Source organism: Cheilinus undulatus, linkage group 22 (genome assembly GCF_018320785.1).
Source record: "Cheilinus undulatus linkage group 22, ASM1832078v1, whole genome shotgun sequence".
In the NCBI taxonomy this organism is placed as follows: Eukaryota; Metazoa; Chordata; class Actinopteri; order Labriformes; family Labridae; genus Cheilinus; species Cheilinus undulatus.
Window position 1 is genome coordinate 23,433,106 of NC_054886.1, and position 72,089 is coordinate 23,505,194.

The 72,089-nt window shown below is 39.7% G+C and overlaps 1 protein-coding gene across 2 annotated transcripts; it reads right to left on the minus strand.

Moving 5' to 3' along the window:
- Window positions 1-1,338: 1,338 nt before the first annotated feature.
- On the minus strand, window positions 1,339-55,979 carry ndrg2 (NDRG family member 2). Of its 2 annotated transcripts, none has more exons than XM_041778982.1 (16): window positions 55,606-55,979; window positions 18,277-18,359; window positions 15,472-15,513; window positions 14,852-14,957; window positions 14,648-14,768; window positions 13,440-13,502; window positions 12,948-13,008; window positions 12,315-12,401; window positions 12,025-12,081; window positions 11,844-11,947; window positions 11,709-11,747; window positions 11,570-11,621; window positions 10,102-10,149; window positions 8,464-8,499; window positions 6,507-6,558; window positions 1,339-6,269 (listed from the first exon to the last, which is right to left on the minus strand). In XM_041778982.1, exons 2-16 carry the CDS (start codon window positions 18,346-18,348, stop codon window positions 6,106-6,108), a joined length of 1,104 nt encoding a protein of 367 aa, XP_041634916.1. In that variant the 5' UTR covers window positions 18,349-18,359; window positions 55,606-55,979; the 3' UTR covers window positions 1,339-6,105. The 2 variants fall into 2 exon arrangements, with proteins under 2 accessions (XP_041634916.1, XP_041634917.1); XM_041778983.1 differs by lacking the exon at window positions 55,606-55,979 and adding an exon at window positions 18,456-18,738.
- Window positions 55,980-72,089: the final 16,110 nt, after the last annotated feature.

Genomic DNA, 72,089 nt, shown 5'->3' on the forward strand with positions numbered 1-72,089 from the left:
TGCAGACCTCTACAATGGGGTGACCTTGACCATGGGGCAGGAAGTGACTTACTATCCCTTGTTGGGTTTTTCCTTAGTTTGTAGAACCCTAACCCTAACCATCTTTGGTGTTGTCCTTGATTTATGGTGTGTTTTTTTTATTTTTTTAAAGATTTATTTTTGGCCTTTTTTGGATAGGAAACAGGGAGAGACATGCAGGAAATAGTGCCACGGGCCGGAATTGAACCCTAGTCGCCTGCGTATATGGCACACACCTTAACCACTCGTCTACCAGTGGCACGCCAAGTTATTTTTAATTTTATCTCACTAACACAAACCTTTAGGTTTCCAGGTGCCTAAACCTAACCACCTTTGAGGTTTTCCTAAATTTGTTTTTTTAATTTTATCATCCTCCTCATAATCCTAACCTTTGGGGTTTTCCTAAGTTTGTGGTGTGTTAGTTTTTTCATGTATCCCCCTAACTCTAACCTATTTGGTGTGGGTGCCTAAACCTAGGCATCTTTGGTGTTTTCCCAAGTTTGTGGTGTGTTAGTATTTTTATTTATCCCCCTAACACTAGCCTTTAGGGTTCAGGGTCCTAAACCTAATCATTTTTGGGTTTTTCCTTGGTTTGTGGGTAAAAACCCAACCCTAACCCTTATGGTTCAGGTACCTTAACCTAACCATCTTTGGGGTTACCCTTAGTTTATGCTGTGTTATCTTTTATATTCTGTCCCCCTGACCCTAATCTTTAGGGTTCAGGTGCCTAAAAATAACCCTCTTTGGATTTTTCTTTAGTTTGTGTTGTGTTATTTTTAGTTTCATCATCCTCCCTCTTACCCTAAATCTATTCCCACGGAAACACTTCCAAGTAAATTCACTTATTTTTCTTTGCATATTTTTGTTTAGTTTACATTAATTTGTAGAAATCTGTTTTCACTTTGACATTAAAGATTTTTATATTATTCTTTTTTGTCAAAAAAGCCAAATTATTTTGACAATGACTGAATAATAAAATCAATAAAAGGGTAACACTTCTAGAAGGCTTAATACTTGTTAAAAGCACTGTATCTGATGCCTGGAGACCCTTTGTAGTTCACCTGGAGGCTCGTTACTAAACTTACAAAAAGTCATATGGAGAGCATTTTCAATATGGCGTTCACAATCGTTCAGCTTTATATGCCACTTCAGAAACAAAAAGGTGACATCACTGAGACAACAACCATGATTAATAAACTTGAAAAGATGCTAGGAGATGAAAATCCAGCAGGATATGGATGGAAATTTCCCCAATCATTACAGATGAAATGACTTTAGCTTCACATTAAATCTCTTAAAGTCACAAGACAGGAGACAGGCTATTCTTCATAAGCTTTTATTAATATTTAAGGTTGCTTTTTTTAGGATTTCCATTGTATTACACAGAGAAATTAGCCACACAAGTAAATTTGATTGTATTCTCTTTACCTTTTATCTTTTTTTATTGTTAATTATATTATTCTCCCTTATCAGCTCTAATGCTAGAAAAGTTACACAAGAACTATCACACGGTTAACTAACTTTGTGAGCACATTTGGACGGTAAAACTAACACTTCACAGAGGTAAAAACAAACCCAAAAAATAAAATCAAATTCCCAAAAACAAAGAGGGGAAAGAAAAAAGTATGATGGAAGTAAAAATAAAGAGACAAACAAAAGACGAGCATTTACAATCAAACAGCCTTGCTCAACTCTCCTCGAAGAAGTACCGCTCTTTTTCCATATTTGGCTATTTTATTTCCTAGGCTCTGCCTGCTATCCTGATTTGGTAGATGTTCCCACACCCTGTTATTTGTGTCTAACTTAACATTCTACTCTCCAGCTCAGTAGAAAATGACCACAGATCCTTGAATATGGCAGCGTCTTCATTTGACACATTAAAGCACAAATCACTGAAGATTTAAGATTTGCCTTATTGAACACAAAAGCTGTTCGCTGTTTAAAGGCGGGTCCTGAACTGCACTCCGAGGCTCTCCACTCGACTTTGCTGTCAATGTGGATGAAATTATCCTTCCTAATCTGTTAACAGGAGAGGAGCACTAGAAAGCAAACAATACAGGCAACCCTCAGACTAAAAATGATACTGCTTAAATGAGAAGAAGAAAATCAAACGTGACACGCTTACAAACACAAGCACTCCAGGTAAATCAGTTCAGGTCCAAATAATAAAGAGTCCTTTTTTAAACTTCAGATAGCTACATGATGTAGGGCAGTGGTAAGCTTTGTGTTTATCTGCGTTTAAATGTATGAAATAAAGGAAATCAGATTCAGTGAGACGCATTAAAAAGATGCTAGAAGGCGCATATTTAGCTTGTTTCACTGCTAATGGCAGGATTTAGATGGAAAATACCCCCCAGTTTGTAAGCTCTTTTTTTATGGCAGTAAGAAAACCGGATTGGCTGTGATTCCAAATTGGTTGTTTTCATTCTCACAACAACTGACTTTGAGGTTGTTTCAGAGCAGCAGTCCTACATTTACTGTCTTTTATCCTCTTTTTTTTTGAGAGTTTTGGCAGTGAAGGGGCTGGTACATTGTCATCAACAAGTCACAAGGGGCTTCATTGGTCTCAAAACTAAACTTTTCATCGGACCCTGGCCCTGTTTTGCTGCATTAATTGTGCTTACAGGATACAAGCGCTTTCATTCAGCTCATAAATCCTCCCTCAGACACACACAAACATCATCACATTCAAACACAATTCTCTCAACCCTGTTGCGTGAAATAAAGCCGCTTGTTGCTAGAGAGGAGCGTGCGTCCATTCGACCTCACATCGCACTGGAACTCAAGTATGCTAGCTGGGTTTGTTAGGAGGTATAAGAGCGTACAACCCAGATGATACACAGTGATCCCTTCAGGCCACGCCCAACACTGAAATGTAATATCCATGCTAGCATGCTACTTTAGTGATGTAATGCTCCCTGTTGAGTAGTACGTGTACGTGGATATTCGGTCACACAGTGCCAGACTGCCAGCAATATTGGAAGCACTATTTTTAGAGTGTGACTACTGATAACAGTAGGGTGCTAGCTAGATAGCTAGCTATAGCACACATACACCCTTATGCTATGTCCCAATTCAGGGGCGACATCCTTCAGAGGAAGAATCTGAAGACAGTTATAGTAAAAGCAGTCTGGCAGCAGCTCTCAGACTTCCACTCTTGCAGACAACTGAGAGACACCGTCTCTGTCAGAACAGAAATACACGCTAAAACGTTAAAAATAAAATCTGATTAAACTTGCAGTTAGGGCTAAGGTAAGGGTTAGGATATCAAAAGTTAAAAGTCAAAAACCTGACCTGCAGAACCTGATAACATAACATTTAATAAAGCAAACAGTCTGCTTAAAGAAAAAAGCTTGTCCTCCATTAAAACACTCAAGTACAGACAAAGTAGCTGAAAAAGCTATTTTAGCTACATCAGCTTATGCTTTGTTTGCTAATGTTAACCCAGCTACATAGCTAACATAAACTATGTTAGCTTCATATACAACCACAAAATTGCTAAGACTACAGTAGCTACACTGGCTTTGGTAGAAATATTAACTACACAGCTAGCATAGCTAGCACAGCTAACGTAGCTAATGAAGCTAAAATAAGCCACTGTTCATGTAACCACTTCTAAAACAGGTCTATACATAATTTAATACTGGGTTAGACCTCTGACTTTTTTCAGTTTTAATTATGAAATGTTGCTTCGACCTTAATGTTAGCAGTGTGGTTATTTCACGTGACTGCCAGACTTTGTTTTTTGAAGGGCATATTTAAAAATATAGATAACTGTAAATACGTTGTACCAGCAAGTTGTTTTATGTATGTTCTGACAGGGGGCGTCTCATAGCAGTGGTCTGTGCGGGGGCCAGAGATCTGCTGCCAGACCCCATTGTCCCATTTCAAAGACCTGATATGTTGCCAGCCAATGTGGGATCCATCCTTTAAGATACAGTGTGTAATATCTAGCCCAAAAGCGGAACAATCTTGATAAAAATGAAACAGAACATTGATAGGAAGGCCTAGCTAAATTAGTGTTAAATCACCCTTTTATATGACATGGTTTTATTTTCAGAGTATCCCAAATCGCATACATATTTTGAGAGTACAACGGGCATTTAAACTGAAAAGGATGGGCACTTTGCGTCCTAAATGCCATATTAGTGACGTAGCAGATATTGTACTGTTAGCATGCTAGCGCACTAGCTAATGTTAGCATATGCTAGCTAGCTAACGTGTTATTAGCAACAGCAGCAGATTTCAATCAAGAAAATAGCATTTAAGGCAAAATGAGTTGATTTTCTTTAGCCAGTAAAGTTAACATAAATTACAAGTTACATTAATCTTTCAGTTATAATCGCCTTTTGTTTAAAACTTCCTGTTGAAAAAGAGGTAGAAGAAAACTGGTAGTTAAACTGATGTCATTTCCTGTAAGTGCAAAACGTCGGTGCGTGACTTGGGACAATATCAACCTGCTATGATTAAGTGGTATGTACTGTATTAAAGTGTACTGTAATACAGTATACTAACAGAAGTATGTGATTCATCAGGAGGGTCCCCTCCATGGACTCTACCATCTTGGAATTTTTGCATCTTGCTTGTTTCTACAGTATCACAGATACCAAAAAACAGATTTTTAAAAATCCTACTGACTCCCACCAGATGTCACTAAAGTTCCCAATTTTACAAACTGTACATTTAATGGCCCATCATATTCACACCAGTTCAAACTAGCTTACAGACTCTCAAATGGTCAAGTAATAAAATATTAAGTGTGAGTAACAACTCAAATAGCTTCTAGTACTAATGTGAAAACACAAAAGTGGCATAGAAAGTTTAACTTATCTGTTAAACAAAACATTTTCACCAGTTTTTGAGTACGTTAGCTAGCTCTGGTGCAGCTATTGAGGAAGTGTTTGGCAACAAACAGGAACAGCTCATAAGAATCTTTTGTAGATAAAACTGTCTCACTTCTGATCGGTGGATTCAGGCCACCTTCGAAGGATGCCAACCCTGAATTGAGACACAGCCTTAGTCTCTTTTCTTTAGTCCTCCAAGTTAGCTAAACACTCAAAGCTAACAAAGCAGCACACACACACACACACACAGCCAAATCCAGAATATAAAAGAAAAATATTATCCAGTCAGTATTCACATGGGCTGATACCAGGCATGCAGTTCCAAACAGTCCAAAAGAAATAGACAAGTATCTTAAAATAAAAGCTTCCAACCCAACTCCTCACACCGACAGGGAAATGAAACAGTCACTATTAGACGGGGCGAATGGAAGACATAAACAACCTGGCAACATCAAGGAGGAAGTAGTCACTATAATGGCTCTCATTGGCTGTTACCACACAACAGGTCAACCAACCAGTAGCTTCAGCACCTTGCTGAGGCAGGTTACAGTTAAGAAAATCAAATCTGATTAAAGAAAACAAATGACACAGTAAAAACTAGCTTAAAAAGTAGTAGACACACATCGTTATATCTGCTATAGTATATATTTTTTATCTATGTCATTTTAAACTCATTGCTTAATAAAGAGAAAAAGTGTTACTGTTTTTTTTCTATTACAACATCATCATCATCATCATCATTATCATCATCATCAGCATCAACAACATTGTCATTTTAGGATTATTACTATTGGTTAACTCAAGGTGTGTGGTCTCTATAGGCCTCCTCATCTAAATTAAAGGGCTCTATTGGCTGACAGAGGGTCCAATAGAGGGAGGAAGAGAGGGATGGTTGCCATTCTTTCCTCACATCCCCCTTTAGATTAATCTCTTTAGCCTTTATATGTTTTTGAACAGCCCAATCTACGTTTTTACATCAAATAAGAAGGGTGTGAGAAAAACAAATGGACTTGTAAGTGGTGCAAAATGTGTAGATATTCCCTCCGTTTCTCTTTCTCCCTCCCTCACCCCGTCTGTTTTTTCTATTCTGCTCTTGTGGGGAATGATGGGAGTTGTTTAGTGACAAGTAACCCATTCGTCTTGTTCCTGCGTTACTCTCATGCTTCATCTTTCCCTTCCTCCCACCCTCTCTTCTCTTTCTTGCTCTTTCTGATGTTTTTTTTTTTTTGTTTTATTTTTTGCTTCAGCAAGACACCTCCATTGTTTGGGAGGGGCTGGGTGGCATCTGGCCACCCTGCGAGCCCTGGGACAGGGTGCGGGAGCGAGAGCGGGACCCATCCATGGAGTAGGAGGAGGACAGGGAGGTGGTGCGAGAGCGGGACAGGCGGGTCATGCAAGAGGAAGCCACTGCAGAGGGAAAAAAACAGATATGAAGATTAGATGATCAAATTAAAATAAAAGGACAGGCTAAAGTTGTGATTGACCGGCAGACATGATGGAGCAATACTGAACACAGCAAACCAAGTTATGTCTGAAGTTAGTCCTTAGCATTTATAAACTTCTTTATTACTTTAAAACTGACTATTTATAACCGTTTTCTTAGTATTTATAATACTAATATTTATTTATATCTGAATAACTTACTGTAGCCCATTCCCTGGATGAAATACTTGAAAGCCTCGGTCAGTTTTGCAGGCTGCAAATACAAAGAAAAACACGTCAGTTTTATTTACATCTATGCCAGTTAATGTTATTTATTAAATGACTAACAGCAAGAATTTTTCCTTCATGGACAATATTTGGTCATTTTAAAGCAGTGCATTAACTATGTTTGCAGAGTTTGGAAGTAAGACTCTGAAATGTCACTAACTTCTGCTCAATATTCAATTTTTATGTAGTTAGGTGATATTTTACGTCATGTTTTGTACTTTCTTATGCTTCATAGAATCTATTCATGTGCAAAATAAAGATTTTGTGCATTGATTGTAGTATACAGGTTGCATAATAAGTGGCAATGTGGGTATTTGAAGCCCTTTTGTGATCATTGATACACAGGTATTTTTCCAGCATGCTTGCAGTAGCTTTAGTATACAGTACTGTGAACAAGTATTCGCCCCCTCCTTGATTATTCTTGGTTTTTTTTTGCACATTTGTCACACTTAAATATTTTAGATCATCATAAAAATTTAATATTAGTCAAAGATAACCTGAGTAATTACAAAAGCTAGATTTAAAATTACGATTTCATTTATTCACTGTAATTGCCAAATTAACCTAATAACTGGTTGTTTCACCCTTGGTGGCAATAACTGTAAGCAAGCATTTGTGATAACTGTCAATTACTCTTGTATCACTTTGGAGGGGTTTTGGCCCACTGCTTTTTGCAGAATTGTTTGAATTCTGCCTCACTGGAGGGTTTCCCAGCATGAACGGCCTGTTTAAGGCCATGCCACAGCATCTCAATCAGACTTAAGTCCCTACTTTGACCAGGCCACTCCAGAACCTTCTTTTTTTTAAAGCCATTCAGAGGTGGACTGGTGTGTTTAGACCATTGTCCTGCTGCATACCCAAAGAATGTTTGAGCTTGAGGTCATGAACTGATGGCTGGACTTTCTCTTTCAGGATTTTCTGTTAGAGAGAATTTATGATTCCATCAATTACAGCAAGTGGTCCAGCCCCATGCCACTACCATGTTTGACTGTTGGTATGATGTTCTTTTGATGAAATGCTGAGTCAGTTTTACTCCAGGTAGAACAAGACGTACAGTGTCCAAAATGTTCAACTCTTCTCTGGTCAGTCCACCGAATATGTTCTCTAAAGGTCTTGTCAATCATCAGGATGTTTTTTAGTCAAATATGAGATGAGCCCTTGTTTTCTATTTGCTCAGCAGTGGTTTTGGCCTTGGAGCTCTCCCATGGATTCCGCTTTTGCACAGTTTCTGTTATTGTTGAGTCATGAACTCTGACCTTAACTAAGCCAAGTGGGTACTGCAGGTCTTTAGATGTACTGGGTTCTTTTGGGACCACCTGGAAGAGTCGTTGATGTGCTCTTCGAGTCATTTTGCTCGGCCAAACACTCCGGGGAAGGTCCACCACTGTTCCAAATTTTCTCCATTTGTGGATAATGGCTCTAGTCCAAAAGCCTGACAAATGGCTTCATGACCATTTCCAGACTGATGGCGATGTCTTTGTTTCTCATCTGTTCTTGAATTTGTTTAGATCACACCATTTTAGTCTACTTTAGTCAGGTTCTGTTTAAGGGATTTCTCGATTCAAAAGCTCTTGCAGTAATTAGGCCTGGATGTCGATAGTGAAATTGAACTCAGCTTTCCAAAAAAATGTGGTTAATACAGCTAAATCATGACTTAACAAAGGGGGGCAATGACATTTTCAAATGTTAGGCTTTTTTTCCTTAATAAATGAAATCATTTAAAAATGGAATTTTGTATTCACTCAGGTTATGTTTATCTAATAATAACATCTGATTGATGACCTGAAACATGCAAGTGGGACAAATATGCAAAAACATAAAAAATCAGGAAGGGAGAATACTTTTCAGAGCATTGTAACTGTCTTTCGTACAAGTGTTGATTTTTTGTTACCTGGGTCAGCTGAGGGAGACCACCAGCATCAGCCATCTGTTTAGGGCAGAGAGAGGACGGGAAGAGGTGTGAATTGGGAAATAAAGTGCATTCTTTAAAGAACAGAAATGTTTCAAATTTAGACTTACTCTTTGGTTTACTTTATGGGTCCAAAAGGCTTATTTGTAGGCCCCGACATGATATGCTTTAGCATTTTCAAAAGCCAAGGTTATGTGGTGTCTTTACATGGCGAAGGACAGTTTGCCATAGCCCCGCCCTTTGAGTAACAAAAAGGTCCAAATGAAATTTTAAACTATGGTGTGTTTCCTTTCTTCATGCTTAACATGAAGTTGTATGGATGAATGTCTTAAGAGGGCTTTGTAATATCTATCATTTCAGCATGCCACTGAGATTTTTTGTGCCAAGTTTTGTTGCTCTATAGTGTTACTAGTATCTGAAAATTCTACTTCCTGTTTCATGGTGAACAAAAATCACCATGCCCATGCCTTTTAACAGATACCTTTGACCACAAAATATGTGTAAGGCTTGGGAACTGCCTGGACAGATTTCAGCATAACTTGGCCAACCATGTAGGGATTGGAATGTGAAATTCAGGAGTAGTGACTTCTTGTTGCCAGAGGGCGGCGCTGCACAATTGATCAAAATCTCAAATATGAATGCGTCTGGGCGGGACTCTTACTAAGTGCGTGAAATTTGTCTCACATACAAAGATGTATACCAGAGTTAAGACTGTTTAAAAATTAAAATTTTATGGAAAGACAAAATGGTTACTTTTGACTTTGTTGCCCTGTAGAGGCCACGTCCTCTGACAAAAAGTCACAGATTTTTGCACAGAGCTGGATCCTCTTCTTTAGGCCATCCTCACACAAATTTGACATGGATTGCTTTGATCATCTTGAAACAGCAGCTTGCACTATAAATCTTGATATTTCCTAACACCACTAGGGGGCGTTTTGATCTTTATAAAATATGATCAAATGAATGTGTGCAGGCACGGACTGTCAATATACCTGAGAAGTATGAGTCAGATTGGACTATCTACTGCTGAATTATAAAACTACTTCCTGCAAAAAAAAGGCAAATTATAGGGCTCACTGTGGACATTCCCTTTGACGAAGGCGAGTATTTCATCATCTATGTCTCATTTAGACATATGCTAAATTACAAGTCGATCTGATGAAATCCCTAGGACAAGTTCATCCAGATATGACCCCTGGAAACTCCAAAAATAGCCAGTTTTGCAAATTAGCCCAAATATTGGATATCCTGTTGGAGATAGAATGGCCCAAGAAGCTTTCCTGTAGATCTCCCCAATTTGTATCAGCCCACAAAATTTCCTGAACTTATGACAAAGTCAAAGATGGGGGCTTTAACTTTGAAACTGTTAGGGAGAACATTTGAGGCAATTCTGAATGGTCCCATGGGGACCAAAAAGAAAACAAAACAAATTTTTCACAAGACTGGATGCAACTGCAAGGTTTCTTGCAAGTTAGGATATATAAAGGGCCTCAAAAGTCCATGCAATGACTGCAAGTAATAACTTAGATAATCCTTGCTGATACAGTTAGGTCCTCGCACTATTCAGTGCTGTGGCCCAAAATATTAAGTCCACAAAATAAAGACATGATGCTTAGTTACCTTTAGGAATGAGGTTGTTGTTGGGTCCATTTTGCTGTTGCACTCCACCTAGTGGTCAAAGAAGGAAAACAGAAATATTAGCCAACAGACACACCATGTGTTGTAACACTCAAGCCAGAAAATTCTTTGGAACTGAAATGTTTATTTCTCTTTCTACTGAAAAAAAAAAAAAAAAAAATCCCAATTTCCATAAAATTTAACATATATATATTTTTTGTATCTCATCTCATACATTAGGTATTTTTGGTAACTGATAATCCACTTGAGGGCATTTTTATCATTTATCAGATTGTATTCAGAATATTTCTTTGTAATTTATTGATCATATTGATTAGATAGAAGTATCATAAAAGTATGTATCAAATATGATACAACAGGCTTTAAGGGGTTAAATTAATCCAATTGGTAAAAAAATATCACAAATTAGATCATAGTATCCCTTTAGAAAGTCTGAGGCACAGGGCGGGGTCACCTGGTACTGTTATATATTATATATACTGTTTTACTCTTAATTTTCTAACAGGAAGTTCATACCTTATTGCTTTCTGCCATTAAGTACAGTGCGCCTCAGGGGTCAGTTTTTGGACCACTTTTATTCTCTTGATCTATGCTGCCCCTGGGGCCCATCATTTAAAGACGTGGCATTTCCTTTCATTTTCATGCAGATGACACTCAGCTGTACATCCCAGTCAGACCAGGGTAAACTGAGTACCCTGAGAAGTTGTTTGGATGATGTGAAGTGCTCTAGGGATCAATAAAGTATTAGTTTACTGTAGCAACAGCTAACGTAGCTACAAAGCTGTGGTAGATAATGTTAGCTCCATAGCTATATTAGCTTGAGTAAACCTAGGATAAGCTAATGTAGCTAGCATCGCTTTGTTGGCCTAAACTTTAGCTCCTTTGGCCATGTCGTACGTTATCTACATAGCTTTTGAAGCTCACGTAGGTTCTTAGCTACATTAGCTCAGTTAAAGTGTTGCCATGGAGGACTAGCTTTTTTTCTTAAAAGTAGACTGTTTACTCTGCTTCATTAAATGTTTTGTAATCAGGTTTTACAGGTCAGCTTTTTTACTTTAACCTTTTAGTATCCTAACTTTTTACCTTACACTAACTGCAAGTTCAATCTAATTTCATTTTGAAAGTTTTTTGTGTGTCTGTTCAGACAGACATAGCATCTTACAGTAATTGTCTGCAAGAGGGGGCATCTGAGAATTACAGTCTCCAGACTAGCCTGGTTTCATCCATGGTAAACTAAACTCTGGTGCACTTCAAGCAAAACCAGACCCCTATTTTTAAGCAAACCAATGTTTGGTCCTTAAATCACCAGAGTACATTAGAGCATTGACTCCACCCCAAACAACACAAATTAACAAACAAAGTTCACCAGAGTTTGTTTCAAATGGAGCAAACCGCTCATGAGAAAGTATCCTTTGATTAAAAAAAAAACAAAAAAACAGCTCAAACTTACAGCAGCATCCTCATATGGAGCTTGATCACCCACTACCAACATCACTGGACACCTTAGGGTGACAAGAGAGGAGATTAACACTTAACGCTCTGAGAAACAATGGGTGAATAATAAAGATAAAAATTTAGAGGGCATTTACTTGAAGGTGCTGTTGCGATCAATGTTTAAGTCTCTGCGACTGGAGGCAAAAAAATGGAGAAGTTTCTGATGTTAGTTATCTTAATGTGGAGAATATTCCACATGTATGTTTACCGATATTGACAGGTGTGTTTACCTGTTGTAAGTCTTCCAGAGGAGCTCTATGTTGATCAGATTTGAAGCTTTGGAGATGCGCTCTCTGTGAGACTGCACTAGGTCTGTGTTTGTTGACAGCTCCTCCTGCAAAGAAACATTCATTTGAGAACATATTTTCAACCTGTAAATAAAAGAATTCCAGAAGTATTGTGTTTTGGTACCTGACTGAAAAGGTGTGAGAGGATCTGCTCGGTGAGGGAGGAAGTCACAGAGCTGAGCTGGAGGGGCGAAGACAAGAGAAAGAGAGAAATCAATAAAAGCAGCCATCATTTAGTGAGTGTAATATGATAAACAATGACAAAATCAGTCCTATTCCATAATCATTTCATACATATTTAATACTTATCATTTCATAAGCATTAAATAGATTAAAACACAAATGTTTCAGATACAGCTGACCCTGCTGTCTTCATGAGAAAAAGATGGAACTGATGAAGTTAAGAAAATGTACCTTCTGAGCTGCCCAGTCTATCCATCCCCGGGCGTTAGTGTCAATGTTGATCAGAACCAGACCCTCCACTGAGTCTGGGTTTGCAAGCTAGAGAGAAACAGGAAGCAAAGCCGATAAAAACGATATATTTTTTTTAAGGTTATTTCTGCACTGTAGGAAAAACAGGAAGCAAAGCAGAGACTAAACGGTTTTTGATTATCTCAAAACAAGAGGCCAAGCAAAGAAAAGATGTATTTACATCATTTTTGCATCTAAAAACAGAATAGTACATGGAAAACACTGTGTAGAATGACTGGTTATTAGTGTGTAATGGAATGATTAATACTAAACATGAAGATATGATACAATATGATAAAATACAATATGGTATGGTACCATATGCCACACTACAGTACGATACGATATGATATGGTATTGTTCTGAATGGTATGGTACATCACCAAACGATATGATAGGATAGAATATGATCTGATTCCAAAAGATAGGATACATTGAAATTTTTTTCCTCTACAGAAGTGTTAACATATTAAACATTTAAATAAACAACAAAATTCTCATATCTTAAAATAATTGCTATAACATTATGGACTGCTGCGTCACCAACTTAACATATAGCCTAAAAATGAGACTTACTGCAAACTTGGAGAGGATGTACGCTCCAGCTCCCACACCCACTCCGATTACAGTACGGAAGCTGAGAAAGTACAAAAATCATTCAGCAACAGAAAATAAATATGCATTCAAACAAGCATCACTCTCAAACTCTTATTTTCCCACTGATATCCATTACTTTACTTCAAATCAATAGTTGGTCAAAAAGGTGAATATGTCAATCTGTGTCCCTAAAAGCCAATATTTTAGTCTTTTTTTATTACCAGGATAACTGCCATTTTATTTTACAGTAAGTATAGTATTTATTCTACTGATCCTTCAGTCCCAAATAAAAAACTCCCAATTCCAAGTAGTGTCACAAAAACTGGGACCTCTGTGAGCAAACTGTATATGATGACTAAAATTTCTATAAACAGTATGCAAGAGACTGCTGTAAGTCTACAACTAGATTTATAAACACTTGCTAAATCAATTCTGCTTATGTTGATGTCGACATTCATTCTGATAACATACTTGAAAAACTGCAGGACAGCAGGAATCATCTCTGCTATGGTTTCCATGGTGGGATACTGGTAACTGCAATGACAAACACAAACAACAAAGTTATTGAGACCAAAGTATCAGGATAAAATGCTGAGACTCATGGTGTGAAGAGCACAAGTCCAGACATCCAGACAAGTTTGTCCACTCTGACAGATGTTTGTTAACTCTGTCAGAAGTTTGTCAACTCTGTCAGAAGTTTGTCAACTCTGTCAGAAGTTTGTCAACTCTGTCAGATGTTTGTCAACTCTGTCAGAAGTTTGTCAACTCTGTCAGATGTTTTTCATTCTAGTCAGAAGTTTGTCAACTTTGTCAGAAGTTTGTCAATTCTGTCAGGTGTTTTTTCAACTCAGTCACATGTTTGTCAGTTCTGACAGATGTGTGTCAACTCTGACAAATGTTTCTTAACTTTGACAGATGTTTTTCAACTCTGTCAAAAGTTTGTCGACTCTGTTGGATGTTTGTCAACTCTGACAGATGTTTGTCAACTCTGACAGATGTTTGTCAACTTTACCAGACTTTGCCCGATGCAATGGAAATCATCGACTTAGATGATGTTTCAAACCTTTTTTCTTTATAGGAGACCCCAAAAAACAGACGGTGTAATACTGTTTCAATGTAAAAAACATAAAAATCACCATTTTCATTGTTGAAACAGTGACTTCCGACCAAAGCTCTGTAATTATTGGAACTGATGAAAGATGATTCCATATCTCCTCTTGATTTCATCTTAAGAACATACAGTAGCCAGCCATTTTACCCACAGGGATTTAAAACTGAGATAAAACAGAAGAATAGGCTTCAATTCCTAGAATCACCAGCAGGGTTTAAGTGTCACAGTCGAGATGCCATGACAATACATGAGTCACAATCCTTCTGAGCCCCTCATACGATCACGCAAAGGAACAAGAGAGATACAGAAGTGTCAGGGGAAGAAATGAGAGAGAGAGAGAAAGGGAGGGATTTTATTTAAATCTCTGACAAGAGCGTATTAGAGAGGAGGGAGATGTGAGAGATGGGACTGTTGAGTATTTTTGGAGGAGATTAGGTTTAAGCCTTCCACTGAGGATTGTCTCCATTTCTGAGAAGTTTACTTACAAAAAAAGAAAAGGTTACAGCAGGACGATGAGGGAGCACCAGCATGTAAATACACGTTTAATCACAAAGAGTGGGTTTCATACCCTACGGGGTAGGCTGCAGCCCCCTCCTCCTGCCCCGGGGCATCGATATGGATCAGGGTGAAGTTCTTGACGATCTCCTGCATCTCCTCAAACTTAAACAGAGGGGAGAAGCAGCTCTTACCTGCCAAGATGGAGAGAAGAAATGAATGAAAGAGGGGAAGATAGAGCAGCAGAAAGGAAAAGCAGAGAAAAGAGGTTACTTACTGTCCAGGCCCACGTCGTGGAAGGTGAGGATGGCAGGCCTGCGGGTAGTCCGTGTGCCATGGAGGGTCACATGCAGAACACCATGAGGGGTCTCGATACTGTGCTCCTAAGAAAGGAAAATCCAGTGATTTAACTGTATTAATACCATTCATTGGAATTTATCAAGTGCTTTCTCTAAATGAAAATCCATGAAGATTTTCACCTTTTGTCCCTTTGCCCACCAGATTTTTAATCTTCAGTTTGTTAGTGATAATCAACACCCATACTGAAGAACTTTGTTATGATGGGGTAACTCAGTGTAGATTAATGAGAATAAATTTTATTTTTCTAATTTTTTTGTTTTGTTTTTATTTTACTGTGGCATGAGGCTGCAACATAACAAAATCGAAAAAAGTTAAGAGGGTCTGAATGCACTGTATGGGTTACATCATTAGATGGGATAAGAGTTTCCCAAATGACTATTGCTTTCATACTAAATGCTCAAAAAGACAGCGCACAATTACAAGTTTTTAAGATTTATGTGTCGTCTTTTATTCTGATAGGAAAGTGGACGGATTAGAAACTGATGAGACCTTAACCTCAGGCTGAGATCTTAAACCGGATAGTAAAGCCAGTCCTACCTGTCCTTGGTCCAGTAGTATCCTGGCAGCCAGCTCAGCATCCTGTGTGAGAGAGAAGAGCTCATTAGAAGGCAATTATCAGAGATGCCTTCAAGGACTGAAACTAATGATTACTGCTGTAATTGATTAATCCTCCATTGTTGTCTCAGTTGGTCTACAAAGCATTAGAAAACGTTAAAGGTAGTATCTGTTTGACCAACAGTCCTAAAACCAAAGTTGATCAGTTAACACTGTAACAGTCAGGATGATGGCTGCCACCAAGATAGCAATGTCCACGGCCACAAATCAGCTGTTCATTCATTTAAAATCATCAAAAATAAAATATCTAATTGTGTTTGTTCCAAATACAAAATATGAGAAGTAAAAATGGGTCTATTTAACGTTTGTAAGACCTCACAGTGTACTGTAGTGCAGATAGAATAATGTATATGTCCTCTCATGCACATTTTATGTTAATTTCCGCCTTGTTCTCTAATTAAAACCCACTCAGGCACCGTACAGAGCCAAACACTCCTGATACAGCAGCAGAGGAGAAGCTCTTCAGAGGAGCAGGTGGTTGTGGGGTTCTGAGGATTATACGGAGGAAGTCTGTCAGTGGGAGGCTTTAAATGGGACGTTCATTTGCAACCTTTGATCCATTTACCCCCCAGCTAATGAATTACTAACATCACACGCTCTTAGGAAATTAGGGGAAGTTTAAATGAAGGAGGGCGTGTTGAAAAGTGGCTGGTGGTTTGTGGTTAGGCTGTAAAAGCTGGCTGGTGAAATCAATTGATTAATGATACAGGCCATGAGATGGCTTGGCATGCATCCAGTGTTAGGATGGATCCATGGATGGAGGAATATAATCTAGAAATGACATTTTTCATTACATTGATATCTCAATTCATTACAAAAGGAGCCAGTGATCTATTTACAAATCATTAACATCCACTGGTGATTTTGCACATGTACAAAACTCCTACATGTTTCCTTTAAGTTTCCTTTTAGTGGCATATGTGAACACAAACAACTGTTTTCTTTATACCAGGTGCCAAAAAAAAAAAACAGAAAGAAGAGAAAGAGGAAGGAGGCAGAATGAGGGTGAGAAAGCAGTGAGAGAAAACAAGATGAGGATGATTTAGGAGAAGAAAGCCGGGACAGAGAGCAAGATAAGTATGATGAAGGAAAAGAAAGCAGGGATAGAGAACAAGAAGATGAGGATGATAGAAGAGAAGAAAGCAGGGATAGAGAGCAAGAAGATGAGGATGATAGAAGAGAAGAAAGCAGGGATAGAGAGCAAGAAGATGAGGATGATGGAGGAGAAGAAAGCAGGTGCAGAGAGCAAGAAAATGAGGATGATCATGAGGGGGAGAAAGCAGGGACCGAGAGATACAGATATAGAGGAGAAGAGAACAGGGACAGAGAGCAAGATTAGGATGATTGAGGACAAGAAAGCAGGGAAAACTCAGGTTTTTCTGAGGGTTGTGGAGAGGACGACAGGACAGAAGACAGAGGTGAAGAAAGTGAGGGCTATGCAGTTGAATTTTTGCCAGTTGATCCAGGATCACGGTTAGAGAAGCTCACTGAGTAAGAGAGAGAGACTGCTGTTTGCAGACTAGCATATAAAGATGCAGACATACCAAAGATGGCACCTAAAGATAAGAAAGAAAAGCCGTTTCAATGTATTTTCAATATTCAAAGTCAGCCAGGGGGCTTGAGAAAATATGAAGAGATAAATAAAACCAAATGGGTGAAATTTCTAATCTATTTGAGCTATAGAGCTCCATAGCAATGTAGATAAAACTCTCAAATTAAAGTCATTTACTTCTTTATTATCACCCACCTCTTTATGTTAGGGTTATCCTCCTACGGAATTATTTAACACTACTTTATTCCCTCCTAAATATTTACTTAAAAACAACTGCACTATGAATGCAACCACAGCTGAAAGTCCTAAACAAATTCTCTTTTATTTCTGCTTGAGTGTTTTTCTAGACACCACAGTTCCCAGCTGTTCTAGCAGCTGTTACTCACAGTAGCAGTCAGTGTCTCAGGGCTGAATGACACAGACAGACTTATGGAGCTGATGATGGATGATTTTATATTTTTTACTTTAGTAGACAGGACAGCCACAGAGAGACCGTAAATATGGGAATATGATTTCTGACTGATATTTAAAAGCAGTAGAACAGGTGTACCTAATGAAGTGGCTGGTGAAACACCACACTCCTTCCTGCTTACAGACTGACTCTCAGTTCTTAAAAACACTCTCAGACTCTCAGCTTGAACTCTTCAAATCAGTGCACTTCTGTCGCTGTTTTTCATTTCTAGTGTTGTACTTCTCCATCTGTCCAGCAGGGGTCAGCAGTGAAAAACAGACAGCTGAGCTCTGCGTCTGCTCGGCAACATCAGCGCAGCAGAGCAGAGGGGCTGCTCACGCTCCCTTGGGGCTTTGACGTCAACGCGGCACATTGGAGCCAGTGCTGCAGCTGTGCACCGACACACACAAACACACACTGTGTGCACACAAACACACACAGCTGTGAACACATGTGCTGGCAACAAATGTCATATGTAGGCTTTACTCAAAATCAAAAGCATGCACATCGAAGGACACACATGCTAACGCACAAACCAGCTGTAGTTTTCACTCTCCTGGGACGCTCTCTCTTTCTGTGTGGTTTCAGGTTAACAACCGTGCACCTAGCCCCGTCTGTCTGCTTCTCTTTTCTTGGATAACACCTGAGTCAGCCTTCTGTGTCTGTTTTTACATGCAGCCTGTGCACCACATGTACATGTAGCATGTGTTGCATCATCTCTGACCTTTGCTTCGGCCTGACCCGTGAGTAAAGGCTTCTCCTCCGTGATGGCGATCTCCTGCATTTCTGTCGTCATGGTGTCGCCTCCTGCACAGGTAGAAAAGAGCACACCATGAAAATTTGACCACTTTTTATCCTTTTGTTAAAAGACTGACAGGCGGGAACAGGTGTGCCAGCACTCACCAAAAAAGCCCAGCACATATGAACGCAAGCAAAGAAACAGTTGGTGATTAAATACAGTATGTAGCTGTTTCCCTCAGGGATTAACATGGAAGTTAATTAGTACTTAGTGCCAGCTGAAATGAGCAGAAAAGGATTGTGGGTACGGAAGAAGAAAGAGCTAAAGGAGAAGTACTTGACTTATTGTTAGAAACACACTTCAGGCGTATAAAATACACAGATGATGAGGCAGCTGTCAGACTAAATTATGAAGAATTAGTTAAATGTAACAAAGAGACACGGGGAGTACAGATGGATAAAGACGGCAGCGATGACATGAGTAAAGAGGAATAAAAGCAGAAACAGATGAAGGTGTAAGAAACAGAAAATTGAGAAAGTGCTGTGTGAAATGACAACCAGAGGGGAGGCTGACTGTGACAAATAAGAGGCTGATAAGGATGAAGAAAAGAAAGGAGTTTTATCTGAGGACAGTTAGTCGAGCATGCAGCTTCTGCTGCTCGCCCTGCGTCTTATTGTGTGTTAGTGTAGAGCAGGTGGAAGTTAAGTGCTGCGCCCAAGGGCAGCAGAGAGGTGGGAGGTCAGTTTGAGATAAGTTAATTTAATTCAGCCACATTGATCCCTGTGCACCATAGACAAACGGACCAGTATCAAGAATGATCCAATCATTTACTCTTGTATGAAAACAAACGTGATTCTATCATTTTACTGCCTTAGACAGGCCTTATTTAAAGATCTGTGGTGTAACATGGATATTTACAGGAAAGGAAGAAAAGCTTCTAGCACAACAGTTTGTTTTATTGCCTTTTCTATCTTCTCCATGTAAAGCCAGACCTGTCCAAACAAATCGCTTGACCCCTGAAAGGCCCTGCCCTAAATGTGAATTGTTAATGCTGATGTATTTAGGCTTGATCAGAAGCTCTAGTTCTAGCTAGCACATAGAGAAAATTGTAACAATTCTGGAGCCACTTTTATACAGCTCACCTTTATAATATTACAGTCAGTAAATCCAGTCCAATACAGGAAAAGATGGGCTTGGTGACTGGATATGCTTCAATGGCTAGTTAATAGCTGACAAGGCAAATAGCCAGTCATTTCAAGGAGTTTAAGGGGGCCAATCAGATTTCAGGGTAGCCCTGATTGCCACTGGCTATCAATGTCCTGACGAAATCAGTATGACGCTCCATGTACCAGAGAATTTACAGTGTTGTCTCAGTTTAAATCACAAAAAAAGCACATAAGTAAATTGCCCTGTCAAAATGTTTGTTTGCAGAATTAGCATGGTAGCACTGCCTAGTGCTGAAATTAAAATATATAATATATAATATAAAATAAATTCATACCGTCTTGACAGTTTTGTGTTACCTTCCCGGACGAGCCCCCAAGGTAACATAAAACTATACTTATCTGTTAATAAGAAAACATTATACTCATCTGTCTTACTGACAGATGAGAATAGTTTTGTGTCTCCTTCCCAGGCAAGCCCCCAAGGTTTCACAACTATACTCATCTGTCTAACTGACAGATGAGTATAGTTTGGTTTCAGGATACCAAAAGTTAAAAGTCAAAAACCTGACCTGGAAAAACTAATTCCACCAACATTTAATAAAGCTGAGTAAACAGTGTACTCACAGGAAACAGCTTTTCCTTTATGGAAACACTAAGTTAATGCCAAAGCTATCAATGCTAAGTTAGCTACATTAGCTATGTAAGCTTCATGGATAACATAGCTATGTAGAAAGTTTATCTAAAGCTTAAGCTAACAAAGCTATGTTAGCTATGTTACTTTCAGCTATGTTTGCTAATAGTATACAGTTACGTAGTTAACATTAACTACCCAAGCTTCATGGCAATGTTAGTTTTAGCTACATTAGCGACTTAGCTAGGTCACCTACATATTTGCATTTGTTTCAGCTACATTTGTTAAAGCTCATGTTGCTTAAGCTAAGTCACTACATTGGCTTCAATAGTAATGTTACATACGTAGCTAGCTCAGCTAACTTAGCTTAGCTAAGGTGAGCCATGTCTGTCCATGTAACTATTTCTAAAACAGGCCTATTAATAATTTTATACCAGAGTAGACCTCTGATCTTTTTTTCTGTTTTATTTATGAGATGTTGCCAAGTGTTTAATGTCAACAATCTTGTTTATGTCATAAAAGTAATTGCCAGATTATCTAAAACTAGAAATGTGTTGTGTTGGCAAATTATGTTACTTCTGAGAGAGGAAGCAGTTGGACACCTACCTTGCTACTTGAATCTACACTAAGTAAGCATTATGAATAACCTCAAAGAAATTCAATCGTCCTGCTGACGGCCTTGTGTGCTTTTGCTGCCCATACAGAAGAAGCTATCTAAATTTTAGTCAGTTTGATAACCTACAACAAGACTCCTCAAGGGAGCTTTAAAATGCCTTTAAACAATAGTAAATAACTGCCTTTAAAGTTAAACTAATAAATGTGCTGTTTCCTTAGAACTTGAATATAATTTGATAAAATGTAATGGGATGAATATATTTGTATCAAATACTGAAAAATAAAGTAGCCACAACTTTTGCAGCATTGCCCAGTCCTCTTAGTAAACGCTCATAATTTCATGCAACTTGATGACTTTCTGTCTGCTTTTCCTAATTAAGAAGCACACAGCTACCTCCTTCTGTTTTCCGCACCCCCTTTGCACTTCTTTCAGCTTTCCTTCCTTCCCATTTTGTAAATGCTTTATCATTTCTATTCCTTTATACAAAATGAAACATCCAATCAGGTTTTGCATCTTAAGGAACCTGATTTTCATACATTCACACTTCTAGGTTCTTTATTTAGGACTGCTCCTAGCTAAATGGGTGTATTAATAGTAGGTGAACAAGTACAGGTTGTTTTGTGTCCGGTTGATGGCGTTACGTCCACTCTGACATTTTAAAATGAAATAAGGAACCTTTTATTACATGTGTTTGAGCGTGTGCCCTTATAAACCGATGACTGTACTCCATCTGCAGATTTGGGCTTACATCAGAGGGAGGGTGAGGCATGTTGATGTATGTGTGAGTTTGTGAGTCTGTGTGCACTCATCAGAAAATGAACTGCAGCCCCGGGGGACCTGTGTCTTAGTGGGTCTCAAACGGAAATGATTCATCACCGAAGCAACCTCCAGCCACACCAACACACACTCATCTCTTCAGTAGTTCACCATCCATCCCTCCAGTCCTCCTTTTACATGCATCTTTTCTTTGCTCCTGCTCATATTGTATTTTACAGCCTCTTTCTTCATATCACTCTATTTCAGGGGGAATCAATGATTTATTTCCCAACATGCAAAGCTGCCATCCCCCTTCTTCACCACTAACACAGACCTACTCCAAACCTGTCAATCATTGCAGCTCGGCTGGTTGCCTTGAAGCTTTGAAATATGATGATCATGTTTGAGAAGTCGTGCACTTTCCTGGCTTTGTGGTCTACACAGCAATCAAGATAAGGATGAATACGGACAACCTTAAGGCAGATTTTCAAAATAAAACTCATAAAATCACACATTTTATGGACTTCTGATGTTGCATAGAGCTTTTTTTTTGTTTTGTTTTGTTTTTTTTTAACGTTGTATCTCAAGTGATTGTGGTATAAAGACACCTGTGTCTGGAAGGTTCAAACACTGGTTCATCAGCATTCCTGGCAACCATTACACCATGAAGACAAAAGAACACCAAGCAACTTGGAGAAAAGGTTGTTGAAAGTATAAGTCAGGGGCTGGATCCAAGGCACTGAACATCCCCCAGAGTTCAGTTAAATCTATCTTCAAGAAATGGAAAGAATGGAAATGGAAAGAAAAAGGGAAAGCCACTGTTGTAGAAAATTAAGGTTAAATCTTGGCTAGAATTCACCAAAAGACACGTGGGAGACTCCACAGTCAAGTGGAAGAAAAGTTCCTTGGTCTGATGGGACCAAAATGGTGCTTTTTGGCCATCAGACAAAACGCTATGACACTTCACATCACCACAAACACACCATCCCCACTGTGAAGCACAATTGTAGCAGCATTATGCTATGGGGAGGCTTCTTAGCAGCAAGCCCTGAAAGGCACGTAAAGGTAGAGGGTTAAATGAATAATGGTAAAGTTTTCCAAAGTGCCCCAAAGATTACATAACAGGCCTGGAGAACGATCTCTCCACCAGTACAAATAGGAAGCAAAACAGTGTGATTGAAACACAAAAAATTACCAGAGAATCAAGGGGCTAAGAGACCCCGCCCACCTAATGTCATCCAAATCCATCCCAGAACTATTTCTACACCAATTAACCCTCAGAGTAGAACCTCTCTGCTGTTGGGGAATTCCCAGAAGTCATTTGTGGGTCACATATTCAAAATGCCATCCATGTATAACCACTTACTATATATGACACCGTGTGGTCTATACAAACATTCAGTGCTTATTACAGCTACTTAGAAAGCTCTGCCTCCTCACTGCTCCACCACAGCCTGACTTTAACTCCTTTAAACGTCCCATTTTTGCTCCTCAGCACTGTTCTAATTGGTTCTTTGAATACAATGACATGTTCACTGAATGTGAAGGAAAGCATGGGTCAGGATTTGTTGAAACATGGTCGAAGTAAAAGGTTAAAACTTCACCCTAATGGATAAATTGCATGTTCTGTCTGTGAAAAGGCTGGAAAACAGCAAAGTTCTTGAATTCTTGAAAGGTTATTCCCCCTGTTGTAACTTATTTAGGGAAACATCATGAATCAGCCAAACAGCACGTCCATCGATAAGGAAAATAAATGTCAGCTTGTGAGTGAATGTAATCTTCAGCTGCAGTCCAGTATGTACATAAGCCTTTAAAATACCAGGATCTTTCATGAAGATAATACTGACAATCCTGACCACACATGGCAACAAAAAAAGCAACAAATCCCTAAACCGTTTGATTGTGTCCTCCTCCTCGCCGCCCCTCCGTCCCCCTCCCCCTCGTCTCCTCCGTGACCAGCAGGCTTATCGAGCCTGGACTGTGGCTTTGCCAAGGACTTTGGTGGCTCTGCAGCCGTTAATATGCCTTCAGCGTCTCGCACATACACGGCGGCGCGGACACGGGGTGAAGGCACCAGCGCATATGCAATCACTAGATACCCACACAGCTGTGCATGAAGGGAAAGAGACATGCGTTTTCACTTAATGCCAGGCTTAATTAAATCAGCGGTGACTGAAATGACTGACAGAAGGGATAAAGTGTTTGTGGGTCAAATGCAAATAAGCTGAAACCAATCTGTGTGAAAGTAGCTGCCATTTTCTTAAGCACACTACAGTACAGCTTCTGCAATGTTACTGAAATATGAAACCATGTTTGGTTCTTAAAAAGATGGTTTAAGATGAGTTGTAAGAATGTTTGATACTTAATGATGATTTTAAAGGAGACAATATAAAACGAAGTCCTGAAACTTTAAAGAAAGCTCATCTGTTACATTAGACAGCTGCACTGGAGAGGAATGAATCAAAAATAGTATGCAAACACCTACACACTGGCTTAACTGCACAAATATGTTGGAAACATTTTCTATGCAGGATTCTGCTTGAAATTTTAGCTACAGAAAACCAGAAATAACACGTTATTGGATGCCCAGGTCATACTTTGGTGCTTTTGCCATTATTTTACTGAAGAAGAGAACTGATATTTCACCCAATGTTTGGAACTTTTTTGCTTTCTGTTGGTACTAATTTGCCTTCTCTCCCCCTTTTGCCCTTTTTTGGCCACTTTGTTGCAGATTTTTGTATTTCTTGCTGCTTTTTTCCCTATTTTTTGCCCATTTGACCCATTTCTGCAATTTTTCTTTGCCACTTTTTACCCCTTATTGCCACTTTATTACCATTTTTGCTCCATCATACTCGTTTTGGACACTTTTTTGCACTTTTTGCCCATTTTTTTTCAGTTCCAACCCCTGTTTTTTTCTTTTTACCACATTTTCTCCCATACACACTATATTTTACCCTTTTGAGCCATTGTGCCAATTTTACCCACTCATGCAACTTTCTTGCACATTATTGCCACTTTTTGCCCATTTCTGTGGTATCATTTTGCCATTTTTGTCCATTTTAGCCATTATCTACTGTTTTTTTTGCCTATGTTCCCTTTTCCCCCTTGTTGCCAATGTTTTTGCCATTCTATTCCTATTTATATCCCAGTTGCACCATTTTTTCACACTTAATGCCAATTTTGGCACTTTGAACCCATTTCTTTCTACTTATCTGGCCATCTTTGTAATGTCATTGTCACCTTTTACACTTTTTTGCCTCTTTTCTCCCATTTCTGCCAATTTTTTTTGCCACATTTTTTCCCATACACACTATTTTTACCCTTTTGAGCCATTATGCCATTTATTCATACATCTTTCTTGCATATTTTTGTCATTTTGCCCATTTTAGCCATCATCTGCTGTTTTTTTTGCCTGTTAGCCTTTTAACGACCAGTTTCTGACTTCTTTTTGACACTTTTCACCCCTTTTTGCCAATTTCTTGCCATTTTATTCCTTTTTGTGTCCCATTTATGTCCCATTTTTTACACTTTATGCCCATTTTTGCCACTTTGAACACATTTCCCCCACTTTTTGGCCATCTTTTTAATGTTTTTTGTGACTTTGTGCACATTTTGGCCACTTTTGCCTGTAATTGCAACTGTCTGTCTTTTTTAAATCATTTTTTGTTTCCCTTCACAATATTTTTGTTCTTCTCCAAAAAGAGTTATTTCTGTTTCTTCTACTAAATTTTTTTTGGCATCCTGACATCCCTGCATATTATGGCCTTGTTATGAAATTCGACTACTTTCCTGATCATTTAGTTCAGTGTGCCCATCCACATTGATAGAAAAACCAGTAAATAGGAAATTTTGTTTAAAGGAAAGGGGTTTACATTTTGACAAAGACTATATTGTACTACAGCATGAATAAATAAGATACTTTTTTTGTTTTTGCTTTGTTGGTGCCACTGCTTAATTTCACAACGGACCATGAGTTTCCTGACCTCCATGTGCTCCTCACTTTGGCTGTGCTCCAGAAAGCTCTCCCCTTCACTTCGTAAATAAGACACAGCTTTAATGCTCCCCTTATAATGTTGTAGGCCAATCACTGCAAACCACACCGGTGTGCAGAGACGCTGGGCCATTATGCAGAGATTTTCAAAAGAAAAACAGCCTTTTCCATGCAAATTGGCCTTACTGCATTAAGCATTGGTAAGATTGGTAACAGCACAGCATAAACAAAGATTAGTCTACTGTCTGTAAGAGTTTATGGAAGAGCGCTGCAGCTTTTATGACACACGAACTTTCCAGAGATCAGCTCTGTGTGACTTTAACCCTTCAGTACACTGATTTGAATCTGGCGTCTTGAGTTATTATTTATAATGAAATATAAGCCATCTGAACTGGACGTGGTTCAAGCAGGACAGCTGCTCTCTAAATACCGCCCCCACCTCCCCCACTCTCTTGTTATCAGGCTGTTCATTACAGCAGAGATGGTCCACTGAACTAAAAATGAGTCCTAACCTCCTCATTTATTAAAATCAAGGTTGCAGTACTTTAAAAATAATGTACATTTATCATGGTAACATCATCCTTATTAAAACTCATGTCTTACAAAACTAAAAATGAATTATCTGCCACATTAATAGGCCTCTGTGAACTATGATGGGCTGTTATAGAGCAGAAATAACTAAAGTCAAAATAAGTGTAAATGAGTTCAAGAAAAAAATCTAAAATAGAAAAAAACAGAGGCCAAAAGACTTGATTATGATTATGAACAGTAAGGTGAATAGTGAAATGCAAGTCTTTGCTCTTTTTGTTGAAATACATTGGGTTTTTTAAAAAAATACAGAAACCTTCCAGGAATTAAACGTCTGATGATGATCGTAGGCTCCTGTATCGAATTGTATCAAAAATTGTATCATGGCAGATATCATAAAATATCGTGTCATTGTCCAAAATACTAACATCTTATTGCATCACTATGAAAAAGGTGATTTACACACGTAGTAAACACACCTACTGTTTTCCAATGTTGACCTAGAAGGCTGTTATATAAGTTCACCCACTTCTTGCCCACAAGTAGCCTTAAACCTGACCCTCCAGCTGACCATGATCCCTCTCCCTTGGTGTTGAATGTCTGGCCCCTCCTCCACTATATTTGTAGGTCGACCATGTCCTGACATGACTGCAGAGTACATTTGTTTATATGTGTCTGGGTGTATATTAATAGGTCTCTGGTATTCCTCAACGTGGATGCTTGAAAGGGCAAGCTCTGCACTGATTTGATCTCTGTAGTTTCCTTTTGAGCCAACAGGAATCTAGACAATAAAATTATTCTAACCAAGAACTCTCCAACTGAATTATAAACAAAGAATGTAGAATAAACTGTAGAATCAAATCTACAGTTAATTTTAGAAGTATTCATCCCTTGAATCTTTAACCCTTTTATTGTTTTCATACATTTGTCACGATCAACATAATTTGGCTTTTTTGACAAAAAAAAATTTAATGTCAACGTGAAACAGACTTATAGAAAGTAATGTCAATTAAACAAAAATTAAATAAGTGACTACAAAATTATTTACCTCCTTTAATGTGGCTGATCTAATTCAACAGAGGTCCAGCCAACTGGTGCTAGTAATCTCACAATTAGTGATATGAGGATCACCTGAGTGCAGTGAATGTGTCTCAGGTGATTGTAGTAAAAAGACACCTGTGTCTGGAAGGTTCAGTCACTGGTTAATCAGTATTCCTGGCTACTATTACACCATGAAGACAAAAGAACACTCCAAGCCACTCAGAGAAAATGTTGAAAAGTCAGGGGATAGATACAAAAACATTTCCAAGGCACTGAACATTCTCTGGGCACCAAGTACCACACCATTCCCACTGTGAAGCAGGGTGGTGGCAGCATCATGCTGTGGGGATGCTTCTCCGCAGCTGGCCCTGGAAGGCTTGTAAAGGTAGAGGGTAAAATTAATTAACATTACTTTGTAGAAATTTGTTTTCACTTTGATATTACAGAGGAATCTTTGGTCAAAAGAGCCAATGGCTCTGTAGGCACTATAGAGCCATCAGAGATGAGTTTGGTGCTACAGGAGAGTGAATCGTCAAAGCTTTTAGTTAAATTCATGAGTAATTTTGTTTTATAATTGTGATCAATACTAATGAAATAATCATAATTATGATTTTTGCCATAACTGAGCAGCCCTAACTCCTAGTAAAGAACATTTTATCCAGGTGTTCAGGCAGACAGAGTGGTAGCGAAACAGTCACATGACAACACCCTGCATTAAGCAGCATTGATATGGGTCTCACATATCACAAATATTCAACTTAATCTGCTTTCTCTCCCCAGCACATGCAGTTTCCTGATGCTGTAACGTTTTAATCGGCCTAACTCCCTCCGTCATCCGCCTTTCTCTCTCTCTACCTCTTCCTCTCTCTGAGTCAGTGTGTTTCGGAGCGTGTAATAACTGTTAAACTGCACAGTGGGCACCGTCTGTCACCATTGGAAAGAGGAACAGGGAGATGAAGAGAAAAAGACAGATTTGCATGAAGAGCAGGAAGAGAGGGAGAGTGAAAACCAGAGAGGAGAACATGTTCTTAGCTGAGGAAAGGGGTACAACAGAGACGTACGCCTTGTTTCTTGTTCTTCGCTTCTCTGTGTCCACATTTCAGCTGTTGGACAACAGTTGTTCAGTTCATCTGTTGCACAAAGCTGCCTTCTTGTCTCAGATATCAGTCCACGTTGAATGCCTGCCCCAGATGAATTAATCCAAGCTTGTTCCATAATCATGCAGAGCAATGGCATTTCATTTGTCCACTGTTAGCAGGCCGTCTCATTCCAGCATGTCACAATCTGTTTTCGTCAATCCTGCTTGTCATCCCTCCCCCCACCGTCCTCCCTCTCCTGCTCTGTCACGCTGACTCCCTCTCTTCATCCTTTGATGCAATGTCACCACGCGGTAACTCTGGATTTAGGCCACTGTGGACCGTCCAGAAGCTGAATTTTAGGCTGTGTAAGGCTGTGAGCTGCTGCCTAAAGGTCTGGACATGTTTCACTAGACAGCCAGCGCAGGATTGGCTGCTGCTTGACGGCAGTGATGGGCAAGTGCTTGACTCAGGCTGATGTTTTTGGCCAGATAAACACAGAAAGTTGAGGTTAAAGGGTGAAAGTGAAAGTGGTTCAGAGAGCTTCCAAATCTAGCAATCAGTAAGTAGTAGGTTAATTGAGAGATTTTAGAACATAACCACGGCCTCTTAAATTTTTATCATAGCATTAGAAATCAGCAACAGAGAAGGTATGAGGCAGAGTATTTGTAAAATGTATAAATCTCTTAGATATGACAGTTTCCTTTTTGAAAAAAAGAACAAAAAAAAAAGAGTTTACATGTAAAGTATCTGGGTGACTCATGAAAACTGAACAAACACAGTAAAGTGTCCAGACTATTGTCGACATAACAACTTACAAATCTAACTGCACTTAAAAGCAAAAGTTTGGACATAATACATGAAAAAAATCTCATTTAACTCCCTGAAACTTTGGGAATTCATCACCTTGCAGGTTTGTGACTACTGTATTTATATGATTTAGGAACAGTATTTGGACATATGGAGCTAAATTCCTGCCAAAAGTTTTGTTAAGTTGAAAAAAAAAATTATGATAATTGAAAGAAATACATTTGAAACTGAAAGTTTATGGTTTGTTCCTGAATTTGTAAAAATACGAACACTGAACTGAAACTAAAAATAAGTGTAAGCAAAGTTTTTTTCAATTTAAATATATTTTTGATTCAGCCCTGTAATTATTTCTATAAAATCATTTCATTTTTTACTCTTAAATATAATTTCACCATTGAGTTTTATTTTTTCAGTTGCAGGTTTAATGTTTTCGGATTTAAATCTTTTCATACCATTTTCAAATCTTCTTTTCTGGGTTCATTTTTTTCCCTTTCAGATTGTATTTCTTCAGGTTCAAACTTTCGGCCCTGTTCTGGCGTTGGGGGCGTGGTCTCGACTGAGAAGGTTGTGGAATTGTGAGCAGCAGCAGAGCATAGAAGGCTCAGTGCCTTCCCCAATTATGTTGCCTTTAGGAAATGTGGGTACTTTGACATATGTGACTAAACACTTTTTATACACCTAATTACTACCTAATTGAAGTCTATATTTACAAACATTTATGATACTAAATGGGTCGTTCTGAAGAGCTCAGTGACTTCAAGCGTGGTATTGTGATGGATGCCACCTTTGCAATAAGAAAGTTGGTGAAATTTCATCCCGGCTGGATATTCCACAGTCAACTTTAAGTGATATTATTAGAAAGTGGAAGCATTTAGGGACAACAGCAACCCAGCCACAAAGCAGATGACTATGTAAATTCACATAAAAATGTGTAAAAGTCTCCAATGCGGCGCTTCAGGATTGGGTTTCCATATAAGCAGCTGCATGCAAATCTCACATCACTGAGTCCAATGCCAGCCGTTGGATAGAGTGGTGTAAAGCACAATGACACTGGACAGTGGAGTGACCAATCACGCTTCTCTCTTAGGCAGTCAGATGAGTGTGTGAGTCTGTGAGTCTGGGTTTGTTGGATGCTGGGAAAGCAGTACCTGCCTGACTGCAGTGTGCCAAATGTGAAGCTTGGTGGAGGAGGGATATGGTATGGGGGCTGCATGGGAGCGTAGGGGTTAGCGCTGTTGCCTCGCAGTAAGAAGGTCCCTTGTTTTTGGTTCCCAGTCAGGGCCTTTCTGTGCAGGGTTTGCATGTTCTCCCCGTGCTCCCTCCCACCACCAAAGAAATGCTCGTTAGATTGATTGGTGACTCTTAATTGGCCGTAGGTGTGAATGTGGGCGTGCCTGGTTGTCTGTCTCTATATGTCAGCCCTGCGATTGACTGGCGGCCAGTCCAGGGTGTACCCCACCTCTCGCCCAATGACAGCTGGGATAGGCTCCAGCCCCCCCACAACCCCTAAGATAAGATAAGATACGGTAAGATATGGTAGACAAATGGATGGATGGATGGATGGATAATGGTATGGGGCTGCTTTTTCAGGGTTTGGGCTAGACCCCTTATCTCCAATGAAGGGCAATCTTAATGCTTCAGCATACCAAGACATTTTGGACAGTGCTTCCAACTGTGTAACAGTCCAAGTATAGCGGAAGTTGTTATAGCTGCAAAAGGGGCTAACTCCATACCAAAGTAAATGTATTTGAATACAATGGTATTAGTACCCATAGTTTCAAGGAAATAGCCACAGCCTTCCAGACTAAACTCTGACATAAGTTTGGGCCTTCTTCCTCTTTAACCAATGAACTTCCAGTGATCGAGAAGTAACTTACAACCTCAGAGAGTGAATCCACAACCTCCGGCACTGTGCGTATTTTATGTTTCTATATTCGTGATTTGGTGCAGGCTTAATTCCCTATCTCGAGTTATCTGATATGTGATATTACTTTGACACTCCACTAGCTGCAGTGGAAACTCCCTCCACTTGCCAAAGTGCTACCTAGAAGACATTTGACCCACAAATACCACTGAGCACAGAGCTGGGTACTTGTAGTGATCTGTTTGTTAGCAGAACTTTTAAGATTTACATGTTGCAAAAGCCTACCATCTAATTTCCATGGTGTTTGTTGTGCATGGATGAAGTGACTTGCTGGGGCTGGGAAAAAAATGTGAGGGGGAAATCTTTATTGTACAAGAGATTCGCCAATTGTGATAATCAGGGCCAATACCAATGTTTTCTTGACAATCCCACTGAGACATTCTCTCAAAAACAGATCAGAGCCAATGTCTGACTGAATTCAGCAGTTTAGTAAGATGCCAGCACTAAACTGATTGGACACAACAGATAATCGTTGGTGACAGATATCTGCTATCAGATAATTCGTCAACAGAGCCAATATCAGCTGATACTGAAGCACTGGTACATCCTCACGTAACAGAGTCATAGAGTAGGTTGCAATCCTACTATCTCTATTTCTGCAATGTTTTAATGTAGTGTTCCATATAATTACTTTAAACACTGCAATACACACTCTGTTTTTGCAGCCACAGAGTAAAACAGAACACTGTCAAGCATTTACTGTATAACCAATGTTGTCTGCAGACACTCTACAAGGACTGCAGGTCTAGACCGTACTCTGTTACTAAGACTCAAAACTAACACGTGATCTCAGCATTAAGCAACATAACTAAGCTACAGTGGCAAGGACAAACTTCCTTTAACAGGTGGAAACCTCAAGCAGAACCAGAACCATGTTGAACAGTCAGAAAGTCCGAAGAGGGAGATGCAGAAAAAGGAGACAAAGGGAGTTGCAGAAGGAGAGACGGAGATGCAGCAAGAGAGTAGAGGGAGATGTAGACAAAGCAAATGGAGATGCAGAAAAAAGAGACCAAGATGCAGATTAAAGAGATGAGGGAGATGAGGACAAAGAAAAGGGAGATGCAGAAAAAGAGAGGAGGTAGACAGAAAAAAAGATGCAGAAAATAGGGAAGAGGGAGCCAGAGGGAGAGAAGGAAATACAGAAAAAATGGAGAGGGAGCTGCAGACAAAGAAAAAGGAGATGCAGAAAGTAAGAAAACAAGCAGATCAACAATGAGTAAGATAAGACTTTTCAGCACAGTGTTGTGATGCATAGATTTGTGCAGGGAAAGATAAAAACTCTTCTGAAAACAAACTTAAAACACCAGTTCGAAACTCCTTTGCACAACCAAAACTTGACTATGGATGTCAAACTAAACAAAAACCTTCAGTATGGTTCACAGTGCCTGAAGTGCGTACACAAGAAAAGCCTATAAAGACGTGGTTTGATAAACTTGTCTGGCTTGCACAGAGCCTTGACCTCAACACCATCAAGCACCCTTGGCATGAACTGGAATGGAGACTGTGAGTCAGGCCTTCTCGTCCAAAGTCAGTCCCTTACATTGTAAGGGTTCAGAATGAATGGGCACAAATTCCCTCAGAAACACTCCAAAATCTTGTGGAAAGCCTTCCAAGAAGAGTGGAGGCTGTGATAGCTACACATACTTTTGTCCATATAGGTATATCAGCTGTAAATATTACCCTCTTAACCTTTTAAGCCCAGCAATATCATGACATTAATTTGTGCATTTCTAGTACAGAGCCGCGATCCAAATCTCTCTTCCTTAAACTGTTTGGGGAAAAATGAGCAATGCTAAAGCTTGTTTAACATCAGCAGACCTAACTAGAGCGTGACCTCTCTCTATATGTCAGCCCTGTGATTGACTGGTGACCAGTCCAGGGTGTACCTCGCTCAGTGACAGCTGGAAATGGCTCCAGCCTCCCATGACCCCTGAGGATAAGTGGAGTAGATAATGGATGGATCGCCCTGCAGAGCGCTCAGAGGTTCACATCTCATGACGGCGCTCTTACTGAAAACTTGGGTATGAGCTCTCTTTCAGTGCCTTCTACATTGTGAATAAAGGCTGTTCAACTTCATAAGCGCTTGTTTTTCTTTAATCAACCTCTACATTGTTGTTCACTGAGATGATATAACACGCTGCTGTCAAACAGGAAACATCTCCTCTTCCTCCATCTGTCCTCTTCCTCTTTATATTTAATCTCCTCCTCACAGCTCGGCACTCTTCCCCGTCTCTCCATCCATCTTTTGTCACAGCTGACTTTCCATTTGCGTCTTTCTCTCTTGATTTCTGCCGGCCTCGCCGTCTCACTGCAGGTCTTTGTCTCATTTCTGTCTCCCTCTATCTGTCTCCTGCTCTCTTTTGTTCTCCTAGTACAGAGTGAAAGGAAAGAAATGGACCAACAGTTCACACTCCTTTAATTCACTCTCTCTGCTGCCAGCAGTGTTTGCAGATCTGAACAAAGACAGGTGCCCAGACAGTGAGAGTCACACAGACGTGTAAACAGCAAGCTAAAGTAGGGCACTGAGCATTAAGGTCACCTATATCGAGAATGTAGGCTGAAGGCTGAAATGCTGAAAGGTTAAACCTGTGGCATTCAGGGGACAAATGTTTGACTGTTTTAATATGTGAAGTTGCCATGTTGAGGTGTTTAAAGCTGGACTGGCAGTGGGTGAGGAGCAGGAACGACTTTGAACCTCTGTAAAGTCCATGACATCGTTTTAGAAGGACACTTATTTTGGGCTCAGTGCCACAGTTAACCCACATCCACAGCTATAATCTGACCATGACCAAGGCTATACTAGTTTTAGATTTTAAATCTGTATCGTTTTAACTTCTTGCTTTCAGTTTCATTTTGATTACTTTCAATGCTGATGTGTTTAGCTGGACAATTTTCAAACTTAAACCCATTTAGAAACATGGAAGACCTCAGACATAAGAACCCTTTCAGTCTGGTTTTAACATTATAACCTTATAAATACACACAAGTCAACCAGACCGCAACACCACACACCTGCCATTAACTGCACAATGCAGACTCCACAGACAAAAAAATCAAACAGAAACGTGCACGAACAAACAAAAGGGTGGAAATTTAAACCCAGCTCCACTGAGACTCTGTTCTGCATTTCTCAAAACTTGAAAATCATTTAGCTCTTTGTTGCTGCCACCAAGTCTTTTGGGTTCTGTGACATGTTACGGCAGATTTTTATAGCCAAAATATCAGCAGAAATTTGTATAATTGCCAACAATTCACTTTACCGGTACCCATATCATGCTAACAATATCATGCATCCTTAACAGTTATATTATACAACCGAAAAGAGAAGAACAGAATAAAATGTTTACATTGTCATTGTACAAGTACAATAAAATAGTAATACAATCCTTGAAGGTGCAAGGAAACAATATAAATACATAATATGTGCTGTGTTTAAGGTAGGGCTGAAAACATTCAACCCCCACAGGAAAGAGACCAGGAGGCAACCTGATCAGACCGCCTCAACTGGCTCTATTCAATGTGAAGGAGCAGTGACTCTACTTCGAGATCCCTCTGGATGTCCGAGCTCCTCACCCTTTCTCTAAGGCCGAGCCTAGACACCCCCCTTGGGAATCTCATTTTGACTGCTTGAACCCGCAATCTTATTCTTTCAGTCATTACCCAGAGTTCCTGACCACAGGTGAGGGTTGGAACGAAGATCAATCGGTAACCCAACCAAAGAGTTTTGCCTTCCAGCCCAGCTCCCTTTTCACCACGACGGTACAGTACAAGGTCTGCAATACTGCCAATGCTGCACCAATCTGCCAGTTGATCTTGCGGTCCATCCTACCCTCACTTGTGAACAAGACCCCAAGATACTTAAACTCCCTCACTCCCCGGCTGAATCTACCAACAGAACCACATTATCTGCAAAAAGGAGATCCTGTCTTGTCCATGAAAATCACAAAAACGTGCCCGCTTTTGTGCCTAGGTTCCAAAAACAGTTCTCATGTTGGTTATACAGAAACCTGATGGCTTGCCACAGCAGCTCTGGGACTCCATATTCCCCAGTACCCTCACATTATCCCCCATGGAACATGGTCATAAGCCTTCTCCAAATCCACAAAACACATGTTGACTGGATATGCAAACTCCCATGCTACCTTAAGAGGCCCTGCAAGGGTAAAGAGCTAGCCTGCTGTCACATGGCCAGGACAAAATTGTTCCTTCTGTATCTGAGGTTCAACAGTCAGCTGGAGTCTCTCCAGCACCCTAGAGTAGACTTTGCCCGGGAGGCTGAGTAGTGTGATACACCGATAATTGGAACACACCCTCTATTCCCCCTTTTTAAAAAATAGGAACCACCACCCTGGTCTGCCACTCCGCGGGTACTGTCCCAGTCTTCCACACATGATTAAAGAGGCGTTTCCGTTACGACAGCCCTACGACGTCCAGAGCCTTCAGCATCTCAGGGAATCTCATCTACACTTGATGCCTTGCCACCAAGGAGCTTTCTGACCACCTTAGCTACCTCGGGCCTATAGATGAGTCTTCCCCCAGATCCTCAGATTCTGCCTCCTTAGAGGACATGTTGGACAGGTTCAGGAGTTCCTTAAAGTGTTCTTTCAACCTACCAATGATATCCCCGGTATAAGTAAGCAGTTCTTGAGTCCTGCTGATCACAACCTGAGACAAACTGCTGACTCAACCTGCTGCCTTATATTTCTTTCATAATAAAAAAAGTGTAAGACTTTACAACAGTCAATGATCAACTTGTTTTTGCTATTAAGTGCTTTTTGAGCCGGCTTCAACTGCTGGGTGAAGATGTTAACCCGGCCTTAAAATGGTCTACTCTGCTTTTATTTTGTGTTAATAAAAGGTTTTGTTTAGTTTTTATTTTAAAAAACATAATATACATTTTATGGAGGAAGTCAGGCTGTTCGTCTCCTGACTTAATTCCGCAGAGATTTACAGTTTTCTATTAACCATAGTGACACCTGCCAGCATGCAGCGGCCTGTGTCACAGCCGTTTATCACCTTCTGACACACAAATACACATACACAGAAAGAGTAAAGAGACCCAGGTGTTCAGGGGCTTTAACACTCAGGACAGAATCTGTTCTGTGTCCTCAAGCGAATCATGTTAGTCTGCAGAGCGTCGCCGCTGTCACACCTGGGTACCACTGTGTCACTTTTATATGCAGAGCTCTGTGATGAGCAGCGCTGCCTGAGGCCTGTCTGCTGAGGAGGAAACTTCTTTTCTACCATTCAGCACAGTGATATATGGATGCTTGACACACGGAAATGAAAATATGTAAGAAGAGACACGTCCCTTATTCAGTGCCTATAAAAAGTATTATTTCACCTTACATATTTTTATCTAGCTGACATTACTTTGTAGAAATCTGTTTCACTTTTTCATATCTTTTTTGTCATTTTTTTTTTTTAATTGACCATGATGAATTTATAAAATCAACAAAAAAGTAAAAATCCAACAGGGTGAATACTTTTGATAAGCACTGTACATGTGGCTAGCTGTTAGTTATCTGCTACATCCATGTTTGGTGGCCATTTCTAGCAAGATCCTTTCCTTACCAGTAAGATTTCACAGTTAACACATAAACACTTGTGTTGGTGTCACAAATCAACAAGTTGTTCCTCTATTTCCAACATCCGTCTAACTGAATGCTTCATGTTTACTGTGGTTGCCATGGCTGTGTTTGTTGTGCTTCCTCCCTCAGTCAGCTTGGTTCCTGATTAGCTATCATTCTGTTCAGGCTGTTTTAATCAAACTTCATACCCGAGTTTCTCTTCTGGTTATTGATCTGCTTTAATAACCTCATTTCATCCTATTTAGAGATTTTTAAACTTCAAATGTGATCAAGTTAAAGAGACTTCAATTAAACTTAGGACTTTTATACGCTCACAAGAAACAAACCTCACTATATCTCTTGAGGAGTAGGAGTTTCTAGAACAGACTGGATCCACAAGGACTCTGTGGATGTGGATTTCTTCTCATATCCTCTCTCAAGCAGACACTTTCAACATCAGAGTGTTTGTGGATGGTCTGTTGCTTGGTCTGCTGGACAAAAAAACACTGTTTAGAGGAGAAAGCAGAGAAAAATGAGCAACAAATGTCTGGAGGGAGAGGATGCCCAACAGCAGCCACCATGGAGACCCAGAGAGGGGCCAAAGCTCCCATCCACTTCTCTTTGAGCCAAGCCTTAGCTCACACTACCCCTCTTTAAATCTCCCGTGCAGATTCCCACGGCGTTGGATGGGCATACGTGGATCACCTTGGCTCCACAAAGACTCTCAAACAAATGAGAGAGTAGCTTAGAGAAGCCTGTTTTCTGTCTCTTTCTCTCAGCAGATTGCTTTGGCCTCTTGTCCTCTCAAATCCTCTATCGTCCATCACTCAGCAGAACAGCTCAGTTCTTCTTTTCATCTATCAAAACGCCTATTATTCCCTCTATCATGATCTCACCTCCTCTCAGACAGCCAGGCTCTGCCTGTCTGAAAGGTGAAAGTACTCTTTGACAGAGAATAAATACAAAAGGAGCAGAAAATCCATGCATCATCAAATTGATTGTTATCCAAGGAGCCGTGTCAGATTGTGAGTAAATACGGGAATTAAAGGTACAATACATACAATTTTTGCACCAAAAATGTCTAATCCTGTTGTATATACAGCTCGAATTTCTTAAAAAGAAAAAACTAAAATATTCTCTGGTCTGATGAAACCAAGATTGAACTGTCTGGCCTCAATTCTAAATGTAATGTCCAGGGGATTTCAGGTAATGCTCATCACCTGCCCAATAACATCCCAACAGTGAAGCATGGTGGTGGCAGCATCATGCTGTGGGGGTGTTTTTCAGCAGCAGGGACTGGGAGACTGGTTAGGGTTGAGGGATAGGAATGAAGCAAAGCACCAGGGGGTCACGCCCACACCGGTGGCAAGGCCGGGCTAGGGGAGGAGCACAGGTTGGAATCAGGGGAAGGGCATAGGACAGGGACAGAGTTGGGAGGTTGGCTACTGCACAGGGGCTGAGCCAGCTCTACTGACTCGTCTGGGACCAGGTGAGCAGTCTTATGATGACCCATAGAAATCTGCTCCAAACCTCCATGCACACAACAAACTTCTTAGGTCCCACCTCCAGGCCTGTTGCAAGGAATGGTGGCCATTGTGGCAGACGAAAGCATAGCCGGCAGACATCAGGTACTTATGGCAGTGATGTGCGAACACAGGGGCAAACCCTCATCAGGGTCGCCAACGTGGAAGTAAGAATGAGATGATCAGACGTGAGTATGGGGGATCTGATGTTTACTTTCAGACTTCCGACACAAAACTGCTAACAGAATCGGACGTCATCTCCTTCCATGTTTATTTTCTGCCTTTGGCTGAGATGCATTTATTAAACGGTGCACCACATTTTTCTTTACATAGTGAGGAAGAAAAGCACTTAAAAGTGCCCTTCCTGTTTCACACTGCCAGCCATCCCAGAATGCTTTGTGAGTAGCTCACATTACAAATCGGAAAAGCCACTTGAATTCTTGAATGTCTTGGCTCCAGGGGTATTTTGGATTCAGCTTTCCATATGAATATACAGGCAATGGTTTCAACATTAGCAACTCACTATTTCCTCAGATGCAGCTAATTAGCTTAGCTTTTTAGCTTATATATTACAAGAACCATAGGCTATACACTAAAGCATTGTCCTTCCAGCCATGATGTATTTATGCTGCCTGAGGTTGTGGGGGGCTTAAGTCGATCCCAGCTGCAGAGGCGGAGTGAACACAAAAAAAATAGACGTCAAAACAATAAATGCAATGAGATGAGTAATTTCCTGTTTTATGAAAGAATGCCATTCATTTCCTACATGTTAGTACCACCAAAAAAGAACAAACAGTGCACGATAAGGTTCTCGCATGTGTTACTGGTTTTCCTTCCTCTGTTTATCTCTGAAATTTAATTCTCTCTCTGTCTACGACGTCCGCTCCTGAACATCTAACAGCATCAGACAGATAAGCCTTCGGTTTATTAGCTCAATAGCAGCCAGAATGAATCAGAACCAAGCATGAAGTGAAACCAGGAGTCTAATTAGCATGACTAATTATGTAAATGCATTAAAGACAGCTGCTCATTGTCTTTCCGTTATGTGAAAGTCTATTCAGAAACGAGAAGAAAACCTGGAGACTCAGACAGTTCAATCGATTGTTTCGATTCAGGTCACAAGCCAATAGACGAGCACATGATCGCGTCGTGCTTCCCCCTCACACTCAGTAAACACAAATTGACCTTCAGCTAGGGGACTTTTATGTGTTCAGAGAGGTGAAAGAGGAGAAGCAGTGTATTGGTGGGGAGTTGATTGTTGCTGCAGACAAAGAGATTTTTTTAATCGCAGCAACTTGAAAAACATGCAGCTTTAAAAATACATCAGCATCTGCATGAGTTTTAATCCCAGCAGGAGTTTGTAAGCATACTTGGAGCCTAAATTTACATTCAGCAAATACTATCAACACTTCTTAAGCATTTTAACCCCAGAAAAGTTTCATCCAGTGAGCAGGGAAGAACCTCTATGTTTAACTGTGTCCTTTAATAAACACTGTATGCAAAATGTCAACATTTATGAGAAGAAGTTGATCACTTTCCACAAAAAGTCAAACTATAATGAATTTATAGTATGACAAAACTTAAATAGACACCCAAAGTGTTTTAAACAATACCATCTGTTATCTTATCAATTTGTCTTATATATAGCCTTCATTCATTTTTTTTCTGTCCACTTTGTACCTAACTTTGCTGATTCTTTTTTCCACTTTTAACCTGATTTTTGACACTTTTTGCTCTACTTTGTCCATTTTAACCCAATTTGCCCCTTTATATGGGTCGTCATAACCAAAATCCCGAAGCACTTCATATTTATATCCATGCAGAATAACCTCTTTTAAAGAGCATCTTAAGCTGTTGTGTAGCTGTAATAACAATGCATTGTGGTTTAAATTCCCGCAGCACACCAAGACTTGCCCTGGGGCACACCAGTGTGCCTCAGCAAACCAGTTGGGAGCCACTGTTCTAAAACATGGTGATCCATCCATCCATTTTCTACACCACTTATCCCATTCTGGGATAGACTCCAGCCCCCTCTGACATGTGGGAATGTAAAACTATAAAAATAGACATTGTTTAGCAGAGGATAGGATGCAAATGGGAAGGAAAGGGCTGTGGCTGTCATGGATTATAGTATCTCCACATGAGGCAGCATCCTGACTTTGTCATATTCAACCAGAAGGGTGTTCAAACTGCTGCCACAGATTTGTGGCAGATTCAGATTGTAGAAAGTTTATGCTTTCTAGAAAAGATGTGTGGTGTCGTATGAAGTCCTGTGGTTTTTTTCTACCTCTCCTCCTCTATGGTGTCATGTCATAGATTAACTTGTGCTGATAGGAGCTGAAAACAGACTTGGAATGAATCTGGAGCAGAGCAGAACAGATTAGCACTTCTGACACGTGCTGGAGACCAGTCGTGTCTGTTCATGCTGTGGAAACCAAAAGATTGATTAGCAAGGATGTTATCTATGAGCGTGATGCACAGCATGGATGGCACACCTGCAGACAGACTATGAGGAAATCAGGGGCAACAGTTTCCTTAAAACTAGAACGCAAAAGGCTCAACATAGTTTTCTGTGATCAAATCAGCAGGTCAAAGAAAGAAAAAAAGTTTCTTGCATTAATCAGTGGTAAGCTGTCAAATTCAAACAGGAACCTTTTGCAATAACACCTTCTCTACTCCACACTCTGCCTGCATTATTCACAGACCTGTTCCACGCTTCTGTACATTAGCTACCGTCATGAGCATGAGTCATGTTGATCCCATGGACTGTGTGCTAAATGAAGCACATGAAGATGGCCGCCTGCTGCTGCTGCACAATTCAGCTTAACTGGTCTACCCTGAAATGTAGTCCACATCCTCTGCTGATAAGAGCTACTTAGAAGAGATCAGCTACAGCCTACTTTATAAAAATCAGCTACTCTGTGAAAGCAGAAGCTGGGCCTTAAACACGACTTCATGATTCAAACATATTCAGATCCTGGCTCAAATGTGTTGGTGGCTGAACAGATGCACAAAATCTGCATATATGACAGATTAGCTTTGTCCACTTCTCTCCTACACTGACTGATGGAGAGCAGCGAGATGACTGAGCAGGAGCCTTATGAAGTGGTGTTCAATAAATGGTTACTGATGATTTTTAAAGTTGTCTGTGTTAGGGAGTATGGTGCAAATGTTGCTGATTGGTCCAGTTATTTTCTGGCTTCAAACAATTGTATCAACTTGAAAACGGCCATTTGATTTACTGATTCTGCATGTCTTATCTCCTCAGGCAGGCCATTCCAAAGTTGTGAGGCCCTAATGGAAAAGGTCCTGTCACCTTTAGTTTTAAGTCTCGACTTTGGAACAACCATTAGGCACCCAACTGAGGATTGAAGCCTGCGGGCTGGCTCATAGAGGATCAATTACTCTGAAATGTAGCTTGGAACCAGACCCAAAATCAACTCTGAAACTAACAGGAAGCCAAATTAATGAATCTGAAAGTGGGGGGATGTGATGCTGTCTGTTAAAACCAGCAAGAAACTGAGCTGTGGCAGTTTGAACTAGCTGGAGGCAAGAAATTGGCTTTTGATTTATACCAGGAAGAAGTGAGTTGCAGTAATCAAGTCTGATTCTAAGGAGGCTGATAAAGAGGCAGAGAGATAACTAGCCTGCATTGCTGCCTAGATTAAGTCTTGTTATATCGGGGGGGGGGGGATAAATTGACAAGCTTTTCTGGCTTCTAACCTCCCCTGCATGATGCTTTCTCTAATTATCTTGTATTTGTTCTTATCTGTCTTATATGCAAATGTATAAACTCAACTAAACTAAAGGAATAAGAAGGTGAATAAGAAGACAAAGATCACATCACAAAAAAGAAAGTCTGTAAAAATGAGTGACTTAAAAGATGTCACAGATTCTGCATGCCTTATCTCTTCAGACAGGTTGTTCAAAAGTGGAGAGGCCCAAATAGAAAAGGCCCTGTCACCTTCAGTTTTAAGTCTCCACTTTGGAACAACCAGGGGGCCCCTACCTGAGAATGCAAGGCTATGGGCTGGCTCATAGGGATCTATAACTCTATAATGTAGTGAGCCAAACACTTTAATGCTTTAAAATAATTAGCAAAATTTTTAAATTAACTACAAAACTAAAGGGAAGCCAATGTAGTGAAGCTGATTCTGCAAGCCTTACCTCCTCAGAGAGGGAGTTCCAAAGTTGAGGGACCCTGATGGAAAAGGCCCTATCACCTCTAGTTTTAAGTCTCGACTTTGGAACGACCAGGAGGCCCCTTCCTGAGAAGTTGCAGTAATCAAGTCTGATGATTCTGAATAGAATCAAAATTAAAAAAAAAAACATTAAGTAGATATGTTTCAGAGGACAGGAGTGTTGAAAGATGGAGTTTAATTCCTTCTTTTTCTGGGCGCCTGGGACTTGTATTTTTGTGGCTGTGGTATCAAACAGGTTGTTTAAATTATTTGATTTGAAACATAATTAATATCAAAGTTAGACAATCTGGTTTTTAAGCAAAACCCTGTCTATATCTGCATCATGAACCTTCCATTTGAACGGAGGCATTGGCGTAATGATTACATCTCTATATACTCCCTGGACGGTCCAGTTTTCAGGTAGCTGTCACATATTTATCCATCACTACCCTGCAGCCATTTTTCCCATCAAGGCGGCAGCTCTTGTTGCTAGGAGATCCTTGACACAACTGCAGACAATCTCCTCCAGTATAAAAACACTTCACATGGATATTGTTCGTACCAGCAGGGGATGAACGTTACCCCTGCTAGCATGTTTTCGCTGTTTATTTTCTGCCCCGCTCGGCTCTTCCTGTGCCTGTGGATCTATTGACAAACACTCCTGATTATGTAACTGTGCGCTGTGGAATGCTAAAGCACACACACACTGCGAAGCGTCGCCTCTGACAGCACCAGACTCCAGGCACATTTCTGGATTCAAAATCACATGGAGTAAAATTTGCACCACGCAGTTCAGCTTTGAAAGAAAAACATCTGCAGTACGATGTACTCCACTCATCCCACCTGAGAAATATGAATGGAGTTCGGTTAAAGCCTTTGTCTATAAATAGGCTGTTGTGAAGGCCTGTTTGGACTTGTGGGAACAGACAGGGCATTGTGCGGGCTGCCCTATCTGTATCTGGCCTCTAGCCATCAGGCGAAGCACCGAGCGGTGCACCCACAAACACTTAAAACGCACAAACACGCTGCCCTATATGCCAGCGTATGACTGCTGTAATCTCAAACACCTACACAGTATGAAATCCATACGCACTGACCCCCATGCTGAGAGACTTACGCTCCTGTACACCTACACAGATTATAAAAGAAATCAAAAATGCTCATTTTATACAGCCAGTCTAACATGCACCAGACACAATGACTGGCCAAGACTCTAATGATGACAATCCTGATAAAAAACAAACTCTCATGCAGAGCGATTTCAAACACCTACACGCTCAGTCACCAGTGCTCTTCTTACTGAACGTAAACTAAAAATATATCTGAGCTCACGTTACAAAAACCTGACTAGTGAATACTGCTGCCAGGACTCACATCCAAACACATTCACAATGCTTCTATTTCTGCATGTTTTTAATGTTAAAACTTATTAGGACTATCAACATTTTCAGGGATCATTAAACAAGCTCACCAATTTTTATGGATTACTCTCCATAACGAGATTTGACTTCATTTTCTTCCTCATAAGCTATTACCAAAATTAAATTAATCCTCTTAATACAGCCAGAGATGCAGATCTGCCTGACTGTGTTTGCTCTGCTTTGGTTTGCATCCAAACAACTCGTTTTTAAAAGCCCCATAAGCACAAATTTCAATGTTTGTTTTGCATTCATGATGGTCTCTCCTGTTGTGTTTGCAACGTTTCAACACAATGAGCTGAATCTACTGTCAACAGAGAGGAATCAATGTTTCTGTTGCTGCCAACAGGCAGAGGTGCAACATTAGTGTTAGTCACAGTGGCTGCTCTCAGGTGGGCTGTACAGGATGCAACTAGAGCGTGTAAATTAGGGACAGGAAGGGGTTTTTCTTCATATAAATATAAATCATTCATGCTTTCCAACTTAGATTCATTCAGAGTGATACATTATATGGAGTTTAAGGTGAATTATTATTTATCTACAATATGGCGGAGAAAGGAAGCAATTAGTCACATTTGAAAAAGCTTTAAACAATTAAATGCACTTTTTTTACTGCATGCTACACTCCCTGACCACTTCATTAGGTACACCTGTTCAACTGCTCATTAACATAAACATCTAATAAGCTCCATGGCAGCAATCAATGCATTTATGCAGACGATGTACTGAGCATCAGAATGATGATGAAAGATGATGTCATTGACTTTGAATGTGTAGGGTCCTATGATTTTGGAATTCCAAAATTTGCCAATAAAATTCGAAAGTTAGTTTAAGCAGGCCGTGGAGTCGGGCTCTGCCATGTATTTGAGATCAGCTGATCTCACATAAGCCTTTATCAGCTGACGGCCAGCTGATTCACTCAAAGCACGCTATTGGCTAAATGCACTCATGCCGCCATATCTAAACTGCTCTAGCCTGGCTATGCTTTGCTGCTCCCTCTGCAAGCTGCTTTTGTCAACCCTCCTCCATCCCAGCTCCTCCTCTCTGCTATATCTGACTTACTGTCATTCTGTTGTCATTGATTCCTGTACTGCTCTGTGTTTATTGCTGCTTCTCTCGTTGCTTCAGGCTTTTCTTGTAGGCACAGGAAAGGCAAGAATGTGTGCTGTTCCTGCTTTATGCTTAGGCCACACTACCAAAAATATATAACAGCAATGAGAGCAAATTAGTAACTGCTAATAAAGAGAAAAACGTATAACCGCAATATCATGTGTTTTTTGACAAAGTGGTTCTTACTGAAACAGAATTTACTGTTAAACATGGAATATAACAGAAATTAACTTCAACTGACTAGAATGCTTTTTTTCGTGAGAAATAGGAACATATATCTGGGGAGAATTATCCAAATTTTCCAGGGGGGTTGATTATGCATGGAAAACCCATGCGTTACTTCACAAACATTCACCCCAAACAATAAGAGGATGATAAAGTGGCTACCTGAAATGCCAGCTAAGCCAGTCAACTCAACACTAACCCCTAAAATAAAGAGCCAAGTAGCTCCCCATTGGCCTCTTTGAGTCAGATGATGGTAAATATTGTAAACATACTGTTGACTGGGTCCTTAAAAATATGTGTAATACCAATATTCTTATGGGTATGGGAACCTTTTCATATTGAAATGTTACCCATGTGTTTGTATTATCAGACAGTCTGCAGTAGTTAGCTTGGGATTTTTATGGATTAAAAGCCATGGTATCCAAACAGGTATGATTTGATTTGACTTTTAATTGCAGCAAATTGAAGTTTAAACATTTCTGTACCATGATGGCTCTCGCTGATGCATCTTTAAAACTGTATTTAATCCTCATCTGTGCTCTGTACTCATGAATATTCATCTTTTTTAATGATGAATTGAACTTCTCAATCCAACACTGAGAGTAGCAGCTATAAATAAGCAGCAATAATCAAACTGAGAAGTGAACAAATCTCTAACTCTAAAGAGGCAATTACACCCACGATGGAGAACATCAGCTCAGTAACACCATAACATAGTCCACTTACTACAACAATCCTTCACAATCTAATCCATGCTGTACGGAGATGCAGTGCTCATGTCACAACACTGACAGGTCCATATTAACCCTACAGCTGCTGTGCACACAACAGAGATGATTGCAGCGTTGATAACACATTGACGTAAGGACAAAGCTTATTTTGAGATGACAACAGCATTTGATTTCATGTTATTCTGGGACCTGAATCCACCTCTGAAGCTGTACTTCCAATTATAGCTGTTTACTGGCCTAGTTTGGTGCATAGCCGCACATTAATCTACCTCTCAACACTGTTATCACTGTCTTCTATGTTCCTGCAGCTCAAGATCTCAATGCCATGCAGAACACGCTGATAAAACTACTTTCACTAGAGCATCTGTTTTGCTCATTTAAAGCAAGGATATTGACTCCATTCTTCATTTTCATGCAATGAATTCCTTTGTTGACATTTAGTAAGCAACACAGTCTAACTGGAAAATAAAAGAATGCTCTCCTTTTAATTTGCATCCCCTCTTCCACTTTATTTAACACTGAATGTCATAATTAAGCTACAGTTTGAACTAGACACCTCCACTCTTTACAAATGGGCCATTCTGACAGCTCAAGCATATCATTTTCCCCTGCAGTCAAACATGATGGATTAGCAAACACTGCGGGAGTAAATGTTAATATTGGGAGAGTCAACAGGTGAGGTGACGGTCTGAATATGCTCTAGTAGGTTTCCTCCCTCACACCATGGTATAGGAAGTGCATTCGTGCTTCGACAAATGGAGCAAATGTTGCAATGTTTGACATTTACTTAATGCAGCACCTCTGGAGTTAATCTGTGACTTAACACGTACAGATGCTATTTTAAGGTTTATGAAAGAGGCAAAGGAAAAGCAAGCAGTTGATGTAACATTCCCCTGACTGATACATCATTTACACAACAAAAGTCAGCTAATGTTTGCTTCCATTAGCTCAACTTGTTTCTCAGTGTACTAACATAAAGACCAAGCTAGCCTTTGGCAGCATCATATCAGAGGATGAGCAAAAGGATGAACCAACATTTGGTGTAAAGTTTCCCTGACTACACAGTGTTTCTGTAATACAATATCCAGCTAACACTTGCTAATTTAGGCTAACTATTGCATAAGAAACAGCATGGCTGTAGCAGCAAAACCACTGAGAAAAAAAATGGTTTAAGTTAACACACACACACACACACAAGTAACCCTTCCCTGACCAACAGTGTGCTAAAATGTCACTTACACAGCAACAAGCCATGTAAATGCTAACATGCTAATCTTTCAGATAGGCTAATAAGTGAAGGCTATTCAAGATGTCCAGTGCTTGTAGTTTGTGGGGGAGAAACAAAACAGCTCATGTAACATTTCCCTTAATTTGATCATTGCCACAGCAATACCTAGCTAACACTAGCAAACATCAGCTAGCTTGTCATTAACTAAAGGACACACACAAACCCAAGTGAGGCTGTAGCAGCAAAATCACTGACAATAATAGTTTAGGTAACTAAGGTTAAACAGAAACAGGAATAGGCCTACAATTTCCCCTGAATAATATTCCATAAACATGCTAACAGCTTGCTAATGTTTGCTTCCAGTTTTAACTTCATTTTGAGCTAACAGTCGAACAATACTAAGCATGATTATTACTGAAAAATCCCAGGTGTGTGAAATAAGCAGACAGGAAAACTAAACGACTTCAATTACCCCAACTGAAATGTCACTTACATCGCTACCTAGCTAACTTAATCTGACATTAGCCTTTTAAACAACAATAACAGGCACTAACAGTAAAGTATCTGTATCAGTATTTTTGTGATATGAGAAATAAAAATAATAATAATAACAACTCCTTACTTTTCCCTGAATTAGATGTTATTGACACAGCAACACCTAGCTGCCACTAGCTATCTTCAGCTAATGTTTCTTAGCATTAACTACAGGACATACAGGATCAAGTGAGGCTGTAGCAGCAACTTTACTTAGAGTAATAGTTTAGGTAACTAAGATTAAACAGTAGCAGAAATAGTCATACAATTTCCCTAATATTCCATTAACATGACAATAGCTAGCTAATGTTTGCTTACAGTAAACTTCATTTTACGCTAAAACTCAAACAATACCAAGCAAGGCTGTGGGCTGAAACATCTCAGAGGTGTGTGGCATAAGCACATGAAAAATAAAATGCTTATAAATACTATCCGGACTAAAATATCACACTGTTACCTTGCTAACTTTGGCTGATTTTAGCTAAACTTTTAAACAACAAGCTAATGTCTAGCAAGACTGAGAGAGGCACTAACAGCAAAATATCTGAGGTTTGGGATTGGTAGAAAGAAATAAACAAAACAGCTCATGTAACATTCCCCTGATTTAGATATTATTAATAACAATACCCAGCAAATATTTGCTAGTTTTAGTAAACATTTCTTTCTATTAACCAAACAAGCTAACATTCACTCATTTTCAGCACAGTTTTCTTGTCATAAACTACTTAATAAAAGATTTGGAAAGGCCATTACCGCAAAATTTTCAAGGTTAGTAAACCGATTAAAAGCAAACCAAGCACTTGATGTAAGTATTTTTTGGCTAGACAACATAAGCTTACTTACATTTACCAAGTTTTCATTTATCAACTTTTTGCATAATTTTTCTAGTCATATAAGACCAAGTGAGAAGTTAGCCATAACCTTCGGGGGTTAGTGAAACAACCAACCAAATAACAAACACAAAATGTTTGCATACTATTACTCTGACATCATTTACTCTGCAACAACTAGCTAAAGCTGTCTGACTTAAGCTAACCTTTCACACAAAAAGCTAATAATTATAAAAGACCAATTAAGGCTTTGCTAGCCAAATCTTTGATGCAAGTTATTTGAGTAAATGAAAAGCAAACAATTTTTATAGATTTATCTTACTCAAGTGTTAGTATAATCCTTATATCTAGCTGGCATTTGCTACCTTAGCAAACCTTTTTCTTTTTTCTTTTTTTTTTTTACCTTCTTTAATGTAAGTACAGGTGAGGTGGAGCAACAGTCTCTTAAGTTTGTGAAGAGAGCAAAGAAAAACAAGTATCACACATGGCTTCTCAACTACTGGATTGGGATTCATAAGTTTGCTCCCTTTTAAAAAATGTTTTTTTGTCTTTGTTCTGTTACATATAAGGTCAGAGCTGCACAATTTTTCATCATAAACTGTTCCTTGTGATAGATAAATTGGATTAAAAGAAAACCTAACACATTTGACTCTGCCTGGAGAGCAAAAGGTCAGACTGTCACTGATAATCCAGATGAACACAGGAGATGTCCAATGATGGTACAACTAGTCTGTAATGAGGCCACATTGGTCAATAGCAACCATAGCAACAAGGTCAATGGTGCAGAGACAATTTAACATGGCTGCATTGGTTTACAAACAGGGTCATCCCCATCTACAGTTTATATAAGGACAAACGTCTCCTAGTTCAAAAGCCTTAAATGTAGTATTTGAATGAAAAGCATAGCTATTATTCCTTATGTACGGACGTTTTGGGTTAGTCACTGGGTTTCAGAAACGTCAGCATGCTTCAAGCAGACGACTCTGAAGTGAAACGCCCCCATCCACCACTGTTTAATGATGTCAACAAGTTGATCTCTTGGATTATTAGGCTGGCTGGCACACAATCACTTGGGGATGTAGCGTCAGACCAAAGAGCAACTGTTCCAGCTGAAGAGTTTATTTTTGGCTCTGACAGAAAAATATCACACAACTCCAGAAAAACAAACAAAAAAACTAAATCCCCAGTGTTACATATCCGAGACAAGCTTGTTCAAAGTCATGGCGTCGTCACTAAAACCAAGGACTTCTGGGATTGTTAACAATCTGTGATAGTAATGAAATTACTCAAGAACAATCAAATAGCAGATAGCGACCTGCAGATCTTAAGCCAAGCCTTTAAGTTACTGATGCTAAGAAATAAAGCAGTAAAGAAGAGTAAGTTGGTGTTTTAGTGCAAACACACCGGATTTAAAGAAATATGTGGGATACTATTACATTGTGTCACATTACTGATTAATCCATTCTTTCAATACATTGATATACAATTTCTATAAAAGGTTTTCTTGGATGTTTTACATTTCTGTTGATTTAATAAATGAATCATGGTCAATATAACTTCCTTGATGAAAAAAAACTCTTTAATGTCAATGAGAAAACGGACTTCTACAAAGTAATGTCAATTAAATAAAACTGTGTGATGTAAATAAGTAAATGCATTCATATTTACTCCCTTTAAAGTGACTGACCTAACTCAACAGAGGTCCAGCTAAATGACGCTAGTAGTTTCACAATTAGTGAAATGGGGATCACCTGAGTGAATGTGTCTCAAGCGATAGAAGTTCAAAGACACCTATGTCTGGAAGATCCAGTCAGTGGTTAATCAGTATTCCTGGCTACCATTACACCATGGAGACAAAAGAACACTGCGGAAGCTCAGAGAAGATGTTATGGAAAATATAAGTCAGGAGTTCAGTTAAGTCCATCATCATGAAATGGAAGGAATATGGCACATGTATAAAGCTGCTTAGAGCAGACTGTCCTCAGAAACTGAGTGGAGACTAGTGAGAGAGACCACCAAGACACCTATAACCACTCTGAAGGAGTTACAAACCTCAGCAGCTGAGATGGGAGAGACTCTGCATACAACTGTTGCCCAGTTCCTCGCCAGTCAAAGATTTAAGGGAGAGTGGCAATGAGAGAGACACTGTTGAAGAAAATTCAGATTAAATCTGGACTAGAGTTCACCAAAAGGCATGTGGGAGACTCCATGATCAAGTGGAAGAATTTTTTTGGTCTCATTAGACCAAATGGTGCTTTTTGGCAATCAAACAAGATGCTGTGTTTGGCAGACACCCAAGACTGCATATCCCCATAGAGAAGCCTGGTGGTGGCAGCGTCATGCCGTGGGGATGCTTCTCAGCAGGCCCAAGAAGGCTTGTAAAGGTAGAGGGTAAAATGAATGCATTCTTTATAGTCACTATATTATAGCAATTAACTGTGTCCATCGCTAAAACTTTTTGCGCTAGCAACCTCAGAGTGCTTCTAATCAGCGCTTATTATCACTAGGTTATGAAAGATGACATCACTCTTCCTTGGGAGTATCCATAAGGTAAGTTTAAATAGCTCCATGCACTTTAATTTTTCCTTTATTCAAGAAAACTGACCAAGAAAGCATGAGAACGATGTACAGGCGTTGTGTCCTTGCATTATCAGCAGCTGTAGAAACTTCACCCTTGAAAAGATAGTCCAATAATTTCCTCTGCCCCCAATGTTGTTGACAAAGCTGGTACCAGAGGTTCACTCCCTCTGGTTTTATATTGCAAATAAGCATTACAGGTGCAAAAAAAATTCTTAAGATAACATGTTGATTAATAGTGGACTACTGAAACGGTATAACACAACATATTTTTTTATATTTTATTGAGAACACCTCTAAATCCAAATTAAGTCATGGCTTTATTGAGAAGTCAGTGAGAGAAAAGACTGGCCCTGCAGTTTGACATGTAATCAAATTAAAATGAAATATGCACAGCAGAACAATTTGTTCTCCTGACCTCTATAAATACCCTGTGGTTTGTAATATCTAATGCTGGAAGAGTGAGGAGGGGGAGTCTTTGAAGTCCAGAAGCACGTCCTCCCACCAACATGATAAGCTGGAGAACATGGAGACAGACACTCTATAAAAGATTGACAGTGTTAGTCTTAAATGAGGACTATGATGTCAGAAAACCATTTAAGTTTTCAGACTTCTCCTTCAGAGTACATCCAAACACATGAATATACACTTAAGGGTTATAATTAAAAGCATTCATTCAGAGTGTTTAATTATTGATTTGTGAATGTCAACGTGGGCTTATGATGCTGGAGATGGTCCTGCAGTGCTACTCTGTTCTACTTATAGAAATGCACGAAAAAAGGCATCAACACAGATAGTATGAGTTTATTTTATGTCAAAGTTGCTTGCAAAAATAGGCCTATATTTTGTTAAATGATATCAACATGTATGTCTTTGCTGATGCTGAAGTAGCAACAAGCTGTCACCAACTTTGGTTGGCAGGAATTTTACATGTTAGCGATGGGTGGTTTGAGTTAGTCTTCAGCTGAAATCATAAAAAAGAGAAAATAGGGGAAAAAACATATTTTTGTACTAATGCACAGCGATATGTAAGCCTGTAGTTACTATCTGGTAAAACTTTGTGATATCTGCCTATACCAAGAGTAGAATGAGGATGAAAAGAACTTTCATTATGCTGCACAGGGTATTCAAAGGTGACATTATGAAACTGCTATAATCAAAATTAAATTTGCACATCAATGCAGGTTTCAAATAGAGGATGGAAGGTGTTGAGAGAACAACAATGTCTAACCCTGTATTTCTTGTATTCTGGTGCATTTTTATGCACCTACACAAGAAATTGTTATTGTTTTGTGAGTGAAACTACGGAACCAGTTATTTATTTGATTTAAATGATATCCTAAATGTCTGATTTGCATTCATTTTGTTAAGTGCCATTAATCACAGTACAATAAAGCCCATGCAAAAATGACAGGCATTTTCCTCCATCCAGATTTTAGGCTATAGGGTGATTTAAGTTAAGTTGTACTGTGGGTTTGCTATGTGTTAGCTAAGTGCAGCTAACTGTACTGTGGGTTTGCTATGTGTTAGCTAAGTGCAGCTAACTGTACTGTGGGTTTGCTATGTGTTAGCTAAGTGCAGCTAACTGTACTGTGGGTTTGTTATGTGTTAGCTAAGTGCAGCTAACTGTACTGTGGGTTTGCTATGTGTTAGCTAAGTGCAGCTAACTGTACTGTGGGTTTGCTATGTGTTAGCTAAGTGCAGCTAACTGTACTGTGGGTTTGCTATGTGTTAGCCTGGTGACGTTAATATTAGGTGGGTTTGCTATGTGTTAGCTAAGTGCAGCTAACTGTACTGTGGGTTTGCTATGTGTTAGCTAAGTGCAGCTAACTGTACTGTGGGTTTGCTATGTGTTAGCTAAGTGCAGCTAACTGTACTGTGGGTTTGCTATGTGTTAGCCTGGTGACGTTAATATTAGGTGGGTTTGCTATGTGTTAGCTAAGTGCAGCTAACTGTACTGTGGGTTTGCTATGTGTTAGCCTGGTGACGCTAATATTAGGTGGGTTTGCTATGTGTTAGCTAAGTGCAGCTAACATTAAAGGGGGTTCACTATGTTTTAGCTTAGTGCAGCTTATAGTAAAGTGATTTTGCAATGTGTTCGCTTAGTGCAGCTAACAGTACTGTGGGTGATGTATTGCTACTTTGGTGTGATTATGCTAATGGAGAGTGTTGCCACTCTGTTAGTTTAGCTTAAAGTCCGGCCAATTTAATGTGGTGAAGCTTCCAGGAGTGTAGCCATCCATCTAATCTAAAAAAACATTACTGCAACTTTTACAGGTAGCAATGCAAACCACTCAAAGGTGACAGAATAAGGCTGAAGCAAATACTGTACAGACGGTAAACAAAGCAGCAAGTGAGTCAGGTTATCTCATGTTGATGGATGGTTTAGCTAGCTCCCATAGCTTGAGATCCAGGGTATGGAACCTACAAGGCTCTTTAAAGATTTAATCCACATCAGTAACTCAAAACATTGAACATATTTTCATCCATCTTTAATCCATTTTCAATCATTTCTGTCACTAGCTTAGCAGTAGCCATCATATCGTTTTGTCATATGGGCTGTGACAACCAATGGCTGCTGTTCTGTTGTCATGTCATGTTTTGCCAAATCATGCATGTCTGGCAGATCATGCAGGAGACAGCCTGAACATCTCATAATGGAGAGAAAGTGAGCCTGTGGCCCTCAGGGACTGTGATGTGGCCTTCCGTGTTTCTGCGGACAGGCACTGCTTTGACTAATGGTTCAAATACAGCTGACACAAAGAAGCGCAAGAATTTTTTTGTAAATTTGTGAGTATACTGAAGATGTTTGGAAAAAAGAATGATTATTTGTCCACTTTTTGATCCCCTAGAGATGGGAGACAGAGTTTGCTCAAAAAAAACCCTCTTTCATTATTGTCGTTATTATTTACTGTGTGTAACACACAAATCTTTGAGCCTTAATTTCTGTTTGTTTTTCCTTTTCCTTCATGGTCCCACAACTTTTAACACTCCTGTGATACTTCTGTGGCACACAGATTCTTTATAGCCCAGGCTGTCCTGAAAAAGGATGTTTACAGCTTGACTAAGCACCACAGGGTTGATGTTTTACAAGCTTTTTAAGACGATGAGTCCAGACGAGACAAAATGGTGAAAAATATCTTAGGGTTCAGAAGGTTAACATGCTGTTTTAAAAGTCTAGTATAAGTCATACTAAAAGGGATTTGACTATCATCATGTAAACTTATGTGAGACATGAAATGAATGCTTTGAAAGATAACTAAATTTTGGGTGAACTGACCCTTTAATATCCATCAAAATATATAAGTGAGGAGATTTTTATGTGTGGTTTAAAACCTGAAATTGATTCAAACCAAACTACCTCTAAAATATAAAAGCAGGATTTCTGACACCACACCCAGAACCAACAAAGACCAACAGTGTTTGTGTCCATGAGAGTGCGGCTGTAATTTCTGCCATGGTTTGTGGGGTGCCTGTGCGCGCGTGCCTCCTCGTGCGCCTTCTTCATACATCCAAACACACAACCCTGGATCACTGTCTTATTCTTCTTCTTCATGAGCGCCTAGCTGTGTGCTCCTCGTGCTGTGTCTGTGTGTGCGCGCGCGCGCGTGTTATCAGCAGGGGCTCCACTTCACTCAAAGCGCGGTGAGGCCGCGAGTCTCCAAATGCGGTATGACTCACAGAATCTGCGCGCGAGCCTGCTGGAGTGCGTGCGTGCAGCATAGTGAAAACCTGTCTGTGGAGCAGTGTGTAGACAGAGGAGAGATGTGTGTTTGTGTGTGTCCTTGGTCTGGCACGACACACAAAAGCTCAACATTTTCGCCTCGCGCGCCTAGCTATCATATATTCCGTATGGGAGACTCTTATGAAACGCATCTTTTCAGGGCATTACTGCGTTTTTTTTTTTATTTCCTCTCGCGTTTAATCCGCGCCAGCGCGGGTCCAGTGGACGCACACACAGGGGACACACCTCCATTTGACATTGACACACATTATACCCCCTCATCTGACGCGCCAAGAGCCAAAACATCCATCTAAACCCCTCCGTTGGCTACCCCTAACTCACTCCCTCCACCTATTAAAACACCTTACATTTAAATCACGAACAAATAAAGTATTTAACCATGAAACTGCTGCGTCTTAATAGAAACACGCTTTAAACACCACAAAGGAACAGCAAAGATGCTCTGGTTGGATGAAATACAAGAATGGATGATGAGAGGGGGGAGTCAAGTTCATATATGATTCAAGTGTTTGCGGCATGAGAACGCCAATATTGGCCTATATTCAGTCTGCAGGAGATTTGAGCCATGCCATCGAGCTGTCATGCCTGGGTCGGCTATTATAGAGAGGGGGGAGGGAGGGGGAGAAACAAAGACCCTCTGGCTATGCCACATGTGCGCGTCAATAACACGCACTCTCTACCAGACTACATATTCAGGTCACATGTATGCAAAACATGTTCAAATACAATTTTGTGTGCTTGCAGACTCATGATGAAATATGATGTTTTTGGCAGATTTGAATGCTATTTCTTCATTGTATTATTTTTGATTGAACAACACATGAGGGAAACACCAAGGGGGGCAGTGATTACTTTGGCATCGCTTTGCATGATGCAAAAGGAGTCACACACTGCATCCCTGCACATTTCTAATTCAGACCTCCCTCTAGACAAGCACGTTTTCTCCCCTTTTAACTGCCTTGTTGCACGACTGTTGAATGAACAATGTCAAATCTGCACAGGCTACTCCCTGACTTTCTCCAGGAGGACACAAAGACCCCAAACACTTTCAAACATTAACCCCAGCCACGGTATGCTTCAATAATAAGAAAATTTTTACTTACCTTTTTTTCTCTCAGACTAGAAACAATTAAAAATCTTCACACCCAAGCAAGGACTTCTAAAAATATATTGCAAGTCTCGTTCTCCACTTGCGCGATGTCTTCTTTCTCTCTTTCCAGATCTGCTCCTCCAATCTTCCCGCTATTCTCCCGTTATTTCACTTTTCCTCCAGCTCCTTTATTTTTCCGCTGTGCCTTCTTCTTCCTCTCAGTTTTCCCCCAGTCTCTGTTGTTTTTTTCTCCTTTCTCCAGCAGGAGGAAAATTCAGCACAGAAGAAAAAAATATGGAGCGGTCAATCAAAAGGCGAGCTGTAGCGGTGGAGTTTTTAGGGGTGGTAGAAACTTATTAGCGTGTAAATCCGTTGAAAACACGAGTGAGACGATTTACTTTGATCAAACTGATTAAACTGTTCTTTTTATAACATGTCTTTTTAGTAGAGGGCTCCATCAGACACAATACTGACGCGATGTTGGGAGAAAACGGCACGCTTCGCTTTCTGTCTCCCCCTGTTTTAAGGGTTCAGAATGGTACAGTCCAACCTTGTTCAGCTAGTGGAACTGAGCCGAGCGCGCGAGCTTCCCGCCTGGGTCAAAGCCAGCAGGTAAACAAACACACCTGGAGTGAAAAAGCGATTAAAAAGGAGGAAAAGAGTTTAATGTGAAGACCTTTGAACTTTAATGATGAGAATTCCTTTCAGGGAAAGTTCGGCGGCCTGAACCTTCGCTGTGAGCGGCCTCACGGGGTCACAGACTGGGGTTCATGTCCACTTGTTCCCTCTGAGGAATGCTAGCTCTTCAGTCAGTCACGACCTCTGAGTTCACCGACTTTTCCAGCTGAGACACGATGAAGAAACGGCCTGTTTGTCTCCTACACGGTCATGTACAATTCACCTTTTGAGGCCCATGATGTTAGAAAGAGTAAAAATAAAAATAAAAAAAGTGATGCAATTGAAAAAAGTCCTTTTCACTTGAATGAAAAATTTAGTTACACGTTTTTAACACTCACTGATAGGCCTATAGCAGGGGTGTCCAAACTATGGCCTGGGGGCCAAATGTGGCCCTAAACCCATTTTTAATTGGCCTGCAGCAAACTCTCAAACATAAATGAAAAATGGAATATGAAGCTTGTGCTTGACTGTATATTTTATCTGTGTTTTCTTATTGACAGACAAGATTTTTTTTAATGTCACCTTGGGGGCTCATCCGGGAAGGTAACACAAAACTACACTCATCTGTCCATAAGAAAATCCCCCAAAATTGTAGTTTTTGAAGATGGTATGAATAAACTGCTGTTCTAATTCTGTAAACAAACATTTTGACACAACAGTTCATTGACGTGCATCTTTTATGACGTTCTTTACCCAAACTGGACTGGATTGACTAACTTTGATATCAGAAAGGAGAGGTATATGAGAGTGGCCCCACCATCCTTAAGATTTTCTGTATGTTGCCCTCAGTGGAAAATGTTTGGACACCCCTGGCCTATAGGCATAAGTGACTTAATATCATTGGCTTATTGTAATTATGAACATTTTCTTTTAAACCTTAAAATGTCCCACTGTTTTGAATTTTATTACATCCCTTTTAAATTCTTAAGACTTTATTAAACAAGACCCATTAGTTAATTGTACATCCAGGATAAGACTTATGTGAAAAGTTATTTTCCCATAATAATTTGTGTTACAACTATGGCTGGTATTATTTAAAAAATGAATCAAGTTAATAAAATAATACCCTGTGATTGATTTAAAATACTACCAGTCACTTGCATTTTTGTTTGGGGGCCAAGAAATACAAGTGTGGTAAACTTTAGTTTTTAAACTTCAACATCTCAGCTTAGTTGTAATGATTTGTAAATTATATCTTAATTCAATGAGCAATAATAATATTCATAAACTGCAAACTTAATTAGCAGACTAATAAATCAGGTACAAAGTAACTTCTACTTGATGCTGTGTTGATGTTAGCATCTTTGGTAGCACACAACCTTGGTTTTATCTCAACTTCCATTTGGTAGCTTTTAGCACTGATTATAACTGTAGTTTTTAACAGTGGTTCTCAAGTGGTCCAGCCTCAGGACCCACCATTATCTTTGAGGACAAAATCACGACCCAAATTTCCCCAAAAGAATATCAACAGTGCACATTTAGTAAATACAACTGTTGCACTTCAGCTCTTGGAGGAACAGAATTTATGATAGGAAAAACTACAGGGCAAAACTGGCATGTTTTACACCCCTTAACTATTTTCCAGAGATCTTGAGAAATCACTTCATTGTCTTGGTAAAAGCAACTTTTTTATTGCAAGAAAAGGAGATAAATGAGTCTAAATGTTAATGAAACATTTACATTTACCCGTCATCACAATAAAACAGAGTAAAATAAAAGGTATGGATACATGTTCTTTGCTACCATTTTTTTCCAGACACAAGGTTGCAATTTTTTTCACAACCCAGGTAAAACTGGGTTGTGAAAACTGGATTTTTGTCGATATTTGCAGGTTCATTTTTGCCGATGTTAATACTGATTTATATGACACAGTTAAGACCTAAAACTCCAGTCTTCAACACACTTTCAATTTAAGAAATAAGGATGAACAAAGAAAAAGACATCAGCTGACAGGTCTGTGGGTCCTGTCTTAAACTTCACAAACTTGTTTGTACATGTGGCTGATATTTACTTCAGTTATAAGCTGATATTTACTGCTGATGTATTGGTTGTCAATATCTGCAGAAATGTTCAGATCTGCTGATACTAATGAATAACTTTTTGCGCTAATATCATGCCAATGACATTGTGCATCCCGAATATTAATATATAAACACCTGGCATCGAGTGTGAGTGAAATCAAATAGTAAGACAGCCTTCTTCTATCCCGGTCTGGTGTTGTGTTTATGTTTGATGTCCAAATTGCTCTCTTAGCCTGAGCTTGAGTGTTCATTTAGCAGTTCTTCAGTGGTTTGCTCACTAAAGCTTGGATTAACAGGAATGATAAAAAGTTTTATAGGATGTTTCTGTGCAAAATTATAATGCCTGAATTTCATTGCTTTGTCTCTTCCTCTTCTTCCCTGTTTTCCCTCCTTGATATCACCAGTTCTTCCACTGAAACCATCAAGTACTGAACTTGCATAATTCTTCTTTCCATGCAGGAATTCATAATGAGCTCGTTTATGCAGGAACAGAGGGGGAAATAAACATGACACACGTAATCCCAGCTAACACTGTGCGGCACTGTATTCCAGATCCAGAGCAGAGCTGCTGAGAACCAGACCATCACTCATCATTTCTGCAGTTATGTAAGTCAGCTCATACTTTCCCCGAGTGACACACATACACTGTTGTTTGTATTGCTTTTGGATGACCACAGTGTTTCCTGAATGAGTTTCCCAGCTGCACTTGGACTGGATAGGACAACCGTATGGGTTTGTAGTGAGTCTGTGGTTCTCAGTAATGATTAAAGCTACCTGAACATTTAATCCTTTAATTATGATAGCTTCACTATTTCTGAATTATGAGGATTTTACAGGAAACTTGTCTAAATGCTACTCTAGATGCATTCTTATCTGATTTTCCAGGCAAAAAAATTATTTTCCGTGGATCATAATCTAGTTTTTGCACTGTTTGGAATTGGAAAAATACTCCCTCAGTATGTCATCTGCATCACAGTTGGCGGTTTAAAATCCCTCCATGGCCCTAAATTAACCACCTTACATAATGGGCCTCCGGCCCTTGCCATTGTCATGCCGGGGTGAGCCAGATATTTGTTCCATCCGAGCACACTGACGCACATTTAAACAAGTTACTGTGTCACTGTGAAATCCCGGACCATTTCAGATAAAGTCTAACAGTGATGATTTTAAAAAAGTATTTTTGTTCAGCTGCCAACACTTACAGGGATTTACAACATTATTTTCTCCACTAAAAATTGAAATGGCATGTGCAAAAATAACTGCAGACATGCACTCCAGCAACTGCTTACAGTCATAAATCACTGGTCATTTCTTATCGCAGCCAAGCAGCTGTGCAGCCCAGCTGGATTAAAGGGCTTTCAGGTGACACAGCAAACACTGTTTTTGACCTGAATGCTAAGTCCAGTATGCAAACCAAAATCTACTTGATTTTTAAGAATAAGATCCAAAAAAGCTTTCCTTAATAAGGAGAAAACACAAATGCAAAGGTATCGTCAATATGTGCAGAAGCATTGGCAACTAAGGATGTACATGACATGCCGACTCAACAGTTAAATTACGTGTCCCTCAAAAGTCAGTTCAGTAGATTTTTCATTTTTGTGGGCCTACAATGTTGGAGAAATACTCTGCTCTGCTACTGCCTGAATGTAAACAAGCCCAGTAAACAGATAGCACTGTAGGAGAAGCACACCCGGCAGATTATTTATCTCAAAAATTAAGCTAAAGTTACAAGTAGTCTTTGGGGTTGAAATGACATTTCAAGTGCAGCAATTCATAAACACTTTCAGCACAGGGATGTTTATATTGACCTACATGTAGTACTGAAGGCTGGAGGTGCTAACATTAGCCACACTCAAGATACTAAATTCCACTTTACCTGTAGAAATGTTTGAATAAATTGTGCTAAGTTTTGGCAGTTTTCAGTGTTTTCTTACTCAGAGACAAGTCAGTCAGTCAGTCTTGATTTAAAGGGGACATATTTTACCCCTTTAAGAAAAGTTTATATTGGTCTCAATATAAATATTGGTCTCGCTGAAAAAAACACTCGAGTACTGGATTTTTGCATGTATTAAAACCCCCCCTCTGTTTGAGCCCTGCTCAGAACGAGCTGTTTCTGTGTCTGTGACTTTGAAGGTAATCAGCAGTCTGACTCCGCCCCTCTAAGAAAATGGATGTGGCTTAATAGATGTGGCTCTCCTGACCCTCAAGGAGGGCGAAACTTTCTTCCAAACGGGGAGGGGCAACCAAACCTGGGGGTGGGGCTTACTCCCCACATGACATCATGAGGGGAAAATTTGGTAATGGCTTGATTTAGCACATATTTTCGGAAAGGTGGAAAAAGAGAGGGCAGGGATAGATTTTTATGATTCTTGGGGGGACTGTGGACAGGCCAGGGGCACATATTTTCGTTACATAATATGTGACCTTTAAATTGAACTGATGTTTGATTAAGCTTTAGCAACACTTTAGAAATCTTAAAACATTTGTTGCCCAGGAATAAGCAGAATTTTCCCCAAAACAAAACATTATATTGAGTGTTTGCAAATTACAGGAGAGTATTGCAATATGAAATATGAGAAAAATGTGAGGCTGAAATAAGGCGTAAATCATCATCGGTGCGGGAAATAGGATTAATGCAACCCCAGTCGTGCTCCGGATGTCTTTTCATGTAAGCAGGGGCATGGGAAAATAATCTGTTGGAAAATAACAAAGCCCACACCTTTAGGTAAGAGTATGGGGTGGATGTGACAGGTGGTGGTATTGCCATGATCCCCTGGCCATGCTGGGACATCCCAAGGGTCAGAAAATTACTGGTGGCCTATTACTAGGGGTGAAAAGGCCCCGTCAAAAGAGATTCCACCGGTCTTGACCTTGGCTGCTGAGTGGCACATGTGTTGGTCAACATTTGTTTGGCTTGGCTCTGGCCACTGCCCCCCTCCAGCCCTGGGTTGTGGCACATCAGGCCTGTTGATGAATCCTAAGCGCCCTACATGCCTAACTTATACACGTGACTGTACATCGGCTTGGTTTGCTCCACCTAGGGAGTTGGGTGCAGCATAGAAAGTAGTCTTCTCAGGGCGCCAGTGGGCTCGTGATTCGGCTGCATCCTGTGTACGGAGGATATGGTCCTCCAGGCTGGTGGATCAAGCTCATATCAAGCCTTGATGATGACCAGACAGGAAATAAGTACATCATTCTTCACTCTCTATCCCCTATTTCCATCTCTGTACACTCCATATCAAAAGCTTAAAAAGCCCCCAAATATGCTGCTGTCCACAACATTTTATTGATTTTACTGCACACAAAATTACTCTTGAGGGAGAGCACAGGCCAAAAAACATCAAAACATCTTTATCAATAACCAAACCGCCCTAACTCATTGAAAAATAAACACAACCACTGTACTGACCTCCCCAAAACAGGAAAGAAAGGGTGGATTAAAGGACAGAGCTACACTCCCCCACCAGGAGTGCTTTAAGATTCAGACTGATTATTACAATATTAACAATGGCTAACAGAAATCTTTTAGGAAACTGCCTGACTCAATCAACAAGCTCTCAACACGATGGTCACATAGGAGGTAAAAGAAGAAGGTAGGGGCATGTCAGCTTCTGCAGTTCAGTTTCAAAGCCTGTGCCTTCAGCTTGTCCAGCCATCGGCAGGCGTGCACCATCAGTTTGTGTCCAGGCACCTGCAGCACAGCGCAGAGAAAGGGAGACCTGCAACCAAGAAAACTACACCGACTCCAGGGCAGTAGAATGGTCTAAAGCCATTAAAATTACAGTAGACTCACATTAGACTGATATTAAAAAAACCACCTGTGTTTGCAAGATTCATCCGTTCATTATCTTTACTGCTGATCTCGTTAAAGATTGGCTATGCAGGAGCCAATCCAAGCTGTCATTTGGTGATAGGCATTGTAGAGCCAGGATTGGTCACCAGTCACTCAAAGGGCTAACACAGAGAGACAAACAATCACACACACTCAGGCCTTGTTTATTTAATTTATTTATTTGAAAAGCTTGGAAATGTGAAATGTCTTTGGCAAATAGACTCCATCGTGATGTCTTCATGAACTTCAAGGAGTAATGACGCTGACAGCAGGATAGGATACCCCTATGGAGTCTAGACACTGGTGGTGGTGATGGAAGAAGTAGGATAAGATGAAGACTGGACGTCTGAGGAGCTTCACCTAGGCACTCTGAGATGGCTCGGAGGTGGTGATGAAGGGATGCAGGATGGCATGGAGGAGCTGGACTCAGACGCCGATGAGATCTAATGGAGGTGGCTGGGGTGGAGGAGGGTTGCAGCAGAGGAGGACTGTGGAGGAGGAGAGAAGAACAGATTTTAATTTATGACAGCGGCAGGATAGTTGGATCAAGAGTGGCTATGGCAGAATGGGATTGGTACAGAACTTAAGTGAGTAGACGTGCATACCAGCTGATTACCGGAGTAGGAAAACAGTGGGGAAAGGGAGACACCTGAATGAGTGATTATTAATAAAGGATGAATGTAAATGAAGCCTAAGCCCTAGCCTACATTCTTCCTTGGTCTTAGGCTAAGTTACAATTTATAAGTTATTAATTTATAACTAAATATAATTAATTTGTAGTATCTTTGAAGTTTATTTTTATTTAGTAATGAAATAGCCAAGTGTGTATGTTGTACATTTAGGTAATGCCTCTAAATGTATATCTTCTGCTCCATCATTCATTTTCAGCCACATTTCTTGAATCCACAAAGGGCTGTGCTGTCATCACCAAACAGCTGAGATTCATCCGTCATGATATGTGTGTGTTTACCTCCATCTGTGGTGACCTAAACCTTTAAATCAGACCAGTACCAAGGCTACTGTGTGAGCGCTCCCTGTGACCCAGCGGTCCATGAGCACTTGTACTCCTTAAAAATGCCAGGTCCCGTGGTTCATGATAACTCTCTTCTTTTTATTCATGTCGACCAAAACTAAAATTCTGCATGTGTGGTCTGAGGGGATTTTTGGCACGCCTCGAGCCAGCCAGCCCTGGAACAAACAGATAAATACCTTCAAGTGTAAACATGCTATTTAGCAGTCCAAAGAACTTTGTCTTGTACTGCTGCCAATAAAAAGGTTAGCAGAAGGAACAAACAGAGAACAATCAGCCTGGAAATGTTTGTTTTCTGATGTAATTCTAGCTGCTGTGCTACAAAAACATGTCAGCAGCTACATGCTGAGCAGGATGTGACACTGTAGGGCTGTTCTGCTGTGTTTTTATTCATATAAGACATTCAGATTTAAACTTAAGCTGTTGAGCTTCATAATGTTGAACCCTGAGGATGTCTTACCTTTACAGATCGATTTTAATATCATTTAGACTTCTGATAGAGCAGCATACTGCTGTTGCTGTCTATTTCCCCATTAAAATCAACTCACTATGTTAGTCAAATACAAAAGGGCTGTGTGGAGTTATTTTGTAAAGAGCTCAGAATTACACTCTTAATCTTTATTGAACCCTGAGGACAGACAAATTGGAGGTGATGGTAGCAGAGGCCATATTTCATATCATCACAAACTCAGAGGGTGGTTTGAATACTTCACTTACTTTTCTACTGCTCCTGTATCTCCAGACTATAGAGGGACATACTCAGCTGCTCATTCTAGTCGTCTATTTGTAGCACAGTCTCACGCTGCAGTAACAATCAACTGTCACTGGGTGGCAGCATAAACTGGTTGTAGACATAATCACACAATTGATCCTTTGTTGGCCTCCTTATTGGTCAGCTGACCCACCAATCAGAGAGCCCCATCTCTTTCTAGGCCACTTCCAGTAGGACTTTATCCAAGGCCAAGTCTTTTCTGTGTGGCAGATAAATTGTGATTTTGTTACTCCCACATGGTTGAACCTTGTGTTTGGGTGACTGCTAGAGCAACTTGAGATATCCACACCACAATCCAGGAGTATTTTCCCTTTTCCTAAACCCGAGGTTAAAATTCAGCCTATCAGCAGTCACAAAGAATGCTCATAAATACTTGAAGGTAAAAGAGAACGTTTCAGTACTTTTAAGAGGTGATGTCCTCCAATATCAGGTAGCTGTTACCTTTACTTAGGGGCAAACTTACAATGTTATGCATCTTGTAACGCCATCATGTGATGTTGACAAGGCTGTTCTGTGCATCAGCTAACTGGTGTTAACATACATTTACAGCTAGAATTTGGTTCTTGCAAGAGGGTCTGGCTGCAGACCACATATCTCAGAAGCCCCTTCTTGCAGACCACAACTGTTAGACGCCACCTCTGTTGGAAAGGACGTTATTTGCAAGTAGACGGAACTTTCCGTTTTGGAATAAAAAAAAAAAAACAATGTATAACTTTATTCATGAACAAAGTCTGGCAGTTGCATTCATGAAATAACCACCCCTCAAACATTACTGACTAAGAAACATTTCAGAAATAAATCAGAGAAAAGGTCAGAGGTCAAATTATGTATAGACCTGTTTTATAAATAGTTTTACAAACTGTGGCTCACTTTAGCTTAGTTAGCTTTAGCTAAAGCTCATGTAGCTACGTTAACTAAGTAGTTACATTACTATGTAGGCCAGTGTTGCTATGTTAGCTTTAGCAATGTGATCTTTAGCTAATGTAGCGAATGTTAACATATCCAAATTAGCTTCATAGGTCATTTTTTAGCTTTATAAGTTTTAGCTACATAGCATAAGCTAACTACTCTAACACAGCTTTGTTAGCTTTAGCTTTGTTAAATCCGTAGCAATTTAGCATAAATGAAATATGGGGTTATGAGATTTGTAAAACTAAATTGGTGTTCTGTCTTCAGTCACGTTACCTAGCTTACATAAAAAAGGTAGCTTTGTTTGCTTTAGCCTTAGCTATACTAGCTTTCTATATGTGTTTTCATGAAGGACAAGGTTTATTTCTGTAAGCAGACTGGTTGGTTGGCTTCATCAAACATTTTGTGATCAGGTTTTCAGGTCAGGTTTTTTGCTTTGAACATTTGGCGTCCTAACCTTTACCTTAACGCTAACTGGAAATTTAATCTGATTTTAATTTGAAAGATTTGTGTGTATTTCTGTCCAGACAGAGGGGGTGTCAGAGAGCTGTGGTCTGGTGAAATACCTGGTTCATCACCCACTATTCTAAAACAGTTGTGTAAACAAAAGTAAGCAAACAGTGAATATGTTGGGGACCAGAAAACTGAAGCTATTAGCTAAAGCCAGAAAAACAGTTATAATAGCAGCATAAGTTATACCAATGGTTTTCTGCTAGTCAAGCCTCAGGGCCTACTGCAGTCACCCTCAACAATTAGTAATCCAAATTTCCAAACATTTTTACAGCTCATATTTATTCAACGAAAAATGTTGCAGTTTGGATCGAAACGAATGTTTAACTGATGAAAGACACAGGTCATAATATACTCCCCATTTCTGCATAATAACGCATACTTTTTTTGTACAATTTTCCAGAGACCTGGAGGAATTACATCGTTATCATGGGAAAAGCAAGAATACCAAGAATATAAGATAAATGAGCTAAAATATTGAGGGAACTTTAACCATTAGCTAAGAAAAGCAGAGTAAATAAAACTGTGTTCGTGGACTTTTGGACATCGTTTTCTTTTCCAGGCACCCACTTGCAACCCACTGAAAACAGCTCTGCGACCCACTTTTGGGTCCCGACCCACCAGTTGAGAACCACAGGGTTAGACTACACTTATATTAAAAATACTGACATTTATTAGGGTATTGACTAAACCAATTTTTGTGCCAAGGAATGGCAGATCCCACTACTAACAATAAAATCTATATTTAAAGGTGAGCAGGCCCCAGTTCTCAAAGGCCACGGCCCTGGGTGCACTGGTCGTAAGATCAAGTCCAGACTCTGGTGCTGTTTGGTGCATGCCTTCCCACACTCTCTCTTCCCATATTTCCTGTCTCTCCTGAGGTGGCCTTTCAAAATAGAGACAGAAGGTCCAAAAACACAGAAAAGCTCATTTAACCTCCTGAGACCTGTGGTTTTGTCTGGAATGCATTTTTAGTTTCTCATACTTATCTGGGACAATTGGGACCTGATGAGTATAAAACTAATCTCTGCCTTTTTTAATCATAAACTGATGTCTGCATATGAGGACAATAGACCCTCAATACTGCACAATACAAAATCAAACAATTTCTTTACTCGTAGGAAGTCATTTTGACAAAAATGTTTTTTTTTCCCCACTAAAAGTTCTTGAGGTCTTGGACATTTTATTTTTAGTTAATAGATATTCCAGACAGAGAAATATCCCCTCACATTCCCTAAAATTTCAAAGACATTACTAAAATGTCCTTGAAAATTATTAAACATAATTTAAGAAATGCCATAAAAAAGATGCATAATGTCCTTAAATATTCCACAAATGCTTCAGTTAAACTTTCTCAAAAAGCCTAAAATGTTAAATAATTTCCCCCAAAAAATTCCTGAAAATTTTCAATCGAGTTTCTGACATTTTAAAAGCAGTTCCACCCAAAAAATATAAAATAAGAATATGCTGATGAATACCCCCCAAACCCACGGGAATTTATGGAAAATGCCAAAAATAGTTCCCCCGACATAAAAAAAAATCCCATAAAAATTCAGGAAAAATTATGAGCCACCCTCTAAATCTCCAATTGAATTTGCAAAAAAAGAATAGATTACATAAATAAATATTTTTTTCTAAAAGAGGAAAAAATAATAAATCCCCCAAATTTTGAAAAGCCTAAAGATTCAAATAACCCCCCCCCCAAAAAAAAAATCTGAAAAATTCCATGCGAGTTTCCCACTTTTTAAAAGCAAATTCCATCCAAAAATTCCCTTAAATATAAAGACAGCTTCCCCCCAAACCCATAGAAATTTATGGGAATGTCCTTTAAGTTCCCCCAACATAAAACATCTCTTAGATTCCCATGAAAAGTCACATTATAAGCCCCCCCCCCAAACCCTCCAAAAAAATCCAATTCAGTTCACAAGAATAAAAAAACAATCAATCAATCAGTCAAAATATTCCCAACCTTCTGAAAAAGCCTAAATTTAAACAATTTTCCCCAAAAATCCTAAACATTTTCAAGCAAATTCCTGACATTTCAAAAGCAAATTCTACCCCAAATATACAAATCAATTTCCCCCAAAATCCATGGAAATTTATGGAAAATTTATAAATAAGTTCCCCCAACGTAGAAAATCCCCTAAATCCCCACGGAAACTCAAGAGTATATTATTTAAATTGCTATGAAATCTTCAGACAGTTATCTAAAAAAAGTTGTAACAGCAGAAGGTATTACTGTATTGTAGGAAATTCAAAATGTAATGTTCTCATTAGTTTGTGTCCAAATAAAATGTAAGCACTTTTAGAACCTTTTTAGCAAAATGATGTGTTAAAAAAACAATCAGCATTCTTAGAGTAATCACTATTTTGAAACATCCCAATCACATTAATTGACAGATTCCAGTGCGGAGTCATGACTGTTTTTGTCTTTCTCCCTTCAGAAAAGAACTTTTACCAACATTTCTTCTCCATCCTGACATTGTTGCCTGAGTTGGATCAAGCATGTGCTTCAAGGCTTTTGTCCATGAATCAGTCAGATTATCTAAAGCATCTATTTTTTTAAATATGTACCAGGCATTGATAAGTTCAAAGTTTAGGTTTCTATTGATAACTTTAGTCCTCTTCACAAAATCACTGCCATTTCAAAATCCGTGAAAGCCGCGTCCCTGTTCCATATCACGATCAGCAGCACCTTTGGCCTGAGGGTGACGATCACCTTCATCATCATCCTCAGCTCATCTTCATCCTCTTGTCAGATGTGTCAGATGTCCCACACTCTTTTTAGGTTAATGGTTAAGAGGCAGAGATGAAAGGCTCCAGACCTGTTTCATTACTTTGAAATCTTTTTGATTCCTTTTGCATCAGCAGGAAGAACAATCATCACCGTTGAGACTTTTGATCCTTTCTAGCTTTTCACAGTTCAATCAAATATCTGAATCCATCCTTGCAAAGCCCTGAAACTCAGCTGTGTCTCCTCCTCGCTAGATCCAGAAGCACACCATTGTGGACTTTCAGCTCTTCTTCTTCATTGTTGTTGTTTTTTACTCCTCCTCATCGCTCTTTGTGAATAAAGTTGCTATAATGTGACTGCAGACTCCACGTCTCCTCCTCCTCTTCTCTCGCCGAGTTCAAGTCAGACTGGATAATGTGCAGCAGCTCCACTAGGTCATTGGGGACCTTGATCCGGCTCTTTTTAATTACTGTATTTGAACTATTGACCCTCTCTGCCCTAACACACGCCCTCTTTAACACTCCACAGACGACCTCCTGCTGGCTGAATTCCAAAGTGGTTAATGTTGATGGAAAACTTAGAAAAATAAGAGTGGAAAATACCTTTAATGATCGAAGGCTAGTCTGGCTTTATTTCCTTTTTCCACATTATGAGGTAGCCAGCTCTAAATGAGTAAAACAGCTGACGCACAGCCAGGCTTTGTGATGTTCTGCAAAGAAAGGACAGGAGTAGCTATGGGGGATGACTGTCTCGAGTAAAACTTCTCATATTTATGCATGTTATCTTAAAATTCTTGAAAAAATCTGCAATAATTTCCCAAAAAAGTTTTAAAAACCACCTTGAGCTTGGTGAAAAGACACATTATTAAAATTTTTGAAAGCTTCCTCACACATTTGGACCAATTTTATTCATCTGTAGTCTTTTATGTAAACTGGATTCCATTTATGAATAATTCATGCTTTTTTCCGTCTCATATCTGCCTGATGCCCTTCAGTTGCACGTCACTACACAATCCTCTAATGCAGACGCTTAACAACACAACATTTGCTTTTCAGGCGCTGAGCTGACACACTTTTCCAGTGATTAAGAGCGTCCACATTTACACACCCACAGTAGAGCGAGGCCACATGCGTACTCACAACACCCTGATTATGTTGGTGAGATTATACTCGTAGCAGTAGCATATTGTAGCTGTTTGGTAAAAATCACATCACTTTTGATTTTGTTGATTTGAGCCTAGAAGGATTCCAATATTTAACAGCAGATTAGGAGACATCTAAAACTTGTTGACATAAGAAAGCTGTTCAAAACTCTGTCAATAAAACAGATGAATTTTTTGTTTATACTCTGATTTAATCTTTTTTAACGGGGAAGTGTCCAAAAGACTGATCAGTTTAATCTGTAACAGAACTGAGGAAAGGAAGATGATGAATAGGAACAAACGGACTGAGCACATTCTCTTCTTTTCTCTCATGAATCTTACAGACTGACTATAGTGATGAGGACACTGTTATCACCTAAAAGCAGTGAAAGACTCAACAGGAATTAGGGGTGAGAAGTAAAATGCAATGACCAAGGATGATTTCATTCATTAAGGGAAAAAAGCCGTCCGACCTACCTGACCCATGTGAAAAGTCATTGCCCCCTAAACCTTATAACTGGTTGTGCCACTCTCTGCTGCAACAACTGCAAGCAAGTGTTTGTGAATGAGTCTTTTACACCATTGTGGAGGAATTTTAGCCAACTCATCTTTGCAAAATTGTTTTAATTCAGCCACACTGTTGGGGTTTTGAGCATGAACGGCCTGTTTAGTGTCAAGCCACATCATCTCAATTGGATTTAAGTCCAGCCTTTGACCTGGTAGCTCCAAAACCTTCATTTTGTTTTCATTCAGAGGTGGACTTGCTGGTGTGTTTCAGATCATTGTCCTGCTTCATAACACCAGTGTGCTTGAGCTTGAGGTCATGAACTGTTGGCTGGACGTTCTCCTTCAAGATTTCTGGTAGAGAGCAGAATTCATGGTTCCATCAATTATAGAAAGAAGTCCAGGTCCCGAAGCAGCAAAGCAGTCCAGGACCATCACACCACCACCACGTTTGACTGTTGGTATGATGTTCTTTTGATGAAATGCTGTTTTAGTTTTATGTCAGATGTAACGGGTCACACACCTTCCAAAAAATTCAACTTTTGTCCACAGAATATTTTCCCAAAAGTCTTTAGATGTTATGGTCTGCTTACGTGTTGTTTCACCTGCAAATCCTGAAGACAAATGTTGAGAACCAGCCATGTGGATGACAAGATTCCTAGCAACCTTGCAGAGGCCTGTTTTTGTAGTTTTGGAGGAAACTGTTCAAACAAAGTGTCATATAAACTGAGAGAGTAGCTTAAGTTTTTAGCACAGTCAGCAATCAGCTAGTCGAGTACAAGAGCTTCCTCCATCCTTTCAATGCCATCTGGATGGGAGTGCTGCAGAAAGCCCAGCAGCATCCAAAGAAAGATACACAACTCTTCTCCTGCCTCAGAAGGATTACAAGAGCCCTGCTCTCATCCTAAAGCTGAACCTTGATGCCATAAGACTTTAAGTCGCTGGAACCGTGGAATAAACATTTGTGGACTGACTTCTGCTCACTTCTGTTGATCATCAGGCTCTTATCACACTTTGATCTGGGCAGAACTAGCTGTAGGAAGCATTTCACTTGCATTTGTTGAAAGCTACATTTGTTGTATTAATGTCTCACCTTATGTGTTGTTGAATTGCTGTGCTGTGTCCATTTATATCCACTACAGTGTCTTATATCCAGTACAATGTCTTCACCTACACAAACATTAGTGACTGTCATCAGTATTACATTATAGCCACTGTGTTTCTGTGTGGCGAAGTTATTATGCTGAATTCGTAGACCCCTTAGCCTGAGCTTTTCTTTGATCTCAGAACCACCTTCAAAGTCACCTGTGAAACCACATGTGCAGTCATGTTTTGGACATATTGTCTCATTGGTTCTAGTCAGCCATTCATAAGAACGTTGTTTTTTCTCTCTCTCTTTCTTACACACACCCACGTTTGCTTTGCTTTGTAAATATTCTGTTTTGTTGAAGATTAGTAGTCACAACAGTTATTTGATGAAGTGTCATTAATAACAATTGATGCTGCTTTGTTTAATAAATTCAATGTAGACATAAAGAGAAGTTGTCTGTGATTATGGTGCACAAAAACTCAAGCATATAGTGTTAGTTCAGGCAGGCCACGGAGTCCAGCGCTAGCATATAATTGAGATCAGCTGATCTCCCCCAAGCCCTCATCAGCTGACAGCCAGCTGGTTCCCTCTAAGCTCACTATTGGCTAATTGCACTCATGCTGCCATATTCAAACTGCTCTAGCCTGGCTAGACTTTGCAACTTCCTCTGCAGGCTGCTTTTTGCAACCCTCCACCCCAGCTCCTCCTTTATGCTATATCTGACTTAATCAGTGGCATTCTGTTGTCACTGATGCCTTTTGCTCTGGGCTTATTGCTAATTCTCTCTCTGCCTTAGGCATTTCTTTTAGGACAGATGCTGTTCCTGCAAGATGCTTTTCAAAATAACTGCTAATGAAGACAGAAATGTAATAATTTGCTGGTTGAGAGTGTCAGTCATGATGTAACATCTATGTATTTAAATACCAATATTGATTTAATAATGATTTTATGTAAATATTCATTCTGGGACTGATTTTGCTCTTTTTGGGTTGTTGTTTCCTGTTTCCAGGGTGGTGCCCCGTTAATTATTATTCCTGTTCAGAAATGACTTTATTTATATTTACACACTATCCAACCCCAACATAAAGCTCTAGCTAAACTGTTTCAGCTTTTGTTTGTTTTTATTTTCCCTTTAAAAATATTTTACCTCTCTCTCTGAACATTTAAACACGTTTAACATTTAAGGGCATTCTCAGTTTGTGCTTTCACTTTAGGAGGTTGTCTCGCCTTCTCCATTATACTCATGTTTTTTATGCATCACTATCAATTCTTGACG

Coding starts and splice junctions, on each gene's coding strand:
- ndrg2 (XM_041778982.1), bottom strand. CDS start 18,348: ATGACGACAGAAATGCAGGAGATCGCCATCACGGAGGAGAAGCCTTTA. Junction 14,769..14,851: donor CCACGACGTGGGCCTGGACA/GTAAGTAACCTC, acceptor CCATCTTGGCAG/GTAAGAGCTGCTTCTCCCCT. Junction 6,559..8,463: donor GTCTCCCTCAGCTGACCCAG/GTAACAAAAAAT, acceptor TTGTATTTGCAG/CCTGCAAAACTGACCGAGGC.